Consider the following 72,089-nt stretch of genomic DNA (forward strand, 5'->3'; position numbering starts at 1 on the left):
AACCTATACTTTTTTTGTTTAGATTCATAAAATAGAGTTCAATATGAAACCATAGCAATTTGATTCACTCAAAACGGATTTAAAATGAAGAAGTTATGGGTAAAACAAGATTGGATAATTTTTCTCATTTTAGCTACGTGAAAATTGGTAACAAATCTATTCCAACCATAACTTAATCAACTTGTATTATATATTATGTAATCTTGAGATACCATAGACACGTATACAATGTTTCGACCTATCATGTCGACACATCTATATATATTTCGGAACAACCATAGACACTCTATATGTGAATGTTGGAGTTAGCTATACAGGGTTGAGGTTGATTCCAAAATATATATAGTTTGAGTTGTGATCAATACTGAGATACGTATACACTGGGTCGTGGATTGATTCAAGATAATATTTATCGATTTATTTCTGTACATCTAACTGTGGACAACTAGTTGTAGGTTACTAACGAGGACAGCTGACTTAATAAACTTAAAACATCAAAATATATTAAAAGTGTTGTAAATATATTTTGAACATACTTTGATATATATGTATATATTGTTATAGGTTCGTGAATCAACCAGTGGCCAAGTCTTACTTCCCGACGAAGTAAAAATCTGTGAAAGTGAGTTATAGTCCCACTTTTAAAATCTAATATTTTTGGGATGAGAATACATGCAGGTTTTATAAATGATTTACAAAATAGACACAAGTACGTGAAACTACATTCTATGGTTGAATTATCGAAATCGAATATGCCCCTTTTTATTAAGTCTGGTAATCTAAGAATTAGGGAACAGACACCCTAATTGACGCGAATCCTAAAGATAGATCTATTGGGCCTAACAAACCCCATCCAAAGTACCGGATGCTTTAGTACTTCGAAATTTATATCATATCCGAAGGGTGTCCCGGAATGATGGGGATATTCTTATATATGCATCTTGTTATTGTCGGTTACCAGGTGTTCACCATATGAATGATTTTTATCTCTATGTATGGGATGTGTATTGAAAAATGAAATCTTGTGGTCTATTGTTACGATTTGATATATATAGGTTAAACCTATAACTCACCAACATTTTTGTTGACGTTTTAAGCATGTTTATTCTCAGGTGATTATTAAGAGCTTCCGCTGTCGCATACTTAAATAAGGACAAGATTTGGAGTCCATGCTTGTATGATATTGTGTAAAAACTGCATTCAAGAAACTTATTTTGTTGTAACATATTTGTATTGTAAACCATTATGTAATGGTCGTGTGTAAACAGGATATTTTAGATTATCATTATTTGATAATCTACGTAAAGCTTTTTAAACCTTTATTGATGAAATAAAGGTTATGGTTTGTTTAAAAATGAATGCAGTCTTTGAAAAACGTCTCATATAGAGGTCAAAACCTCGCAACGAAATCAATTAATATGGAACGTTTTTAATCAATAAGAACGGGAGATTTCAGTTGGTATCCGAGCGTTGGTCTTAGAGAACCAGAAAATTTGCATTAGTGTGTCTTATCGAGTTTGTTAGGATGCATTAGTGAGTCTGGACTTCGACCGTGTTTTCTTTAAAAATGATTGCTTAACATTTTTGTTGGAAACTATATATTTTTAACATATGAATAGTATGTGATATATTAATCTCTTAACGTGTTTGATATTATGTGATAGATGTCTACCTCTAGAACAAGTCCCATTGACTCACCTAATAATAATGAAGAGTCAAATGTAAATTGGAATGATTTGTGGACTGATTCACAAGTTCCCGAAGAGGAACCGGAAGAAGAATCGGAACCTGAAGAAGAATCGGAACCGGATGAAGAAATAGAACCGGTGGGGGAAATAATAAAACGGTTAAGTAAAAGAAAATCCTCAACCAACCGACCAAAGTTAATTATGGTCAATGGTGTTTCCGCCAAGGAAGCAAAATATTGGGAGGATTACCAATTCTCCGATGAATCGGATTCCGACGAGAATTCCGATGATGTTATAGAAATTACCCCAACTGAATTTAAAAAGGCAAAAGAAAATAATAAGGGAAAGGGCATAAAAATAAAGAAATCTAATTCCAACCCCGATGAACTTTATATGTATCGTCAACCCCCGAAGTCCTTAAGTTGTAACAATGACCCGGGAACCTCTAAACCACCAGGTTTTTCTAAACCAATGTGGACAACGACGGCTCGTATTAGGGGAACATCATATATCCCTAGAAACTTGGCAAAACGAACCAAAACCGAAGAAGAAGAAACGAGCGAGTCGGAATAAGATAGTTGTATTCGTGTGGTGTAATATATGGAATATAGTGTTCTTATGCTTTATGATATATGTAAAAATTGCTTGTATTAATAAGTATTTTTTTATGAATCTAACTCTTGTCTATTTTACAGTTTAAAAACACAAAATGGATAGACAACCCAATATTTTAAGAGACCTACCCGGAAACATGATTGATGAAATCTTGTCTAGAGTCGGCCAGAATTCTTCGGCACAACTATTTAAGGCGAGATCAGTTTGTAAGACATTCGAAGAACGTTCCAAGAATGTCTTGGTTTATAAGAGACTTTCGTTTGAAAGATGGGGGATATCACATTGGGAAACCCATAAGTTACGATGTGTTTACTTTGACGCATATATTGCGGGGAACCCAAATGCTATTTTACGCAACGGGTTAAGAAATTATTTTGACTCAATATATCCTAATATTGGACTTCGTGATTTAGAAAAAGCGGCTAACATGCAACATAAAGAAGCATGTTATGCTTACGGATTAGTAATGTTCGCTTCTCACCAAAGTGAGAACAAGAACATCGGGCTACAACTATTAAACAAAACGTTTCCACAAGTGACGGAGTCGGTAATTGGGGTAAGAAATGAGGTTTTTAGATTATTACGGGACTGTTGGACATTACGTAACCCTCGTCCCTTTGATGACGTTACAACACGCTGTCTTATCAACGGCCATAACGGTTATGTTGCACAAGACCAAGGATGGGAAGTAGTCCTAGTAAAACCAGAATGCATGACTTGTTTCTGGACGTATGAATTACGTGTCTTTATTGCCTTTGCTGAACGACTTGTGTACTAGCTAGAATTGTTTTCACAACTATCTTGTATCAAAGTTATTGTGTGCTATATTTCATGCTTTATGTAAAATAAGCGGTATTGTAAGTTTGTAAAATATTGTATAAAAGTTTGAACGCGAAATATTATTATAATCAGTTTTTCATATAGAATTGTAGTAGTTGAATTGTATATTAGCTACTAAGTATGAACTTAACGGGTAGGTACTACCCGAATTTAAACTTATAAAACGCTAATATGAAGAAAAAGCTTTTATAAATGAGTTCATATTATGCTACGAAATACTATTAACTACTCTTAATATTCTGTATGATTAACTTGTTCCATTTAACTATTTTGAAGGAAATGGCACCGACTACTCGACACACCGTGAATATGAATGAAGAGGAATTCCGTACTTTTCTAGCTTCAAACATAGCCGCAGTACAGGCTGCGTTACATACCAACAATAACCTTGGATCTAGCAGTACAGGAAATCGTGTAGGATGCACCTACAAAGAATTCACTGCCTGCAAACCTTTGGAATTTGATGGAACCGAAGGACCGATCGGATTGAAACGGTGGACCGAGAAGGTTGAATCGGTGTTTGCCATAAGTAAGTGTACTGAAGAGGACAAAGTGAAGTACGCTACGCATACCTTCACAGGTTCTGCGTTAACATGGTGGAATACCTATCTAGAGCAAGTGGGACAAGATGATGCGTACGCACTACCGTGGTCAGCATTCAAGCACTTGATGAACGAGAAGTACCGTCCCAGAACCGAGGTCAATAAGCTCAAGACAGAACTTAGAGGGTTACGAACCCAAGGATTTGATATTATCACGTACGAAAGACGATTCACAGAATTGTGCCTATTGTGTCCGGGAGCATTCGAAGATGAGGAAGAGAAGATCGACGCGTTTGTGAAAGGATTAACGGAAAGAATCCAAGAAGATATAAGTTCACACGAGCCCGCCTCCATACAACAGGCATGTAGAATGGCTCACAAACTAGTAAACCAGATTGAAGAAAGAATTAAAGAACAGACTGCTGAAGAGGCCAATGTGAAGCAAGTCAAAAGAAAGAGGGAGGAAAACGGTGATAAGAATCACCAATACAACAACAACAGCAATTACAACAATAATCGCAACAATTATCCCAACAATCGCAACATCAATCGCAACTACAACAAACGGCCCAACAACAACAACAACAACAACAACAGCAACTACAACAATCATCCCAACAACAATAATAACCGCAACAACAACAATAATCAGAAGCAACTATGCCAAAGGTGTGAAAAGAATCACTCGGGGTTCTGCACCAAATTTTGTAACAAGTGTAAAAGAAATGGTCATAGCGCGGCGAAGTGTGAGGTCTACGGACCAGGGGTTAATAGAACGAAAGGAACAAATGGTGTCGGAACGAGTAATGGCGGAGCAAGTAGTGTCGGAGCAAGTTATGCCAATGTAGTTTGTTATAAATGTGGAAAACCAGGCCACATTATTAGAAATTGCCCGAACCAGGAGAACACGAATGGACAAGGCCGTGGAAGAGTTTTCAATATTAATTAGGTAGAGGCACAGGAAGACCCGGAGCTTGTTACGGGTACGTTTCTTATTGACAATAAATCTGCTTACGTTTTATTTGATTCGGGTGCGGATAGAAGCTATATGAGTAGAGATTTTTGTGCTAAATTAAGTTGTCCATTGACGCCTTTGGATAGTAAATTTTTACTCGAATTAGCAAATGGTAAATTAATTTCAGCAGATAATATATGTCGGAATCGAGAAATTAAACTGGTTAGCGAAACATTTAAGATTGATTTGATACCAGTAGAGTTAGGGAGTTTTGATGTGATAATCGGTATGGACTGGTTGAAAGAAGTGAAAGCGGAGATCGTTTGTTACAAAAATGCAATTCGCATTATACGAGAAAAAGGAAAACCCTTAATGGTGTACGGAGAAAAGGGCAACACGAAGCTACATCTTATTAGTAATTTGAAGGCACAAAAACTAATAAGAAAAGGTTGCTATGCTGTTCTAGCACACGTCGAGAAAGTACAAACTGAAGAAAAGAGCATCAATGATGTTCCCATTGCAAAAGAATTTCCCGATGTATTTCTGAAAGAATTACCGGGATTACCCCCACATCGATCCGTTGAATTTCAAATAGATCTTGTACCAGGAGCTGCACCAATAGCTCGTGCTCCTTACAGACTCGCACCCAGCGAGATGAAAGAACTGCAAAGCCAATTACAAGAACTTTTAGAGCGTGGTTTCATTCGACCAAGCACATCACCGTGGGGAGCTCCTGTTTTGTTTGTCAAGAAGAAAGATGGTACATTCAGGTTGTGTATCGACTACCGAGAGTTGAACAAACTTACCATCAAGAACCGCTACCCACTACCGAGAATCGACGACTTATTTGATCAACTACAAGGCTCGTCTGTTTATTCAAAGATTGACTTACGTTCCGGGTATCATCAAATGCGGGTGAAAGAAGATGATATTCCAAAGACTGCTTTCAGAACACGTTACGGTCATTACGAGTTTATGGTCATGCCGTTTGGTTTAACTAATGCACCAGTTGTGTTCATGGACCTTATGAACCGAGTGTGTGGACCATACCTTGACAAGTTTGTCATTGTTTTCATTGATGACATACTTATTTACTCAAAGAATGACCAAGAACACGGTGAACATTTGAGAAAGGTGTTAGAAGTATTGAGGAAGGAAGAATTGTACGCTAAGTTTTCAAAGTGTGCATTTTGGTTGGAAGAAGTTCAATTCCTCGGTCACATAGTGAACAAAGAAGGTATTAAGGTGGATCCGGCAAAGATAGAAACTGTTGAAAAGTGGGAAACCCCGAAAACTCCGAAACACATACGCCAGTTTTTAGGACTAGCTGGTTACTACAGAAGGTTCATCCAAGACTTTTCCAGAATAGCAAAACCCTTGACTGCATTAACGCATAAAGGGAAGAAATTTGAATGGAATGATGAACAAGAGAAAGCGTTTCAGTTATTGAAGAAAAAGCTAACTACGGCACCTATATTGTCATTGCCTGAAGGGAATGATGATTTTGTGATTTATTGTGACGCATCAAAGCAAGGTCTCGGTTGTGTATTAATGCAACGAACGAAGGTGATTGCTTATGCGTCTAGACAATTGAAGATTCACGAACAAAATTATACGACGCATGATTTGGAATTAGGCGCGGTTGTTTTTGCATTAAAGACTTGGAGGCACTACTTATATGGGGTCAAAAGTATTATATATACCGACCACAAAAGTCTTCAACACATATTTAATCAGAAACAACTGAATATGAGGCAGCGTAGGTGGATTGAATTATTGAATGATTACGATTTTGAGATTCGTTACCACCCGGGGAAGGCAAATGTGGTAGCCGATGCCTTGAGCAGGAAGGATAGAGAACCCATTCGAGTAAAATCTATGAATATAATGATTCATAATAACATTACTACTCAAATAAAGGAGGCGCAACAAAGAGTTTTAAAAGAGGGAAATTTAAAGGATGAAATACCCAAAGGATCGGAGAAGCATCTTAATATTCGGGAAGACGGAACCCGGTATAGGGCTGAAAGGATTTGGGTACCAAAATTTGGAGATATGAGAGAAATGGTACTTAGAGAAGCTCATAAAACCAGATACTCAATACATCCTGGAACGGGGAAGATGTACAAGGATCTCAAGAAACATTTTTGGTGGCCGGGTATGAAAGCCGATGTTGCTATATACGTAGGAGAATGTTTGACGTGTTCTAAGGTCAAAGCTGAGCATCAGAAACCATCAGGTCTACTTCAACAACCCGAAATCCCGAAATGGAAATGGGAAAACATTACCATGGATTTCATCACTAAATTGCCAAGGACTGCAAGTGGTTTTGATACTATTTGGGTAATAGTTGATCGTCTCACCAAATCAGCACACTTCCTACCAATAAGAGAAGATGACAAGATGGAGAAGTTAGCACGACTGTATTTGAAGGAAGTCATCTCCAGACATGGAATACCAATCTCTATTATCTCTGATAGGGATGGCAGATTTATTTCAAGATTCTGGCAGACATTACAGCAAGCATTAGGAACTCGTCTAGACATGAGTACTGCCTATCATCCACAAACTGATGGGCAGAGCGAAAGGACGATACAAACGCTTGAAGACATGCTACGAGCATGTGTTATTGATTTCGGAAACAGTTGGGATCGACATCTACCGTTAGCAGAATTTTCCTACAACAACAGCTACCATTCAAGCATTGAGATGGCGCCGTTTGAAGCACTTTATGGTAGAAAGTGCAGGTCTCCGATTTGTTGGAGTGAGGTGGGGGATAGACAGATTACGGGTCCGGAGATTATACAAGAAACTACCGAGAAGATCATCCAAATTCAACAACGGTTGAAAACCGCCCAAAGTCGACAAAAGAGCTACGCTGACATTAAAAGAAAAGATATAGAATTTGAAATTGGAGAGATGGTCATGCTTAAAGTTTCACCTTGGAAAGGCGTTGTTCGATTTGGTAAACGAGGGAAATTAAATCCAAGGTATATTGGACCATTCAAGATTATTGATCGTGTCGGACCAGTAGCTTACCGACTTGAGTTACCTCAACAACTCGCGGCTGTACATAACACTTTCCACGTCTCGAATTTGAAGAAATGTTTTGCTAAAGAAGATCTCACTATTCCGTTAGATGAAATCCAAATCCACGAAAAACTCCAATTCATCGAAGAACCCGTCGAAATAATGGATCGTGAGGTTAAAAGACTTAAGCAAAACAAGATACCAATTGTTAAGGTTCGATGGAATGCTCGTAGAGGACCCGAGTTCACCTGGGAGCGTGAAGATCAGATGAAGAAGAAATACCCGCATCTATTTCCAGAAGATTCGTCAACACCTTCAACAGCTTAAAATTTCGGGACGAAATTTATTTAACGGGTAGGTACTGTAGTGACCCGAACTTTTCCATGTTTATATATATTAATTGAGATTGATGTTTACATGATTAAATGTTTCCAACATGTTAAGCAATCAAACTTGTTAAGACTTGATTAATTGAAATAGGTTTCATATAGACAATTGACCACCCAAGTTGACCGGTGATTCACGAACGTTAAAACTTGTAAAAAACTATATGATGACATATATATGGTTATATATATAGTTAACATGATATTATGATAAGTAAACATATCATTAATTATATTAACAATGAACTACATATGTAAAAACAAGACTACTAACTTAATGATTTTGAAACGAGACATATATGTAACGTTTATCGTTGTAACGACATTTAATGTATATATATCATATTAAGAGATATTCGTACATCATAATATCATGATAATATAATAATTTAAAATCTCTTTTGTTATTATAAACATTGGGTTAACAACATTTAACAAGATCGTTAACCTAAAGGTTTCAAAACAACACTTACATGTAACGACTAACGATGACTTAACGACTCAGTTAAAATGTATATACATGTAGTGTTTTAATATGTATTTATACACTTTTGAAAGACTTCAATACACTTATCAAAATACTTCTACTTAACAAAAATGCTTACAATTACATTCTCGTTCAGTTTCATCAACAATTCTACTCGTATGCACCCGTATTCGTACTCGTACAATACACAGCTTTTAGATGTATGTACTATTGGTATATACACTCCAATGATCAGCTCTTAGCAGCCCATGTGAGTCACCTAACACATGTGGGAACCATCATTTGGCAACTAGCATGAAATATCTCATAAGATTACAAAGATATGAGTAATCATTCATGACTTATTTACATGAAAACAAAATTACATATCCTTTATATCTAATCCATACACCAACGACCAAAAACACCTACAAACACTTTCATTCTTCAATTTTCTTCATCTAATTGAACTCTCTCAAGTTCTATCTTCAAGTTCTAAGTGTTCTTCATAAATTCCAAAAGTTCTAGTTTCATAAAATCAAGAATACTTTCAAGTTTGCTAGCTCACTTCCAATCTTGTAAGGTGATCATCCAACCTCAAGAAATCTTTGTTTCTTACAGTAGGTTATCATTCTAATACAAGGTAATAATCATATTCAAACTTTGGTTCAATTTCTATAACTATAACAATCTTATTTCAAGTGATGATCTTACTTGAACTTGTTTTCGTGTCATGATTTTGCTTCAAGAACTTTGAGCCATCCAAGGATCCATTGAAGCTAGATCCATTTTTCTCTTTTCCAGTAGGTTCATCCAAGGAACTTAAGGTAGTAATGATGTTCATAACATCATTCGATTCATACATATAAAGCTATCTTATTCGAAGGTTTAAACTTGTAATCACTAGAACATAGTTTAGTTAATTCTAAACTTGTTCGCAAACAAAAGTTAATCCTTCTAACTTGACTTTTAAAATCAACTAAACACATGTTCTATATCTATATGATATGCTAACTTAATGATTTAAAACCTGGAAACACGAAAAACACCGTAAAACCGGATTTACGCCGTCGTAGTAACACCGCGGGCTGTTTTGGGTTAGTTAATTAAAAACTATGATAAACTTTGATTTAAAAGTTGTTATTCTGAGAAAATGATTTTTATTATGAACATGAAACTATATCCAAAAATTATGGTTAAACTCAAAGTGGAAGTATGTTTTCTAAAATGGTCATCTAGACGTCGTTCTTTCGACTGAAATGACTACCTTTACAAAAACGACTTGTAACTTATTTTTCCGACTAGAAACCTATACTTTTTTTGTTTAGATTCATAAAATAGAGTTCAATATGAAACCATAGCAATTTGATTCACTCAAAACGGATTTAAAATGAAGAAGTTATGGGTAAAACAAGATTGGATAATTTTTCTCATTTTAGCTACGTGAAAATTGGTAACAAATCTATTCCAACCATAACTTAATCAACTTGTATTATATATTATGTAATCTTGAGATACCATAGACACGTATACAATGTTTCGACCTATCATGTCGACACATCTATATATATTTCGGAACAACCATAGACACTCTATATGTGAATGTTGGAGTTAGCTATACAGGGTTGAGGTTGATTCCAAAATATATATAGTTTGAGTTGTGATCAATACTGAGATACGTATACACTGGGTCGTGGATTGATTCAAGATAATATTTATCGATTTATTTCTGTACATCTAACTGTGGACAACTAGTTGTAGGTTACTAACGAGGACAGCTGACTTAATAAACTTAAAACATCAAAATATATTAAAAGTGTTGTAAATATATTTTGAACATACTTTGATATATATGTATATATTGTTATAGGTTCGTGAATCAACCAGTGGCCAAGTCTTACTTCCCGACGAAGTAAAAATCTGTGAAAGTGAGTTATAGTCCCACTTTTAAAATCTAATATTTTTGGGATGAGAATACATGCAGGTTTTATAAATGATTTACAAAATAGACACAAGTACGTGAAACTACATTCTATGGTTGAATTATCGAAATCGAATATGCCCCTTTTTATTAAGTCTGGTAATCTAAGAATTAGGGAACAGACACCCTAATTGACGCGAATCCTAAAGATAGATCTATTGGGCCTAACAAACCCCATCCAAAGTACCGGATGCTTTAGTACTTCGAAATTTATATCATATCCGAAGGGTGTCCCGGAATGATGGGGATATTCTTATATATGCATCTTGTTATTGTCGGTTACCAGGTGTTCACCATATGAATGATTTTTATCTCTATGTATGGGATGTGTATTGAAAAATGAAATCTTGTGGTCTATTGTTACGATTTGATATATATAGGTTAAACCTATAACTCACCAACATTTTTGTTGACGTTTTAAGCATGTTTATTCTCAGGTGATTATTAAGAGCTTCCGCTGTCGCATACTTAAATAAGGACAAGATTTGGAGTCCATGCTTGTATGATATTGTGTAAAAACTGCATTCAAGAAACTTATTTTGTTGTAACATATTTGTATTGTAAACCATTATGTAATGGTCGTGTGTAAACAGGATATTTTAGATTATCATTATTTGATAATCTACGTAAAGCTTTTTAAACCTTTATTGATGAAATAAAGGTTATGGTTTGTTTAAAAATGAATGCAGTCTTTGAAAAACGTCTCATATAGAGGTCAAAACCTCGCAACGAAATCAATTCTTATTGATTAAAAACGTTCCATATTAATTGATTTCGTTGCGAGGTTTTGACCTCTATATGAGACATTTTTCAAAGACTGCATTCATTTTAAAACAAACCATAACCTTTATTTCATCAATAAAGGTTTAAAAAGCTTTAAGTAGATTATCAAATAATGATAATCTAAAATATCCTGGTTACACACGACCATTACATAATGGTTTACAATACAAATATGTTACAACAAAATAAGTTTCTTGAATGCAGTTTTTACACAATATCATACAAGCATGGACTCCAAATCTCGTCCTTATTTAAGTATGCGACAGCGGAAGCTCTTAATAATCACCTGAGAATAAACATGCTTAAAACGTCAACAAAAATGTTGGTGAGTTATAGGTTTAACCTATATATATCAAATCGTAACAATAGACCACAAGATTTCATATTTCAATACACATCCCATACATAGAGATAAAAATCATTCATATGGTGAACACCTGGTAACCGACATTAACAAGATGCATATATAAGAATATCCCCATCATTCCGGGACACCCTTCGGATATGATATAAATTTCGAAGTACTAAAGCATCCGGTACTTTGGATGGGGCTTGTTGGGCCCGATAGATCTATCTTTAGGATTCGCGTCAATTAGGGTGTCTGTTCCCTAATTCTTAGATTACCAGACTTAATAACAAGGGGCATATTCGATTTCGATAATTCAACCATAGAATGTAGTTTCACGTACTTGTGTCTATTTTGTAAATCATTTATAAAACCTGCATGTATTCTCATCCCAAAAATATTAGATTTTAAAAGTGGGACTATAACTCACTTTCACAGATTTTTACTTCGTCGGGAAGTAAGACTTGGCCACTGGTTGATTCACGAACCTATAACAATATATACATATATATCAAAGTATGTTCAAAATATATTTACAACACTTTTAATATATTTTGATGTTTTAAGTTTATTAAGTCAGCTGTCCTCGTTAGTAACCTATAACTAGTTGTCCACAGTTAGATGTACAGAAATAAATCGATAAATATTATCTTGAATCAATCCACGACCCAGTGTATACGTATCTCAGTATTGATCACAACTCAAACTATATATATTTTGGAATCAACCTCAACCCTGTATAGCTAACTCCAACATTCACATATAGAGTGTCTATGGTTGTTCCGAAATATATATAGATGTGTCGACATGATAGGTCGAAACATTGTATACGTGTCTATGGTATCTCAAGATTACATAATATACAATACAAGTTGATTAAGTTATGGTGGAATAGATTTGTTACCAATTTTCACGTAGCTAAAATGAGAAAAATTATCCAATCTTGTTTTACCCATAACTTCTTCATTTTAAATCCGTTTTGAGTGAATCAAATTGCTATGGTTTCATATTGAACTCTATTTTATGAATATAAACAGAAAAAGTATAGGTTTATAGTCAGAAAAATAAGTTACAAGTCGTTTTTGTAAAGGTAGTCATTTCAGTCGAAAGAACGACGTCTAGATGACCATTTTAGAAAACATACTTCCACTTTGAGTTTAACCATAATTTTTGGATATAGTTTCATGTTCATAATAAAAATCATTTTCTCAGAATAACAACTTTTAAATCAAAGTTTATCATAGTTTTTAATTAACTAACCCAAAACAGCCCGCGGTGTTACTACGACGGCGTAAATCCGGTTTTACGGTGTTTTTTCGTGTTTCCAGGTTTTAAATCATTAAGTTAGCATATCATATAGATATAGAACATGTGTTTAGTTGATTTTAAAAGTCAAGTTAGAAGGATTAACTTTTGTTTGCGAACAAGTTTAGAATTAACTAAACTATGTTCTAGTGATTACAAGTTTAAACCTTCGAATAAGATAGCTTTATATGTATGAATCGAATGATGTTATGAACATCATTACTACCTTAATTTCCTTGGATAAACCTACTGGAAAAGAGAAAAATGGATCTAGCTTCAATGGATCCTTGGATGGCTCGAAGTTCTTGAAGCAGAATCATGACACGAAAACAAGTTCAAGTAAGATCATCACTTGAAATAAGATTGTTATAGTTATAGAAATTGAACCAAAGTTTGAATATGATTATTACCTTGTATTAGAATGATAACCTACTGTAAGAAACAAAGATTTCTTGAGGTTGGATGATCACCTTACAAGATTGGAAGTGAGCTAGCAAACTTGAAAGTATTCTTGATTTTATGAAACTAGAACTTTTGGAATTTATGAAGAACACTTAGAACTTGAAGATATAACTTGAGAGAGATCAATTAGATGAAGAAAATTGAAGAATGAAAGTGTTTGTAGGTGTTTTTGGTCGTTGGTGTATGGATTAGATATAAAGGATATGTAATTTTGTTTTCATGTAAATAAGTCATGAATGATTACTCATATTTTTGTAATTTTATGAGATATTTCATGCTAGTTGCCAAATGATGGTTCCAACATGTGTTAGGTGACTCACATGGGCTGCTAAGAGCTGATCATTGGAGTGTATATACCAATAGTACATACATCTAAAAGCTGTGTATTGTACGAGTACGAATACGGGTGCATACGAGTAGAATTGTTGATGAAACTGAACGAGGATGTAATTGTAAGCATTTTTGTTAAGTAGAAGTATTTTGATAAGTGTATTGAAGTCTTTCAAAAGTGTATAAATACATATTAAAACACTACATGTATATACATTTTAACTGAGTCGTTAAGTCATCGTTAGTCGTTACATGTAAATGTTGTTTTGAAACCTTTAGGTTAACGATCTTGTTGAATGTTGTTAACCCATTATTTATTATAACAAATGAGATGTTAAATTGTTATATTATCATGATATTATGATATATAATATATCTCAGTATGATGTATATACAGTTAAATGTCGTTACAACGATAATCGTTACATATATGTCTCGTTTCGAAATCATTAAGTTAGTAGTCTTATTTTTACATATGTATTTCATTGTTAATACACTTAATAATATATTTACTTATCATTTAACATAATTAACCAAGTGTATCAATATCTTAATATGATTCATATGTACCTAGTAAGACGTTGTTATAACGATAATCGTTATATATATCGTTTTCGAGTTTCTTAAATTAATAGTCTCATTTTTATGTATATAACTCATTGTTAAAATACCTAATGAGATACATACTTATAATAAAAACATGTTAACTATATATATAACCATATATATGTCATCGTATAGTTTTTACAAGTTTTAACGTTCGTGAATCACCGGTCAACTTGGGTGGTCAATTGTCTATATGAAACATATTTCAATTAATCAAGTCTTAACAAGTTTGATTGCTTAACATGTTGGAAACATTTAATCATGTAAATATCAATATCAATTAATATATATAAACATGGAAAAGTTCGGGTCACTACAGTACCTACCCGTTAAATAAATTTCGTCCCGAAATTTTAAGCTGTTGAAGGTGTTGACGAATCTTCTGGAAATAGATGCGGGTATTTCTTCTTCATCTGATCTTCACGCTCCCAGGTGAACTCGGGTCCTCTACAAGCATTCCATCGAACCTTAACAATTGGTATCTTGTTTTGCTTAAGTCTTTTAACCTCACGATCCATTATTTCGACGGGTTCTTCGATGAATTGAAGTTTTTCGTTGATTTGGATTTCATCTAACGGAATAGTGAGATCTTCTTTAGCAAAACATTTCTTCAAATTCGAGACGTGGAAAGTGTTATGTACAGCCGCGAGTTGTTGAGGTAACTCAAGTCGGTAAGCTACTGGTCCGACACGATCAATAATCTTGAATGGTCAAATAAACCTTGGATTTAATTTCCCTCGTTTACCAAATCGAACAACGCCTTTCCAAGGTGCAACTTTAAGCATGACCATCTCTCCAATTTCAAATTCTATATCTTTTCTTTTAATGTCAGCGTAGCTCTTTTGTTGACTTTGGGCGGTTTTCAACCGTTGTTGAATTTGGATGATCTTCTCGGTAGTTTCTTGTATAATCTCCGGACCCGTAATCTGTCTATCCCCCACTTCACTCCAACAAATTGGAGACCTGCACTTTCTACCATAAAGTGCTTCAAACGGCGCCATCTCAATGCTTGAATGGTAGCTGTTGTTGTAGGAAAATTCTGCTAACGGTAGATGTCGATCCCAACTGCTTCCGAAATCAATAACACATGCTCGTAGCATGTCTTCAAGTGTTTGTATCGTCCTTTCGCTCTGCCCATCAGTTTGTGGATGATAGGCAGTACTCATGTCTAGACGAGTTCCTAATGCTTGCTGTAATGTCTGCCAGAATCTTGAAATAAATCTGCCATCCCTATCAGAGATAATAGAGATTGGTATTCCATGTCTGGAGACGACTTCCTTCAAATACAGTCGTGCTAACTTCTCCATCTTGTCATCTTCTCTTATTGGCAGGAAGTGTGCTGATTTGGTGAGACGATCAACTATTACCCAAATAGTATCAAAACCACTTGCAGTCCTTGGCAATTTAGTGATGAAATCCATGGTAATGTTTTCCCATTTCCATTCCGAGATTTCGGGTTGTTGAAGTAGACCTGATGGTTTCTGATGCTCAGCTTTGACCTTTGAACACGTCAAACATTCTCCTACGTATTTAGCAACATCGACTTTCATACCCGGCCACCAAAAATGTTTCTTGAGATCCTTGTACATCTTCCCCGTTCCAGGATGTATTGAGTATCTAGTTTTATGAGCTTCTCTAAGTACCATTTCTCTCATATCTCCAAATTTTGGTACCCAAATCCTTTCAGCCCTATACCGGGTTCCGTCTTCCCGAATATTAAGATGTTTCTCCGATCCTTTGGGTATTTCATCCTTTAAATTTCCCTCTTTTAAAACTCCTTGTTGCGCCTCCTTTATTTGAGTAGTAAGGTTATTATGAATCATTATATTCATAGATTTTACTCGAATGGGTTCTCTGTCCTTCCTGCTCAAGGCATCGGCTACCACATTTGCCTTCCCGGGGTGGTAACGAATCTCAAAGTCGTAATCATTCAATAATTCAATCCACCTACGCTGCCTCATATTCAGTTGTTTCTGATTAAATATGTGTTGAAGACTTTTGTGGTCGGTATATATAATACTTTTGACCCCATATAAGTAGTGCCTCCAAGTCTTTAATGCAAAAACAACCGCGCCTAATTCCAAATCATGCGTCGTATAATTTTGTTCGTGAATCTTCAATTGTCTAGACGCATAAGCAATCACCTTCGTTCGTTGCATTAATACACAACCGAGACCTTGCTTTGATACATCACAATAAATCACAAAATCATCATTCCCTTCAGGCAATGACAATATAGGTGCCGTGGTTAGCTTTTTCTTCAATAACTGAAACGCTTTCTCTTGTTCATCATTCCATTCAAATTTCTTCCCTTTATGCGTTAATGCAGTCAAGGGTTTTGCTATTCTGGAAAAGTCTTGGATGAACCTTCTGTAGTAACCAGCTAGTCCTAAAAACTGGCGTATGTGTTTCGGAGTTTTCGGGGTTTCCCACTTTTCAACAGTTTCTATCTTTGCCGGATCCACCTTAATACCTTCTTTGTTCACTATGTGACCGAGGAATTGAACTTCTTCCAACCAAAATGCACACTTTGAAAACTTAGCGTACAATTCTTCCTTTCTCAATACTTCTAACACCTTTCTCAAATGTTCACCGTGTTCTTGGTCATTCTTTGAGTAAATAAGTATGTCATCAATGAAAACAATGACAAACTTGTCAAGGTATGGTCCACACACTCGGTTCATAAGGTCCATGAACACAGCTGGTGCATTAGTTAAACCAAACGGCATGACCATAAACTCGTAATGACCATAACGTGTTTTGAAAGCAGTCTTTGGAATATCATCTTCTTTCGCCCGCATTTGATGATACCCGGAACGTAAGTCAATCTTTGAATAAACAGACGAGCCTTGTAGTTGATCAAATAAGTCGTCGATTCTCGGTAGTGGGTAGCGGTTCTTGATGGTAAGTTTGTTCAACTCTCGGTAGTCGATACACAACCTGAATGTACCATCTTTCTTCTTGACAAACAAAACAGGAGCTCCCCACGGTGATGTGCTTGGTCGAATGAAACCACGCTCTAAAAGTTCTTGTAATTGGCTTTGCAGTTCTTTCATCTCGCTGGGTGCGAGTCTGTAAGGAGCACGAGCTATTGGTGCAGCTCCTGGTACAAGATCTATTTGAAATTCAACGGATCGATGTGAGGGTAATCCCGGTAATTCTTTCGGAAATACATCGGGAAATTCTTTTGCGACGGGAACATCATTGATGCTTTTTTCTTCAGTTTTTACTTTCTCGACGTGTGCTAGAACAGCATAGCAACCTTTTCTTATTAGTTTTTGTGCCTTCAAATTACTAATAAGATGTAGCTTCGTGTTGCCCTTTTCTCCGTACACCATTAAGGGTTTTCCTTTTTCTCGTATAATGCGAATTGCATTTTTGTAACAAACGATCTCTGCTTTCACTTCTTTCAACCAGTCCATACCGATTATCACATCAAAACTCCCTAACTCTACTGGTATCAAATCAATCTTAAATGTTTCGCTAACCAGTTTAATTTCTCGATTCCGACATATATTATCTGCTGAAATTAATTTACCATTTGCTAATTCGAGTAAAAATTTACTATCCAAAGGCATCAATGGACAACTTAATTTAGCACAAAAATCTCTACTCATATAGCTTCTATCCGCACCCGAATCAAATAAAACGTAAGCAGATTTATTGTCAATAAGAAACGTACCCGTAACAAGCTCCGGGTCTTCCTGTGCCTCTGCCGCATTAATATTGAAAACTCTTCCGCGGCCTTGTCCATTCGTGTTCTCCTGGTTCGGGCAATTTCTAATAATGTGGCCTGGTTTTCCACATTTATAACAAACTACATTGGCATAACTTGCTCCGACACTACTTGCTCCGCCATTACTCATTCCGACACCATTTGTTCCTTTCGTTCTATTAACCCCTGGTCCGTAGACTTCACACTTCGCTGCGCTATGACCATTTCTTTTACACTTGTTGCAAAATTTGGTGCAGAACCCCGAGTGATACTTTTCACACCTTTGGCATAACTGCTTTTGATTGTTGTTGTTGTTGCGGTTATTATTGTTGTTGGGATGATTGTTGTAGCTGCTGCTGTTGCTGTTGTTGTTGTTGTTGTTGTTGTTGTTGTTGTTGTTGTTGTTGTTGGGCCGTTTGTTGTAGTTGCGATTGATGTTGCGATTGTTGGGATAATTGTTGCGATTATTGTTGTAATTACTGTTGTTGTTGTATTGGTGATTCTTATCACCGTTTTCCTCCCACTTTCTTTTGACTTGCTTCACATTGGCCTCTTCAGCAGTCTGTTCTTTAATTCTTTCTTCAATCTGGTTCACTAGTTTGTGAGCCATTCTACATGCCTGTTGTATGGAGGCGGGCTCGTGTGAACTTATATCTTCTTGGATTCTTTCTGGTAATCCTTTCACAAACGCGTCGATCTTCTCTTCCTCATCTTCGAATGCTCCCGGACACAATAGGCACAATTCTGTGAATCGTCTTTCGTACGTGGTAATATCAAATCCTTGGGTTCGTAACCCTCTAAGTTCTGTCTTGAGCTTATTGACCTCGGTTCTGGGACGGTACTTCTCGTTCATCAAGTGCTTGAATGCTGACCACGGTAGTGCGTACGCATCGTCTTGTCCCACTTGCTCTAGATAGGTATTCCACCATGTTAACGCAGAACATGTGAAGGTATGCGTAGCGTACTTCACTTTGTCCTCTTCAGTACACTTACTTATGGCAAACACTGATTCGACCTTCTCGGTCCACCGTTTCAATCCGATCGGTCCTTCGGTTCCATCAAATTCCAAAGGTTTGCAGGCAGTGAATTCTTTGTAGGTGCATCCTACACGATTTCCTGTACTGCTAGATCCAAGGTTATTGTTGGTATGTAGCGCAGCCTGTACTGCGGCTATGTTTGAAGCTAGAAAAGTACGGAATTCCTCTTCATTCATATTCACGGTGTGTCGAGTAGTCGGTGCCATTTCCTTCAAAATTATCAAATGGAACAAGTTAATCATACAGAATACTAAGAGTAGTTAATAGTATTTCGTAGCATAATATGAACTCATTTATAAAAGCTTTTTCTTCATATTAGCGTTTTATAAGTTTAAATTCGGGTAGTACCTACCCGTTAAGTTCATACTTAGTAGCTAATATACAATTCAACTACTACAATTCTATATGAAAAACTGATTATAATAATATTTCGCGTTCAAACTTTTATACAATATTTTACAAACTTACAATACCGCTTATTTTACATAAAGCATGAAATATAGCACACAATAACTTTGATACAAGATAGTTGTGAAGATAATTCTAGCTAGTACACAAGTCGTTCAGCAAAGGCAATAAAGACACGTAATTCATACGTCCAGAAACAAGTCATGCATTCTGGTTTTACTAGGACTACTTCCCATCCTTGGTCTTGTGGAACATAACCGTTATGGCCGTTGATAAGACAGCGTGTTGTAATGTCGTCAAAGGGACGAGGGTTACGTAATGTCTAACAGTCCCGTAATAATCTAAAAACCTCATTTCTTACCCCAATTACCGACTCCGTCACTTGTGGAAACGTTTTGTTTAATAGTTGTAGCCCGATGTTCTTGTTCTCACTTTGGTGAGAGCGAACATTACTAATCCGTAAGCATAACATGCTTCTTTTTGTTGCATGTTAGCCGCTTTTTCTAAATCACGAAGTCCAATATTCGGATATATTGAGTCAAAATAATTTCTTAACCCGTTGCGTAAAATAGCATTTGGGTTCCCCGCAATATATGCGTCAAAGTAAACACATCGTAAGTTATGGGTTTCCCAATGTGATATCCCACATCTTTCAAACGAAAGTCTCTTATAAACCAAGACATTCTTGGAACGTTCTTCGAATGTCTTACAAACTGATCTCGCCTTAAATAGTTGTGCCGAGGAATTCTGGCCGACTCTAGACAAGATTTCATCAATCATGTCTCCGGGTAGGTCTCTTAAAATATTGGGTTGTCTATCCATTTTGTGTTTTTAAACTGTAAAATAGACAAGAGTTAGATTCATAAAAAAAATACTTATTAATACAAGCAATTTTTACATATATCATAAAGCATAAGAACACTATATTACATATATTACACCACACGAATACAACTAGCTTATTCCGACTCGCTCGTTTCTTCTTCTTCGGTTTTGGTTCGTTTTGCCAAGTTTCTAGGGATATATGATGTTCCCCTAATACGAGCCGTCGTTATCCACATTGGTTTAGAAAAACCTGGTGGTTTAGAGGTTCCCGGGTCTTTGTTACAACTTAAGGACTTCGGGGGTTGACGATACATATAAAGTTCATCGGGGTTGGAATTAGATTTCTCTATTTTTATGCCCTTTCCCTTATTATTTTCTTTTGCCTTTTTAAATTCAGTTGGGGTAATTTCTATAACATCATCGGAATTCTCGTCGGAATCCGATTCATCGGAGAATTGGTAATCCTCCCAATATTTTGCTTCCTTGGCGGAAACACCATTGACCATAATTAACCTTGGTCGGTTGGTTGAGGATTTTCTTTTACTTAACCGTTTTATTATTTCCCCCACCGGTTCTATTTCTTCATCCGGTTCCGATTCTTCTTCCGGTTCAGATTCTTCTTCCGGTTCCGACTCTTCTTCCGGTTCCTCTTCGGGAACTTGTGAATCAGTCCACGAATCATTCCAATTTATATTTGACTCTTCGTTATTATTAGGTAAGTCAATGGGACTTGTTCTAGAGGTAGACATCTATCACATAATATCAAACGCGTTAAGAGATTAATATATCACATAATATTCACATGTTAAAAATATATAGTTTCCAACAAAATTTGTTAAGCAATCATTTTTCAAGTAAACACGGTCGAAGTCCAGACTCACTAATGCATCCTAACAAATTCGATAAGACACACTAATGCAAAATTCTGGTTCTCTAAGACCAACGCTCGGATACCAAATGAAATGTCCCGTTCTTATTGATTAAAAACGTTCCATATTAATTGATTTCGTTGCGAGGTTTTGACCTCTATATGAGACATTTTTCAAAGACTGCATTCATTTTAAAACAAACCATAACCTTTATTTCATCAATAAAGGTTTAAAAAGCTTTAAGTAGATTATCAAATAATGATAATCTAAAATATCCTGGTTACACACGACCATTACATAATGGTTTACAATACAAATATGTTACAACAAAATAAGTTTCTTGAATGCAGTTTTTACACAATATCATACAAGCATGGACTCCAAATCTCGTCCTTATTTAAGTATGCGACAGCGGAAGCTCTTAATAATCACCTGAGAATAAACATGCTTAAAACGTCAACAAAAATGTTGGTGAGTTATAGGTTTAACCTATATATATCAAATCGTAACAATAGACCACAAGATTTCATATTTCAATACACATCCCATACATAGAGATAAAAATCATTCATATGGTGAACACCTGGTAACCGACATTAACAAGATGCATATATAAGAATATCCCCATCATTCCGGGACACCCTTCGGATATGATATAAATTTCGAAGTACTAAAGCATCCGGTACTTTGGATGGGGCTTGTTGGGCCCGATAGATCTATCTTTAGGATTCGCGTCAATTAGGGTGTCTGTTCCCTAATTCTTAGATTACCAGACTTAATAACAAGGGGCATATTCGATTTCGATAATTCAACCATAGAATGTAGTTTCACGTACTTGTGTCTATTTTGTAAATCATTTATAAAACCTGCATGTATTCTCATCCCAAAAATATTAGATTTTAAAAGTGGGACTATAACTCACTTTCACAGATTTTTACTTCGTCGGGAAGTAAGACTTGGCCACTGGTTGATTCACGAACCTATAACAATATATACATATATATCAAAGTATGTTCAAAATATATTTACAACACTTTTAATATATTTTGATGTTTTAAGTTTATTAAGTCAGCTGTCCTCGTTAGTAACCTATAACTAGTTGTCCACAGTTAGATGTACAGAAATAAATCGATAAATATTATCTTGAATCAATCCACGACCCAGTGTATACGTATCTCAGTATTGATCACAACTCAAACTATATATATTTTGGAATCAACCTCAACCCTGTATAGCTAACTCCAACATTCACATATAGAGTGTCTATGGTTGTTCCGAAATATATATAGATGTGTCGACATGATAGGTCGAAACATTGTATACGTGTCTATGGTATCTCAAGATTACATAATATACAATACAAGTTGATTAAGTTATGGTGGAATAGATTTGTTACCAATTTTCACGTAGCTAAAATGAGAAAAATTATCCAATCTTGTTTTACCCATAACTTCTTCATTTTAAATCCGTTTTGAGTGAATCAAATTGCTATGGTTTCATATTGAACTCTATTTTATGAATATAAACAGAAAAAGTATAGGTTTATAGTCAGAAAAATAAGTTACAAGTCGTTTTTGTAAAGGTAGTCATTTCAGTCGAAAGAACGACGTCTAGATGACCATTTTAGAAAACATACTTCCACTTTGAGTTTAACCATAATTTTTGGATATAGTTTCATGTTCATAATAAAAATCATTTTCTCAGAATAACAACTTTTAAATCAAAGTTTATCATAGTTTTTAATTAACTAACCCAAAACAGCCCGCGGTGTTACTACGACGGCGTAAATCCGGTTTTACGGTGTTTTTTCGTGTTTCCAGGTTTTAAATCATTAAGTTAGCATATCATATAGATATAGAACATGTGTTTAGTTGATTTTAAAAGTCATGTTAGAAGGATTAACTTTTGTTTGCGAACAAGTTTAGAATTAACTAAACTATGTTCTAGTGATTACAAGTTTAAACCTTCGAATAAGATAGCTTTATATGTATGAATCGAATGATGTTATGAACATCATTACTACCTTAATTTCCTTGGATAAACCTACTGGAAAAGAGAAAAATGGATCTAGCTTCAATGGATCCTTGGATGGCTCGAAGTTCTTGAAGCAGAATCATGACACGAAAACAAGTTCAAGTAAGATCATCACTTGAAATAAGATTGTTATAGTTATAGAAATTGAACCAAAGTTTGAATATGATTATTACCTTGTATTAGAATGATAACCTACTGTAAGAAACAAAGATTTCTTGAGGTTGGATGATCACCTTACAAGATTGGAAGTGAGCTAGCAAACTTGAAAGTATTCTTGATTTTATGAAACTAGAACTTTTGGAATTTATGAAGAACACTTAGAACTTGAAGATATAACTTGAGAGAGATCAATTAGATGAAGAAAATTGAAGAATGAAAGTGTTTGTAGGTGTTTTTGGTCGTTGGTGTATGGATTAGATATAAAGGATATGTAATTTTGTTTTCATGTAAATAAGTCATGAATGATTACTCATATTTTTGTAATTTTATGAGATATTTCATGCTAGTTGCCAAATGATGGTTCCAACATGTGTTAGGTGACTCACATGGGCTGCTAAGAGCTGATCATTGGAGTGTATATACCAATAGTACATACATCTAAAAGCTGTGTATTGTACGAGTACGAATACGGGTGCATACGAGTAGAATTGTTGATGAAACTGAACGAGGATGTAATTGTAAGCATTTTTGTTAAGTAGAAGTATTTTGATAAGTGTATTGAAGTCTTTCAAAAGTGTATAAATACATATTAAAACACTACATGTATATACATTTTAACTGAGTCGTTAAGTCATCGTTAGTCGTTACATGTAAATGTTGTTTTGAAACCTTTAGGTTAACGATCTTGTTGAATGTTGTTAACCCATTATTTATTATAACAAATGAGATGTTAAATTGTTATATTATCATGATATTATGATATATAATATATCTCAGTATGATGTATATACAGTTAAATGTCGTTACAACGATAATCGTTACATATATGTCTCGTTTCGAAATCATTAAGTTAGTAGTCTTATTTTTACATATGTATTTCATTGTTAATACACTTAATAATATATTTACTTATCATTTAACATAATTAACCAAGTGTATCAATATCTTAATATGATTCATATGTACCTAGTAAGACGTTGTTATAACGATAATCGTTATATATATCATTTTCGAGTTTCTTAAATTAATAGTCTCATTTTTATGTATATAACTCATTGTTAAAATACCTAATGAGATACATACTTATAATAAAAACATGTTAACTATATATATAACCATATATATGTCATCGTATAGTTTTTACAAGTTTTAACGTTCGTGAATCACCGGTCAACTTGGGTGGTCAATTGTCTATATGAAACATATTTCAATTAATCAAGTCTTAACAAGTTTGATTGCTTAACATGTTGGAAACATTTAATCATGTAAATATCAATATCAATTAATATATATAAACATGGAAAAGTTCGGGTCACTACAGACTGTAGTGACCCGAACTTTTCCATGTTTATATATATTAATTGAGATTGATGTTTACATGATTAAATGTTTCCAACATGTTAAGCAATCAAACTTGTTAAGACTTGATTAATTGAAATAGGTTTCATATAGACAATTGACCACCCAAGTTGACCGGTGATTCACGAACGTTAAAACTTGTAAAAAACTATATGATGACATATATATGGTTATATATATAGTTAACATGATATTATGATAAGTAAACATATCATTAATTATATTAACAATGAACTACATATGTAAAAACAAGACTACTAACTTAATGATTTTGAAACGAGACATATATGTAACGTTTATCGTTGTAACGACATTTAATGTATATATATCATATTAAGAGATATTCGTACATCATAATATCATGATAATATAATAATTTAAAATCTCTTTTGTTATTATAAACATTGGGTTAACAACATTTAACAAGATCGTTAACCTAAAGGTTTCAAAACAACACTTACATGTAACGACTAACGATGACTTAACGACTCAGTTAAAATGTATATACATGTAGTGTTTTAATATGTATTTATACACTTTTGAAAGACTTCAATACACTTATCAAAATACTTCTACTTAACAAAAATGCTTACAATTACATTCTCGTTCAGTTTCATCAACAATTCTACTCGTATGCACCCGTATTCGTACTCGTACAATACACAGCTTTTAGATGTATGTACTATTGGTATATACACTCCAATGATCAGCTCTTAGCAGCCCATGTGAGTCACCTAACACATGTGGGAACCATCATTTGGCAACTAGCATGAAATATCTCATAAGATTACAAAAATATGAGTAATCATTCATGACTTATTTACATGAAAACAAAATTACATATCCTTTATATCTAATCCATACACCAACGACCAAAAACACCTACAAACACTTTCATTCTTCAATTTTCTTCATCTAATTGAACTCTCTCAAGTTCTATCTTCAAGTTCTAAGTGTTCTTCATAAATTCCAAAAGTTCTAGTTTCATAAAATCAAGAATACTTTCAAGTTTGCTAGCTCACTTCCAATCTTGTAAGGTGATCATCCAACCTCAAGAAATCTTTGTTTCTTACAGTAGGTTATCATTCTAATACAAGGTAATAATCATATTCAAACTTTGGTTCAATTTCTATAACTATAACAATCTTATTTCAAGTGATGATCTTACTTGAACTTGTTTTCGTGTCATGATTTTGCTTCAAGAACTTTGAGCCATCCAAGGATCCATTGAAGCTAGATCCATTTTTCTCTTTTCCAGTAGGTTCATCCAAGGAACTTAAGGTAGTAATGATGTTCATAACATCATTCGATTCATACATATAAAGCTATCTTATTCGAAGGTTTAAACTTGTAATCACTAGAACATAGTTTAGTTAATTCTAAACTTGTTCGCAAACAAAAGTTAATCCTTCTAACTTGACTTTTAAAATCAACTAAACACATGTTCTATATCTATATGATATGCTAACTTAATGATTTAAAACCTGGAAACACGAAAAACACCGTAAAACCGGATTTACGCCGTCGTAGTAACACCGCGGGCTGTTTTGGGTTAGTTAATTAAAAACTATGATAAACTTTGATTTAAAAGTTGTTATTCTGAGAAAATGATTTTTATTATGAACATGAAACTATATCCAAAAATTATGGTTAAACTCAAAGTGGAAGTATGTTTTCTAAAATGGTCATCTAGACGTCGTTCTTTCGACTGAAATGACTACCTTTACAAAAACGACTTGTAACTTATTTTTCCGACTAGAAACCTATACTTTTTTTGTTTAGATTCATAAAATAGAGTTCAATATGAAACCATAGCAATTTGATTCACTCAAAACGGATTTAAAATGAAGAAGTTATGGGTAAAACAAGATTGGATAATTTTTCTCATTTTAGCTACGTGAAAATTGGTAACAAATCTATTCCAACCATAACTTAATCAACTTGTATTATATATTATGTAATCTTGAGATACCATAGACACGTATACAATGTTTCGACCTATCATGTCGACACATCTATATATATTTCGGAACAACCATAGACACTCTATATGTGAATGTTGGAGTTAGCTATACAGGGTTGAGGTTGATTCCAAAATATATATAGTTTGAGTTGTGATCAATACTGAGATACGTATACACTGGGTCGTGGATTGATTCAAGATAATATTTATCGATTTATTTCTGTACATCTAACTGTGGACAACTAGTTGTAGGTTACTAACGAGGACAGCTGACTTAATAAACTTAAAACATCAAAATATATTAAAAGTGTTGTAAATATATTTTGAACATACTTTGATATATATGTATATATTGTTATAGGTTCGTGAATCAACCAGTGGCCAAGTCTTACTTCCCGACGAAGTAAAAATCTGTGAAAGTGAGTTATAGTCCCACTTTTAAAATCTAATATTTTTGGGATGAGAATACATGCAGGTTTTATAAATGATTTACAAAATAGACACAAGTACGTGAAACTACATTCTATGGTTGAATTATCGAAATCGAATATGCCCCTTTTTATTAAGTCTGGTAATCTAAGAATTAGGGAACAGACACCCTAATTGACGCGAATCCTAAAGATAGATCTATTGGGCCTAACAAACCCCATCCAAAGTACCGGATGCTTTAGTACTTCGAAATTTATATCATATCCGAAGGGTGTCCCGGAATGATGGGGATATTCTTATATATGCATCTTGTTATTGTCGGTTACCAGGTGTTCACCATATGAATGATTTTTATCTCTATGTATGGGATGTGTATTGAAATATGAAATCTTGTGGTCTATTGTTACGATTTGATATATATAGGTTAAACCTATAACTCACCAACATTTTTGTTGACGTTTTAAGCATGTTTATTCTCAGGTGATTATTAAGAGCTTCCGCTGTCGCATACTTAAATAAGGACAAGATTTGGAGTCCATGCTTGTATGATATTGTGTAAAAACTGCATTCAAGAAACTTATTTTGTTGTAACATATTTGTATTGTAAACCATTATGTAATGGTCGTGTGTAAACAGGATATTTTAGATTATCATTATTTGATAATCTACGTAAAGCTTTTTAAACCTTTATTGATGAAATAAAGGTTATGGTTTGTTTAAAAATGAATGCAGTCTTTGAAAAACGTCTCATATAGAGGTCAAAACCTCGCAACGAAATCAATTAATATGGAACGTTTTTAATCAATAAGAACGGGACATTTCAGTTGGTATCCGAGCGTTGGTCTTAGAGAACCAGAAAATTTGCATTAGTGTGTCTTATCGAGTTTGTTAGGATGCATTAGTGAGTCTGGACTTCGACCGTGTTTTCTTTAAAAATGATTGCTTAACATTTTTGTTGGAAACTATATATTTTTAACATATGAATAGTATGTGATATATTAATCTCTTAACGTGTTTGATATTATGTGATAGATGTCTACCTCTAGAACAAGTCCCATTGACTCACCTAATAATAATGAAGAGTCAAATGTAAATTGGAATGATTTGTGGACTGATTCACAAGTTCCCGAAGAGGAACCGGAAGAAGAATCGGAACCGGAAGAAGAATCGGAACCGGATGAAGAAATAGAACCGGTGGGGGAAATAATAAAACGGTTAAGTAAAAGAAAATCCTCAACCAACCGACCAAAGTTAATTATGGTCAATGGTGTTTCCGCCAAGGAAGCAAAATATTGGGAGGATTACCAATTCTCCGATGAATCGGATTCCGACGAGAATTCCGATGATGTTATAGAAATTACCCCAACTGAATTTAAAAAGGCAAAAGAAAATAATAAGGGAAAGGGCATAAAAATAAAGAAATCTAATTCCAACCCCGATGAACTTTATATGTATCGTCAACCCCCGAAGTCCTTAAGTTGTAACAATGACCCGGGAACCTCTAAACCACCAGGTTTTTCTAAACCAATGTGGACAACGACGGCTCGTATTAGGGGAACATCATATATCCCTAGAAACTTGGCAAAACGAACCAAAACCGAAGAAGAAGAAACGAGCGAGTCGGAATAAGATAGTTGTATTCGTGTGGTGTAATATATGGAATATAGTGTTCTTATGCTTTATGATATATGTAAAAATTGCTTGTATTAATAAGTATTTTTTTTATGAATCTAACTCTTGTCTATTTTACAGTTTAAAAACACAAAATGGATAGACAACCCAATATTTTAAGAGACCTACCCGGAGACATGATTGATGAAATCTTGTCTAGAGTCGGCCAGAATTCTTCGGCACAACTATTTAAGGCGAGATCAGTTTGTAAGACATTCGAAGAACGTTCCAAGAATGTCTTGGTTTATAAGAGACTTTCGTTTGAAAGATGGGGGATATCACATTGGGAAACCCATAAGTTACGATGTGTTTACTTTGACGCATATATTGCGGGGAACCCAAATGCTATTTTACGCAACGGGTTAAGAAATTATTTTGACTCAATATATCCGAATATTGGACTTCGTGATTTAGAAAAAGCGGCTAACATGCAACATAAAGAAGCATGTTATGCTTACGGATTAGTAATGTTCGCTTCTCACCAAAGTGAGAACAAGAACATCGGGCTACAACTATTAAACAAAACGTTTCCACAAGTGACGGAGTCGGTAATTGGGGTAAGAAATGAGGTTTTTAGATTATTACGGGACTGTTGGACATTACGTAACCCTCGTCCCTTTGATGACGTTACAACACGCTGTCTTATCAACGGCCATAACGGTTATGTTGCACAAGACCAAGGATGGGAAGTAGTCCTAGTAAAACCAGAATGCATGACTTGTTTCTGGACGTATGAATTACGTGTCTTTATTGCCTTTGCTGAACGACTTGTGTACTAGCTAGAATTGTTTTCACAACTATCTTGTATCAAAGTTATTGTGTGCTATATTTCATGCTTTATGTAAAATAAGCGGTATTGTAAGTTTGTAAAATATTGTATAAAAGTTTGAACGCGAAATATTATTATAATCAGTTTTTCATATAGAATTGTAGTAGTTGAATTGTATATTAGCTACTAAGTATGAACTTAACGGGTAGGTACTACCCGAATTTAAACTTATAAAACGCTAATATGAAGAAAAAGCTTTTATAAATGAGTTCATATTATGCTACGAAATACTATTAACTACTCTTAATATTCTGTATGATTAACTTGTTCCATTTAACTATTTTGAAGGAAATGGCACCGACTACTCGACACACCGTGAATATGAATGAAGAGGAATTCCGTACTTTTCTAGCTTCAAACATAGCCGCAGTACAGGCTGCGCTACATACCAACAATAACCTTGGATCTAGCAGTACAGGAAATCGTGTAGGATGCACCTACAAAGAATTCACTGCCTGCAAACCTTTGGAATTTGATGGAACCGAAGGACCGATCGGATTGAAACGGTGGACCGAGAAGGTTGAATCGGTGTTTGCCATAAGTAAGTGTACTGAAGAGGACAAAGTGAAGTACGCTACGCATACCTTCACAGGTTCTGCGTTAACATGGTGGAATACCTATCTAGAGCAAGTGGGACAAGATGATGCGTACGCACTACCGTGGTCAGCATTCAAGCACTTGATGAACGAGAAGTACCGTCCCAGAACCGAGGTCAATAAGCTCAAGACAGAACTTAGAGGGTTACGAACCCAAGGATTTGATATTACCACGTACGAAAGACGATTCACAGAATTGTGCCTATTGTGTCCGGGAGCATTCGAAGATGAGGAAGAGAAGATCGACGCGTTTGTGAAAGGATTACCGGAAAGAATCCAAGAAGATATAAGTTCACACGAGCCCGCCTCCATACAACAGGCATGTAGAATGGCTCACAAACTAGTAAACCAGATTGAAGAAAGAATTAAAGAACAGACTGCTGAAGAGGCCAATGTGAAGCAAGTCAAAAGAAAGAGGGAGGAAAACGGTGATAAGAATCACCAATACAACAACAACAGCAATTACAACAATAATCGCAACAATTATCCCAACAATCGCAACATCAATCGCAACTACAACAAACGGCCCAACAACAACAACAACAACAACAACAGCAACTACAACAATCATCCCAACAACAATAATAACCGCAACAACAACAATAATCAGAAGCAACTATGCCAAAGGTGTGAAAAGAATCACTCGGGGTTCTGCACCAAATTTTGTAACAAGTGTAAAAGAAATGGTCATAGCGCGGTGAAGTGTGAGGTCTACGGACCAGGGGTTAATAGAACGAAAGGAACAAATGGTGTCGGAACGAGTAATGGCGGAGCAAGTAGTGTCGGAGCAAGTTATGCCAATGTAGTTTGTTATAAATGTGGAAAACCAGGCCACATTATTAGAAATTGCCCGAACCAGGAGAACACGAATGGACAAGGCCGTGGAAGAGTTTTCAATATTAATTAGGTAGAGGCACAGGAAGACCCGGAGCTTGTTACGGGTACGTTTCTTATTGACAATAAATCTGCTTACGTTTTATTTGATTCGGGTGCGGATAGAAGCTATATGAGTAGAGATTTTTGTGCTAAATTAAGTTGTCCATTGACGCCTTTGGATAGTAAATTTTTACTCGAATTAGCAAATGGTAAATTAATTTCAGCAGATAATATATGTCGAAATCGAGAAATTAAACTGGTTAGCGAAATATTTAAGATTGATTTGATACCAGTAGAGTTAGGGAGTTTTGATGTGATAATCGGTATGGACTGGTTGAAAGAAGTGAAAGCGGAGATCGTTTGTTACAAAAATGCAATTCGCATTATACGAGAAAAAGGAAAACCCTTAATGGTGTACGGAGAAAAGGGCAACACGAAGCTACATCTTATTAGTAATTTGAAGGCACAAAAACTAATAAGAAAAGGTTGCTATGCTGTTCTAGCATACGTCGAGAAAGTACAAACTGAAGAAAAGAGCATCAATGATGTTCCCATTGCAAAAGAATTTCCCGATGTATTTCCGAAAGAATTACCGGGATTACCCCCACATCGATCCGTTGAATTTCAAATAGATCTTGTACCAGGAGCTGCACCAATAGCTCGTGCTCCTTACAGACTCGCACCCAGCGAGATGAAAGAACTGCAAAGCCAATTACAAGAACTTTTAGAGCGTGGTTTCATTCGACCAAGCACATCACCGTGGGGAGCTCCTGTTTTGTTTGTCAAGAAGAAAGATGGTACATTCAGGTTGTGTATCGACTACCGAGAGTTGAACAAACTTACCATCAAGAACCGCTACCCACTACCGAGAATCGACGACTTATTTGATCAACTACAAGGCTCGTCTGTTTATTCAAAGATTGACTTACGTTCCGGGTATCATCAAATGCGGGTGAAAGAAGATGATATTCCAAAGACTGCTTTCAGAACACGTTACGGTCATTACGAGTTTATGGTCATGCCGTTTGGTTTAACTAATGCACCAGCTGTGTTCATGGACCTTATGAACCGAGTGTGTGGACCATACCTTGACAAGTTTGTCATTGTTTTCATTGATGACATACTTATTTACTCAAAGAATGACCAAGAACACGGTGAACATTTGAGAAAGGTGTTAGAAGTATTGAGGAAGGAAGAATTGTACGCTAAGTTTTCAAAGTGTGCATTTTGGTTGGAAGAAGTTCAATTCCTCGGTCACATAGTGAACAAAGAAGGTATTAAGGTGGATCCGGCAAAGATAGAAACTGTTGAAAAGTGGGAAACCCCGAAAACTCCGAAACACATACGCCAGTTTTTAGGACTAGCTGGTTACTACAGAAGGTTCATCCAAGACTTTTCCAGAATAGCAAAACCCTTGACTGCATTAACGTATAAAGGGAAGAAATTTGAATGGAATGATGAACAAGAGAAAGCGTTTCAGTTATTGAAGAAAAAGCTAACTACGGCACCTATATTGTCATTGCCTGAAGGGAATGATGATTTTGTGATTTATTGTGACGCATCAAAGCAAGGTCTCGGTTGTGTATTAATGCAACGAACGAAGGTGATTGCTTATGCGTCTAGACAATTGAAGATTCGCGAACAAAATTATACGACGCATGATTTGGAATTAGGCGCGGTTGTTTTTGCATTAAAGACTTGGAGGCACTACTTATATGGGGTCAAAAGTATTATATATACCGACCACAAAAGTCTTCAACACATATTTAATCAGAAACAACTGAATATGAGGCAGCGTAGGTGGATTGAATTATTGAATGATTACGATTTTGAGATTCGTTACCACCCGGGGAAGGCAAATGTGGTAGCCGATGCCTTGAGCAGGAAGGATAGAGAACCCATTCGAGTAAAATCTATGAATATAATGATTCATAATAACATTACTACTCAAATAAAGGAGGCGCAACAAAGAGTTTTAAAAGAGGGAAATTTAAAGGATGAAATACCCAAAGGATCGGAGAAGCATCTTAATATTCGGGAAGACGGAACCCGGTATAGGGCTGAAAGGATTTGGGTACCAAAATTTGGAGATATGAGAGAAATGGTACTTAGAGAAGCTCATAAAACCAGATACTCAATACATCCTGGAACGGGGAAGATGTACAAGGATCTCAAGAAACATTTTTGGTGGCCGGGTATGAAAGCCGATGTTGCTATATACGTAGGAGAATGTTTGACGTGTTCTAAGGTCAAAGCTGAGCATCAGAAACCATCAGGTCTACTTCAACAACCCGAAATCCCGAAATGGAAATGGGAAAACATTACCATGGATTTCATCACTAAATTGCCAAGGACTGCAAGTGGTTTTGATACTATTTGGGTAATAGTTGATCGTCTCACCAAATCAGCACACTTCCTACCAATAAGAGAAGATGACAAGATGGAGAAGTTAGCACGACTGTATTTGAAGGAAGTCATCTCCAGACATGGAATACCAATCTCTATTATCTCTGATAGGGATGGCAGATTTATTTCAAGATTCTGGCAGACATTACAGCAAGCATTAGGAACTCGTCTAGACATGAGTACTGCCTATCATCCACAAACTGATGGGCAGAGCGAAAGGACGATACAAACGCTTGAAGACATGCTACGAGCATGTGTTATTGATTTCGGAAACAGTTGGGATCGACATCTACCGTTAGCAGAATTTTCCTACAACAACAGCTACCATTCAAGCATTGAGATGGCGCCGTTTGAAGCACTTTATGGTAGAAAGTGCAGGTCTCCGATTTGTTGGAGTGAGGTGGGGGATAGACAGATTACGGGTCCGGAGATTATACAAGAAACTACCGAGAAGATCATCCAAATTCAACAACGGTTGAAAACCGCCCAAAGTCGACAAAAGAGCTACGCTGACATTAAAAGAAAAGATATAGAATTTGAAATTGGAGAGATGGTCATGCTTAAAGTTTCACCTTGGAAAGGCGTTGTTCGATTTGGTAAACGAGGGAAATTAAATCCAAGGTATATTGGACCATTCAAGATTATTGATCGTGTCGGACCAGTAGCTTACCGACTTGAGTTACCTCAACAACTCGCGGCTGTACATAACACTTTCCACGTCTCGAATTTGAAGAAATGTTTTGCTAAAGAAGATCTCACTATTCCGTTAGATGAAATCCAAATCAACGAAAAACTCCAATTCATCGAAGAACCCGTCGAAATAATGGATCGTGAGGTTAAAAGACTTAAGCAAAACAAGGTACCAATTGTTAAGGTTCGATGGAATGCTCGTAGAGGACCCGAGTTCACCTGGGAGCGTGAAGATCAGATGAAGAAGAAATACCCGCATCTATTTCCAGAAGATTCGTCAACACCTTCAACAGCTTAAAATTTCGGGACGAAATTTATTTAACGGGTAGGTACTGTAGTGACCCGAACTTTTCCATGTTTATATATATTAATTGAGATTGATGTTTACATGATTAAATGTTTCCAACATGTTAAGCAATCAAACTTGTTAAGACTTGATTAATTGAAATAGGTTTCATATAGACAATTGACCACCCAAGTTGACCGGTGATTCACGAACGTTAAAACTTGTAAAAAACTATATGATGACATATATATGGTTATATATATAGTTAACATGATATTATGATAAGTAAACATATCATTAATTATATTAACAATGAACTACATATGTAAAAACAAGACTACTAACTTAATGATTTTGAAACGAGACATATATGTAACGTTTATCGTTGTAACGACATTTAATGTATATATATCATATTAAGAGATATTCGTACATCATAATATCATGATAATATAATAATTTAAAATCTCTTTTGTTATTATAAACATTGGGTTAACAACATTTAACAAGATCGTTAACCTAAAGGTTTCAAAACAACACTTACATGTAACGACTAACGATGACTTAACGACTCAGTTAAAATGTATATACATGTAGTGTTTTAATATGTATTTATACACTTTTGAAAGACTTCAATACACTTATCAAAATACTTCTACTTAACAAAAATGCTTACAATTACATTCTCGTTCAGTTTCATCAACAATTCTACTCGTATGCACCCGTATTCGTACTCGTACAATACACAGCTTTTAGATGTATGTACTATTGGTATATACACTCCAATGATCAGCTCTTAGCAGCCCATGTGAGTCACCTAACACATGTGGGAACCATCATTTGGCAACTAGCATGAAATATCTCATAAGATTACAAAAATATGAGTAATCATTCATGACTTATTTACATGAAAACAAAATTACATATCCTTTATATCTAATCCATACACCAACGACCAAAAACACCTACAAACACTTTCATTCTTCAATTTTCTTCATCTAATTGAACTCTCTCAAGTTCTATCTTCAAGTTCTAAGTGTTCTTCATAAATTCCAAAAGTTCTAGTTTCATAAAATCAAGAATACTTTCAAGTTTGCTAGCTCACTTCCAATCTTGTAAGGTGATCATCCAACCTCAAGAAATCTTTGTTTCTTACAGTAGGTTATCATTCTAATACAAGGTAATAATCATATTCAAACTTTGGTTCAATTTCTATAACTATAACAATCTTATTTCAAGTGATGATCTTACTTGAACTTGTTTTCGTGTCATGATTTTGCTTCAAGAACTTTGAGCCATCCAAGGATCCATTGAAGCTAGATCCATTTTTCTCTTTTCCAGTAGGTTCATCCAAGGAACTTAAGGTAGTAATGATGTTCATAACATCATTCGATTCATACATATAAAGCTATCTTATTCGAAGGTTTAAACTTGTAATCACTAGAACATAGTTTAGTTAATTCTAAACTTGTTCGCAAACAAAAGTTAATCCTTCTAACTTGACTTTTAAAATCAACTAAACACATGTTCTATATCTATATGATATGCTAACTTAATGATTTAAAACCTGGAAACACGAAAAACACCGTAAAACCGGATTTACGCCGTCGTAGTAACACCGCGGGCTGTTTTGGGTTAGTTAATTAAAAACTATGATAAACTTTGATTTAAAAGTTGTTATTCTGAGAAAATGATTTTTATTATGAACATGAAACTATATCCAAAAATTATGGTTAAACTCAAAGTGGAAGTATGTTTTCTAAAATGGTCATCTAGACGTCGTTCTTTCGACTGAAATGACTACCTTTACAAAAACGACTTGTAACTTATTTTTCCGACTAGAAACCTATACTTTTTTTGTTTAGATTCATAAAATAGAGTTCAATATGAAACCATAGCAATTTGATTCACTCAAAACGGATTTAAAATGAAGAAGTTATGGGTAAAACAAGATTGGATAATTTTTCTCATTTTAGCTACGTGAAAATTGGTAACAAATCTATTCCAACCATAACTTAATCAACTTGTATTATATATTATGTAATCTTGAGATACCATAGACACGTATACAATGTTTCGACCTATCATGTCGACACATCTATATATATTTCGGAACAACCATAGACACTCTATATGTGAATGTTGGAGTTAGCTATACAGGGTTGAGGTTGATTCCAAAATATATATAGTTTGAGTTGTGATCAATACTGAGATACGTATACACTGGGTCGTGGATTGATTCAAGATAATATTTATCGATTTATTTCTGTACATCTAACTGTGGACAACTAGTTGTAGGTTACTAACGAGGACAGCTGACTTAATAAACTTAAAACATCAAAATATATTAAAAGTGTTGTAAATATATTTTGAACATACTTTGATATATATGTATATATTGTTATAGGTTCGTGAATCAACCAGTGGCCAAGTCTTACTTCCCGACGAAGTAAAAATCTGTGAAAGTGAGTTATAGTCCCACTTTTAAAATCTAATATTTTTGGGATGAGAATACATGCAGGTTTTATAAATGATTTACAAAATAGACACAAGTACGTGAAACTACATTCTATGGTTGAATTATCGAAATCGAATATGCCCCTTTTTATTAAGTCTGGTAATCTAAGAATTAGGGAACAGACACCCTAATTGACGCGAATCCTAAAGATAGATCTATTGGGCCTAACAAACCCCATCCAAAGTACCGGATGCTTTAGTACTTCGAAATTTATATCATATCCGAAGGGTGTCCCGGAATGATGGGGATATTCTTATATATGCATCTTGTTATTGTCGGTTACCAGGTGTTCACCATATGAATGATTTTTATCTCTATGTATGGGATGTGTATTGAAATATGAAATCTTGTGGTCTATTGTTACGATTTGATATATATAGGTTAAACCTATAACTCACCAACATTTTTGTTGACGTTTTAAGCATGTTTATTCTCAGGTGATTATTAAGAGCTTCCGCTGTCGCATACTTAAATAAGGACAAGATTTGGAGTCCATGCTTGTATGATATTGTGTAAAAACTGCATTCAAGAAACTTATTTTGTTGTGTATTGTAGTGACCCGAACTTTTCCATGTTTATATATATTAATTGAGATTGATGTTTACATGATTAAATGTTTCCAACATGTTAAGCAATCAAACTTGTTAAGACTTGATTAATTGAAATAGGTTTCATATAGACAATTGACCACCCAAGTTGACCGGTGATTCACGAACGTTAAAACTTGTAAAAAAAACTATATGATGACATATATATGGTTATATATATAGTTAACATGATATTATGATAAGTAAACATATCATTAATTATATTAACAATGAACTAAATATGTAAAAACAAGACTACTAACTTAATGATTTTGAAACGAGACATATATGTAACGTTTATCGTTGTAACGACATTTAATGTATATATATCATATTAAGAGATATTTGTACATCATAATATCATGATAATATAATAATTTAAAATCTCTTTTGATATTATAAACATTGGGTTAACAACATTTAACAAGATCGTTAACCTAAAGGTTTCAAAACAACACTTACATGTAACGACTAACGATGACTTAACGACTCAGTTAAAATGTATATACATGTAGTGTTTTAATATGTATTTATACACTTTTGAAAGACTTCAATACACTTATCAAAATACTTCTACTTAACAAAAATGCTTACAATTACATTTTCGTTCAGTTTCATCAACAATTCTACTCGTATGCACCCGTATTCGTACTCGTACAATACACAGCTTTTAGATGTATGTACTATTGGTATATACACTCCAATGATCAGCTCTTAGCAGCCCATGTGAGTCACCTAACACATGTGGGAACCATCATTTGGCAACTAGCATGAAATATCTCATAAGATTACAAAAATATGAGTAATCATTCATGACTTATTTACATGAAAACAAAATTACATATCCTTTATATCTAATCCATACACCAACGACCAAAAACACCTACAAACACTTTCATTCTTCAATTTTCTTCATCTAATTGAACTCTCTCAAGTTCTATCTTCAAGTTCTAAGTGTTCTTCATAAATTCCAAAAGTTCTAGTTTCATAAAATCAAGAATACTTTCAAGTTTGCTAGCTCACTTCCAATCTTGTAAGGTGATCATCCAACCTCAAGAAATCTTTGTTTCTTACAGTAGGTTATCATTCTAATACAAGGTAATAATCATATTCAAACTTTGGTTCAATTTCTATAACTATAACAATCTTATTTCAAGTGATGATCTTACTTGAACTTGTTTTCGTGTCATGATTTTGCTTCAAGAACTTTGAGCCATCCAAGGATCCATTGAAGCTAGATCCATTTTTCTCTTTTCCAGTAGGTTCATCCAAGGAACTTAAGGTAGTAATGATGTTCATAACATCATTCGATTCATACATATAAAGCTATCTTATTCGAAGGTTTAAACTTGTAATCACTAGAACATAGTTTAGTTAATTCTAAACTTGTTCGCAAACAAAAGTTAATCCTTCTAACTTGACTTTTAAAATCAACTAAACACATGTTCTATATCTATATGATATGCTAACTTAATGATTTAAAACCTGGAAACACGAAAAACACCGTAAAACCGGATTTACGCCGTCGTAGTAACACCGCGGGCTGTTTTGGGTTAGTTAATTAAAAACTATGATAAACTTTGATTTAAAAGTTGTTATTCTGAGAAAATGATTTTTATTATGAACATGAAACTATATCCAAAAATTATGGTTAAACTCAAAGTGGAAGTATGTTTTCTAAAATGGTCATCTAGACGTCGTTCTTTCGACTGAAATGACTACCTTTACAAAAACAACTTGTAACTTATTTTTCCGACTAGAAACCTATACTTTTTTTGTTTAGATTCATAAAATAGAGTTCAATATGAAACCATAGCAATTTGATTCACTCAAAACGGATTTAAAATGAAAAAGTTATGGGTAAAACAAGATTGGATAATTTTTCTCATTTTAGCTTCGTGAAAATTGGTAACAAATCTATTCCAACCATAACTTAATCAACTTGTATTATATATTATGTAATCTTGAGATACCATAGACACGTATACAATGTTTCGACCTATCATGTCGACACATCTATATATATTTCGGAACAACCATAGACACTCTATATGTGAATGTTGGAGTTAGCTATACAGGGTTGAGGTTGATTCCAAAATATATATAGTTTGAGTTGTGATCAATACTGAGATACGTATACACTGGGTCGTGGATTGATTCAAGATAATATTTATCGATTTATTTCTGTACATCTAACTGTGGACAACTAGTTGTAGGTTACTAACGAGGACAGCTGACTTAATAAACTTAAAACATCAAAATATATTAAAAGTGTTGTAAATATATTTTGAACATACTTTGATATATATGTATATATTGTTATAGGTTCGTGAATCAACCAGTGGCCAAGTCTTACTTCCCGACGAAGTAAAAATCTGTGAAAGTGAGTTATAGTCCCACTTTTAAAATCTAATATTTTTGGGATGAGAATACATGCAGGTTTTATAAATGATTTACAAAATAGACACAAGTACGTGAAACTACATTCTATGGTTGAATTATCGAAATCGAATATGCCCCTTTTTATTAAGTCTGGTAATCTAAGAATTAGGGAACAGACACCCTAATTGACGCGAATCCTAAAGATAGATCTATTGGGCCTAACAAACCCCATCCAAAGTACCGGATGCTTTAATACTTCGAAATTTATATCATATCCGAAGGGTGTCCCGGAATGATGGGGATATTCTTATATATGCATCTTGTTATTGTCGGTTACCAGGTGTTCACCATATGAATGATTTTTATCTCTATGTATGGGATGTGTATTGAAATATGAAATCTTGTGGTCTATTGTTACGATTTGATATATATAGGTTAAACCTATAACTCACCAACATTTTTGTTGACGTTTTAAGCATGTTTATTCTCAGGTGATTATTAAGAGCTTCCGCTGTCGCATACTTAAATAAGGACAAGATTTGGAGTCCATGCTTGTATGATATTGTGTAAAAACTGCATTCAAGAAACTTATTTTGTTGTAACATATTTGTATTGTAAACCATTATGTAATGGTCGTGTGTAAACAGGATATTTTAGATTATCATTATTTGATAATCTACGTAAAGCTTTTTAAACCTTTATTGATGAAATAAAGGTTATGGTTTGTTTAAAAATGAATGCAGTCTTTGAAAAACGTCTCATATAGAGGTCAAAACCTCGCAACGAAATCAATTAATATGGAACGTTTTTAATCAATAAGAACGGGACATTTCAGTTGGTATCCGAGCGTTGGTCTTAGAGAACCAGAAAATTTGCATTAGTGTGTCTTATCGAGTTTGTTAGGATGCATTACTGAGTCTGGACTTCGACCGTGTTTTCTTTAAAAATGATTGCTTAACATTTTTGTTGGAAACTATATATTTTTAACATATGAATATTATGTGATATATTAATCTCTTAACGTGTTTGATATTATGTGATAGATGTCTACCTCTAGAACAAGTCCCATTGACTCACCTAATAATAATGAAGAGTCAAATGTAAATTGGAATGATTTGTGGACTGATTCACAAGTTCCCGAAGAGGAACCGGAAGAAGAGTCGGAACCGGAAGAAGAATCGGAACCGGAAGAAGAATCGGAACCGGATGAAGAAATAGAACCGGTGGGGGAAATAATAAAACGGTTAAGTAAAAGAAAATCCTCAACCAACCGACCAAAGTTAATTATGGTCAATGGTGTTTCCGCCAAGGAAGCAAAATATTGGGAGGATTACCAATTCTCCGATGAATCGGATTCCGACGAGAATTCCGATGATGTTATAGAAATTACCCCAACTGAATTTAAAAAGGCAAAAGAAAATAATAAGGGAAAGGGCATAAAAATAGAGAAATCTAATTCCAACCCCGATGAACTTTATATGTATCGTCAACCCCCGAAGTCCTTAAGTTGTAACAATGACCCGGGAACCTCTAAACCACCAGGTTTTTCTAAACCAATGTGGACAACGACGGCTCGTATTAGGGGAACATCATATATCCCTAGAAACTTGGCAAAACGAACCAAAACCGAAGAAGAAGAAACGAGCGAGTCGGAATAAGATAGTTGTATTCGTGTGGTGTAATATATGGAATATAGTGTTCTTATGCTTTATGATATATGTAAAAATTGCTTGTATTAATAAGTATTTTTTTTATGAATCTAACTCTTGTCTATTTTACAGTTTAAAAACACAAAATGGATAGACAACCCAATATTTTAAGAGACCTACCCGGAGACATGATTGATGAAATCTTGTCTAGAGTCGGCCAGAATTCTTCGGCACAACTATTTAAGGCGAGATCAGTTTGTAAGACATTCGAAGAACGTTCCAAGAATGTCTTGGTTTATAAGAGACTTTCGTTTGAAAGATGGGGGATATCACATTGGGAAACCCATAAGTTACGATGTGTTTACTTTGACGCATATATTGCGGGGAACCCAAATGCTATTTTACGCAACGGGTTAAGAAATTATTTTGACTCAATATATCCGAATATTGGACTTCGTGATTTAGAAAAAGCGGCTAACATGCAACATAAAGAAGCATGTTATGCTTACGGATTAGTAATGTTCGCTTCTCACCAAAGTGAGAACAAGAACATCGGGCTACAACTATTAAACAAAACGTTTCCACAAGTGACGGAGTCGGTAATTGGGGTAAGAAATGAGGTTTTTAGATTATTACGGGACTGTTGGACATTACGTAACCCTCGTCCCTTTGATGACGTTACAACACGCTGTCTTATCAACGGCCATAACGGTTATGTTGCACAAGACCAAGGATGGGAAGTAGTCCTAGTAAAACCAGAATGCATGACTTGTTTCTGGACGTATGAATTACGTGTCTTTATTGCCTTTGCTGAACGACTTGTGTACTAGCTAGAATTGTCTTCACAACTATCTTGTATCAAAGTTATTGTGTGCTATATTTCATGCTTTATGTAAAATAAGCGGTATTGTAAGTTTGTAAAATATTGTATAAAAGTTTGAACGCGAAATATTATTATAATCAGTTTTTCATATAGAATTGTAGTAGTTGAATTGTATATTAGCTACTAAGTATGAACTTAACGGGTAGGTACTACCCGAATTTAAACTTATAAAACGCTAATATGAAGAAAAAGCTTTTATAAATGAGTTCATATTATGCTACGAAATACTATTAACTACTCTTAATATTCTGTATGATTAACTTGTTCCATTTAACTATTTTGAAGGAAATGGCACCGACTACTCGACACACCGTGAATATGAATGAAGAGGAATTCCGTACTTTTCTAGCTTCAAACATAGCTGCAGTACAGGCTGCGCTACATACCAACAATAACCTTGGATCTAGCAGTACAGGAAATCGTGTAGGATGCACCTACAAAGAATTCACTGCCTGCAAACCTTTGGAATTTGATGGAACCGAAGGACCGATCGGATTGAAACGGTGGACCGAGAAGGTTGAATCGGTGTTTGCCATAAGTAAGTGTACTGAAGAGGACAAAGTGAAGTACGCTACGCATACCTTCACAGGTTCTGCGTTAACATGGTGGAATACCTATCTAGAGCAAGTGGGACAAGATGATGCGTACGCACTACCGTGGTCAGCATTCAAGCACTTGATGAACGAGAAGTACCGTCCCAGAACCGAGGTCAATAAGCTCAAGACAGAACTTAGAGGGTTACGAACCCAAGGATTTGATATTACCACGTACGAAAGACGATTCACAGAATTGTGCCTATTGTGTCCGGGAGCATTCGAAGATGAGGAAGAGAAGATCGACGCGTTTGTGAAAGGATTACCGGAAAGAATCCAAGAAGATATAAGTTCACACGAGCCCGCCTCCATACAACAGGCATGTAGAATGGCTCACAAACTAGTGAACCAGATTGAAGAAAGAATTAAAGAACAGACTGCTGAAGAGGCCAATGTGAAGCAAGTTAAAAGAAAGTGGGAGGAAAACGGTGATAAGAATCACCAATACAACAACAACAGCAATTACAACAATAATCGCAACAATTATCCCAACAATCGCAACATCAATCGCAACTACAACAAACGGCCCAACTACAACAACAACAACAACAACAACAACAACAGCAACTACAACAATCATCCCAACAACAATAATAACCGCAACAACAACAACAATCAGAAGCAACTATGCCAAAGGTGTGAAAAGAATCACTCGGGGTTCTGCACCAAATTTTGCAACAAGTGTAAAAGAAATGGTCATAGCGCGGCGAAGTGTGAGGTCTACGGACCAGGGGTTAATAGAACGAAAGGAACAAATGGTGTCGGAACGAGTAATGGCGGAGCAAGTAGTGTCGGAGCAAGTTATGCCAATGTAGTTTGTTATAAATGTGGAAAACCAGGCCACATTATTAGAAATTGCCCGAACCAGGAGAACACGAATGGACAAGGCCGTGGAAGAGTTTTCAATATTAATGCGGTAGAGGCACAGGAAGACCCGGAGCTTGTTACGGGTACGTTTCTTATTGACAATAAATCTGCTTACGTTTTATTTGATTCGGGTGCGGATAGAAGCTATATGAGTAGAGATTTTTGTGCTAAATTAAGTTGTCCATTGACGCCTTTGGATAGTAAATTTTTACTCGAATTAGCAAATGGTAAATTAATTTCAGCAGATAATATATGTCGAAATCGAGAAATTAAACTGGTTAGCGAAACATTTAAGATTGATTTGATACCAGTAGAGTTAGGGAGTTTTGATGTGATAATCGGTATGGACTGGTTGAAAGAAGTGAAAGCGGAGATCGTTTGTTACAAAAATGCAATTCGCATTATACGAGAAAAAGGAAAACCCTTAATGGTGTACGGAGAAAAGGGCAACACGAAGCTACATCTTATTAGTAATTTGAAGGCACAAAAACTAATAAGAAAAGGTTGCTATGCTGTTCTAGCATACGTCGAGAAAGTACAAACTGAAGAAAAGAGCATCAATGATGTTCCCATTGCAAAAGAATTTCCCGATGTATTTCCGAAAGAATTACCGGGATTACCCCCACATCGATCCGTTGAATTTCAAATAGATCTTGTACCAGGAGCTGCACCAATAGCTCGTGCTCCTTACAGACTCGCACCCAGCGAGATGAAAGAACTGCAAAGCCAATTACAAGAACTTTTAGAGCGTGGTTTCATTCGACCAAGCACATCACCGTGGGGAGCTCCTGTTTTGTTTGTCAAGAAGAAAGATGGTACATTCAGGTTGTGTATCGACTACCGAGAGTTGAACAAACTTACCATCAAGAACCGCTACCCACTACCGAGAATCGACGACTTATTTGATCAACTACAAGGCTCGTCTGTTTATTCAAAGATTGACTTACGTTCCGGGTATCATCAAATGCGGGTGAAAGAAGATGATATTCCAAAGACTGCTTTCAGAACACGTTACGGTCATTACGAGTTTATGGTCATGCCGTTTGGTTTAACTAATGCACCAGCTGTGTTCATGGACCTTATGAACCGAGTGTGTGGACCATACCTTGACAAGTTTGTCATTGTTTTCATTGATGACATACTTATTTACTCAAAGAATGACCAAGAACACGGTGAACATTTGAGAAAGGTGTTAGAAGTATTGAGGAAGGAAGAATTGTACGCTAAGTTTTCAAAGTGTGCATTTTGGTTGGAAGAAGTTCAATTCCTCGGTCACATAGTGAACAAAGAAGGTATTAAGGTGGATCCGGCAAAGATAGAAACTGTTGAAAACTGGGAAACCCCGAAAACTCCGAAACACATACGCCAGTTTTTAGGACTAGCTGGTTACTACAGAAGGTTCATCCAAGACTTTTCCAGAATAGCAAAACCCTTGACTGCATTAACGTATAAAGGGAAGAAATTTGAATGGAATGATGAACAAGAGAAAGCGTTTCAGTTATTGAAGAAAAAGCTAACTACGGCACCTATATTGTCATTGCCTGAAGGGAATGATGATTTTGTGATTTATTGTGACGCATCAAAGCAAGGTCTCGGTTGTGTATTAATGCAACGAACGAAGGTGATTGCTTATGCGTCTAGACAATTGAAGATTCACGAACAAAATTATACGACGCATGATTTGGAATTAGGCGCGGTTGTTTTTGCATTAAAGACTTGGAGGCACTACTTATATGGGGTCAAAAGTATTATATATACCGACCACAAAAGTCTTCAACACATATTTAATCAGAAACAACTGAATATGAGGCAGCGTAGGTGGATTGAATTATTGAATGATTACGATTTTGAGATTCGTTACCACCCGGGGAAGGCAAATGTGGTAGCCGATGCCTTGAGCAGGAAGGATAGAGAACCCATTCGAGTAAAATCTATGAATATAATGATTCATAATAACATTACTACTCAAATAAAGGAGGCGCAACAAGGAGTTTTAAAAGAGGGAAATTTAAAGGATGAAATACCCAAAGGATCGGAGAAGCATCTTAATATTCGGGAAGACGGAACCCGGTATAGGGCTGAAAGGATTTGGGTACCAAAATTTGGAGATATGAGAGAAATGGTACTTAGAGAAGCTCATAAAACCAGATACTCAATACATCCTGGAACGGGGAAGATGTACAAGGATCTCAAGAAACATTTTTGGTGGCCGGGTATGAAAGCCGATGTTGCTAAATACGTAGGAGAATGTTTGACGTGTTCTAAGGTCAAAGCTGAGCATCAGAAACCATCAGGTCTACTTCAACAACCCGAAATCCCGGAATGGAAATGGGAAAACATTACCATGGATTTCATCACTAAATTGCCAAGGACTGCAAGTGGTTTTGATACTATTTGGGTAATAGTTGATCGTCTCACCAAATCAGCACACTTCCTACCAATAAGAGAAGATGACAAGATGGAGAAGTTAGCACGACTGTATTTGAAGGAAGTCGTCTCCAGACATGGAATACCAATCTCTATTATCTCTGATAGGGATGGCAGATTTATTTCAAGATTCTGGCAGACATTACAGCAAGCATTAGGAACTCGTCTAGACATGAGTACTGCCTATCATCCACAAACTGATGGGCAGAGCGAAAGGACGATACAAACGCTTGAAGACATGCTACGAGCATGTGTTATTGATTTCGGAAACAGTTGGGATAGACATCTACCGTTAGCAGAATTTTCCTACAACAACAGCTACCATTCAAGCATTGAGATGGCACCGTTTGAAGCACTTTATGGTAGAAAGTGCAGGTCTCCGATTTGTTGGAGTGAGGTGGGGGATAGACAGATTACGGGTCCGGAGATTATACAAGAAACTACCGAGAAGATCATCCAAATTCAACAACGGTTGAAAACCGCCCAAAGTCGACAAAAGAGCTACGCTGACATTAAAAGAAAAGATATAGAATTTGAAATTGGAGAGATGGTCATGCTTAAAGTTTCACCTTGGAAAGGCGTTGTTCGATTTGGTAAACGAGGGAAATTAAATCCAAGGTATATTGGACCATTCAAGATTATTGATCGTGTCGGACCAGTAGCTTACCGACTTGAGTTACCTCAACAACTCGCGGCTGTACATAACACTTTCCACGTCTCGAATTTGAAGAAATGTTTTGCTAAAGAAGATCTCACTATTCCGTTAGATGAAATCCAAATCAACGAAAAACTCCAATTCATCGAAGAACCCGTCGAAATAATGGATCGTGAGGTTAAAAGACTTAAGCAAAACAAGATACCAATTGTTAAGGTTCGATGGAATGCTCGTAGAGGACCCGAGTTCACCTGGGAGTGTGAAGATCAGATGAAGAAGAAATACCCGCATCTATTTCCAGAAGATTCGTCAACACCTTCAACAGCTTAAAATTTCGGGACGAAATTTATTTAACGGGTAGGTACTGTAGTGACCCGAACTTTTCCATGTTTATATATATTAATTGAGATTGATGTTTACATGATTAAATGTTTCCAACATGTTAAGCAATCAAACTTGTTAAGACTTGATTAATTGAAATAGGTTTCATATAGACAATTGACCACCCAAGTTGACCGGTGATTCACGAACGTTAAAACTTGTAAAAAAAACTATATGATGACATATATATGGTTATATATATAGTTAACATGATATTATGATAAGTAAACATATCATTAATTATATTAACAATGAACTAAATATGTAAAAACAAGACTACTAACTTAATGATTTTGAAACGAGACATATATGTAACGTTTATCGTTGTAACGACATTTAATGTATATATATCATATTAAGAGATATTTGTACATCATAATATCATGATAATATAATAATTTAAAATCTCTTTTGATATTATAAACATTGGGTTAACAACATTTAACAAGATCGTTAACCTAAAGGTTTCAAAACAACACTTACATGTAACGACTAACGATGACTTAACGACTCAGTTAAAATGTATATACATGTAGTGTTTTAATATGTATTTATACACTTTTGAAAGACTTCAATACACTTATCAAAATACTTCTACTTAACAAAAATGCTTACAATTACATTCTCGTTCAGTTTCATCAACAATTCTACTCGTATGCACCCGTATTCGTACTCGTACAATACACAGCTTTTAGATGTATGTACTATTGGTATATACACTCCAATGATCAGCTCTTAGCAGCCCATGTGAGTCACCTAACACATGTGGGAACCATCATTTGGCAACTAGCATGAAATATCTCATAAGATTACAAAAATATGAGTAATCATTCATGACTTATTTACATGAAAACAAAATTACATATCCTTTATATCTAATCCATACACCAACGACCAAAAACACCTACAAACACTTTCATTCTTCAATTTTCTTCATCTAATTGAACTCTCTCAAGTTCTATCTTCAAGTTCTAAGTGTTCTTCATAAATTCCAAAAGTTCTAGTTTCATAAAATCAAGAATACTTTCAAGTTTGCTAGCTCACTTCCAATCTTGTAAGGTGATCATCCAACCTCAAGAAATCTTTGTTTCTTACAGTAGGTTATCATTCTAATACAAGGTAATAATCATATTCAAACTTTGGTTCAATTTCTATAACTATAACAATCTTATTTCAAGTGATGATCTTACTTGAACTTGTTTTCGTGTCATGATTTTGCTTCAAGAACTTTGAGCCATCCAAGGATCCATTGAAGCTAGATCCATTTTTTTCTTTTCCAGTAGGTTCATCCAAGGAACTTAAGGTAGTAATGATGTTCATAACATCATTCGATTCATACATATAAAGCTATCTTATTCGAAGGTTTAAACTTGTAATCACTAGAACATAGTTTAGTTAATTCTAAACTTGTTCGCAAACAAAAGTTAATCCTTCTAACTTGACTTTTAAAATCAACTAAACACATGTTCTATATCTATATGATATGCTAACTTAATGATTTAAAACCTGGAAACACGAAAAACACCGTAAAACCGGATTTACGCCGTCGTAGTAACACCGCGGGCTGTTTTGGGTTAGTTAATTAAAAACTATGATAAACTTTGATTTAAAAGTTGTTATTCTGAGAAAATGATTTTTATTATGAACATGAAACTATATCCAAAAATTATGGTTAAACTCAAAGTGGAAGTATGTTTTCTAAAATGGTCATCTAGACGTCGTTCTTTCGACTGAAATGACTACCTTTACAAAAACAACTTGTAACTTATTTTTCCGACTAGAAACCTATACTTTTTTTGTTTAGATTCATAAAATAGAGTTCAATATGAAACCATAGCAATTTGATTCACTCAAAACGGATTTAAAATGAAAAAGTTATGGGTAAAACAAGATTGGATAATTTTTCTCATTTTAGCTACGTGAAAATTGGTAACAAATCTATTCCAACCATAACTTAATCAACTTGTATTATATATTATGTAATCTTGAGATACCATAGACACGTATACAATGTTTCGACCTATCATGTCGACACATCTATATATATTTCGGAACAACCATAGACACTCTATATGTGAATGTTGGAGTTAGCTATACAGGGTTGAGGTTGATTCCAAAATATATATAGTTTGAGTTGTGATCAATACTGAGATACGTATACACTGGGTCGTGGATTGATTCAAGATAATATTTATCGATTTATTTCTGTACATCTAACTGTGGACAACTAGTTGTAGGTTACTAACGAGGACAGCTGACTTAATAAACTTAAAACATCAAAATATATTAAAAGTGTTGTAAATATATTTTGAACATACTTTGATATATATGTATATATTGTTATAGGTTCGTGAATCAACCAGTGGCCAAGTCTTACTTCCCGACGAAGTAAAAATCTGTGAAAGTGAGTTATAGTCCCACTTTTAAAATCTAATATTTTTGGGATGAGAATACATGCAGGTTTTATAAATGATTTACAAAATAGACACAAGTACGTGAAACTACATTCTATGGTTGAATTATCGAAATCGAATATGCCCCTTTTTATTAAGTCTGGTAATCTAAGAATTAGGGAACAGACACCCTAATTGACGCGAATCCTAAAGATAGATCTATTGGGCATAACAAACCCCATCCAAAGTACCGGATGCTTTAGTACTTCGAAATTTATATCATATCCGAAGGGTGTCCCGGAATGATGGGGATATTCTTATATATGCATCTTGTTATTGTCGGTTACCAGGTGTTCACCATATGAATGATTTTTATCTCTATGTATGGGATGTGTATTGAAATATGAAATCTTGTGGTCTATTGTTACGATTTGATATATATAGGTTAAACCTATAACTCACCAACATTTTTGTTGACGTTTTAAGCATGTTTATTCTCAGGTGATTATTAAGAGCTTCCGCTGTCGCATACTTAAATAAGGACAAGATTTGGAGTCCATGCTTGTATGATATTGTGTAAAAACTGCATTCAAGAAACTTATTTTGTTGTAACATATTTGTATTGTAAACCATTATGTAATGGTCGTGTGTAAACAGGATATTTTAGATTATCATTATTTGATAATCTACGTAAAGCTTTTTAAACCTTTATTGATGAAATAAAGGTTATGGTTTGTTTAAAAATGAATGCAGTCTTTGAAAAACGTCTCATATAGAGGTCAAAACCTCGCGATGTTTACATGATTAAATGTTTCCAACATGTTAAGCAATCAAACTTGTTAAGACTTGATTAATTGAAATAGGTTTCATATAGACAATTGACCACCCAAGTTGACCGGTGATTCACGAACGTTAAAACTTGTAAAAAAAACTATATGATGACATATATATGGTTATATATATAGTTAACATGATATTATGATAAGTAAACATATCATTAATTATATTAACAATGAACTAAATATGTAAAAACAAGACTACTAACTTAATGATTTTGAAACGAGACATATATGTAACGTTTATCGTTGTAACGACATTTAATGTATATATATCATATTAAGAGATATTTGTACATCATAATATCATGATAATATAATAATTTAAAATCTCTTTTGATATTATAAACATTGGGTTAACAACATTTAACAAGATCGTTAACCTAAAGGTTTCAAAACAACACTTACATGTAACGACTAACGATGACTTAACGACTCAGTTAAAATGTATATACATGTAGTGTTTTAATATGTATTTATACACTTTTGAAAGACTTCAATACACTTATCAAAATACTTCTACTTAACAAAAATGCTTACAATTACATTCTCGTTCAGTTTCATCAACAATTCTACTCGTATGCACCCGTATTCGTACTCGTACAATACACAGATTTTAGATGTATGTACTATTGGTATATACACTCCAATGATCAGCTCTTAGCAGCCCATGTGAGTCACCTAACACATGTGGGAACCATCATTTGGCAACTAGCATGAAATATCTCATAAGATTACAAAAATATGAGTAATCATTCATGACTTATTTACATGAAAACAAAATTACATATCCTTTATATCTAATCCATACACCAACGACCAAAAACACCTACAAACACTTTCATTCTTCAATTTTCTTCATCTAATTGAACTCTCTCAAGTTCTATCTTCAAGTTCTAAGTGTTCTTCATAAATTCCAAAATTTCTAGTTTCATAAAATCAAGAATACTTTCAAGTTTGCTAGCTCACTTCCAATCTTGTAAGGTGATCATCCAACCTCAAGAAATCTTTGTTTCTTACAGTAGGTTATCATTCTAATACAAGGTAATAATCATATTCAAACTTTGGTTCAATTTCTATAACTATAACAATCTTATTTCAAGTGATGATCTTACTTGAACTTGTTTTCGTGTCATGATTTTGCTTCAAGAACTTTGAGCCATCCAAGGATCCATTGAAGCTAGATCCATTTTTCTCTTTTCCAGTAGGTTCATCCAAGGAACTTAAGGTAGTAATGATGTTCATAACATCATTCGATTCATACATATAAAGCTATCTTATTCGAAGGTTTAAACTTGTAATCACTAGAACATAGTTTAGTTAATTCTAAACTTGTTCGCAAACAAAAGTTAATCCTTCTAACTTGACTTTTAAAATCAACTAAACACATGTTCTATATCTATATGATATGCTAACTTAATGATTTAAAACCTGGAAACACGAAAAACACCGTAAAACCGGATTTACGCCGTCGTAGTAACACCGCGGGCTGTTTTGGGTTAGTTAATTAAAAACTATGATAAACTTTGATTTAAAAGTTGTTATTCTGAGAAAATGATTTTTATTATGAACATGAAACTATATCCAAAAATTATGGTTAAACTCAAAGTGGAAGTATGTTTTCTAAAATGGTCATCTAGACGTCGTTCTTTCGACTGAAATGACTACCTTTACAAAAACAACTTGTAACTTATTTTTCCGACTAGAAACCTATACTTTTTTTGTTTAGATTCATAAAATAGAGTTCAATATGAAACCATAGCAATTTGATTCACTCAAAACGGATTTAAAATGAAAAAGTTATGGGTAAAACAAGATTGGATAATTTTTCTCATTTTAGCTACGTGAAAATTGGTAACAAATCTATTCCAACCATAACTTAATCAACTTGTATTATATATTATGTAATCTTGAGATACCATAGACACGTATACAATGTTTCGACCTATCATGTCGACACATCTATATATATTTCAGAACAACCATAGACACTCTATATGTGAATGTTGGAGTTAGCTATACAGGGTTGAGGTTGATTCCAAAATATATATAGTTTGAGTTGTGATCAATACTGAGATACGTATACACTGGGTCGTGGATTGATTCAAGATAATATTTATCGATTTATTTCTGTACATCTAACTGTGGACAACTAGTTGTAGGTTACTAACGAGGACAGCTGACTTAATAAACTTAAAACATCAAAATATATTAAAAGTGTTGTAAATATATTTTGAACATACTTTGATATATATGTATATATTGTTATAGGTTCGTGAATCAACCAGTGGCCAAGTCTTACTTCCCGACGAAGTAAAAATCTGTAAAAGTGAGTTATAGTCCCACTTTTAAAATCTAATATTTTTGGGATGAGAATACATGCAGGTTTTATAAATGATTTACAAAATAGACACAAGTACGTGAAACTACATTCTATGGTTGAATTATCGAAATCGAATATGCCCCTTTTTATTAAGTCTGGTAATCTAAGAATTAGGGAACAGACACCCTAATTGACGCGAATCCTAAAGATAGATCTATTGGGCCTAACAAACCCCATCCAAAGTACCGGATGCTTTAGTACTTCGAAATTTATATCATATCCGAAGGGTGTCCCGGAATGATGGGGATATTCTTATATATGCATCTTGTTATTGTCGGTTACCAGGTGTTCACCATATGAATGATTTTTATCTCTATGTATGGGATGTGTATTGAAATATGAAATCTTGTGGTCTATTGTTACGATTTGATATATATAGGTTAAACCTATAACTCACCAACATTTTTGTTGACGTTTTAAGCATGTTTATTCTCAGGTGATTATTAAGAGCTTCCGCTGTCGCATACTTAAATAAGGACAAGATTTGGAGTCCATGCTTGTATGATATTGTGTAAAAACTGCATTCAAGAAACTTATTTTGTTGTAACATATTTGTATTGTAAACCATTATGTAATGGTCGTGTGTAAACAGGATATTTTAGATTATCATTATTTGATAATCTACGTAAAGCTTTTTAAACCTTTATTGATGAAATAAAGGTTATGCTTTGTTTAAAAATGAATGCAGTCTTTGAAAAACGTCTCATATAGAGGTCAAAACCTCGCAACGAAATCAATTAATATGGAACGTTTTTAATCAATAAGAACGGGACATTTCAGTTGGTATCCGAGCGTTGGTCTTAGAGAACCAGAAAATTTGCATTAGTGTGTCTTATCGAGTTTGTTAGGATGCATTAGTGAGTCTGGACTTCGACCGTGTTTTCTTTAAAAATGATTGCTTAACATTTTTGTTGGAAACTATATATTTTTAACATATGAATAGTATGTGATATATTAATCTCTTAACGTGTTTGATATTATGTGATAGATGTCTACCTCTAGAACAAGTCCCATTGACTCACCTAATAATAATGAAGAGTCAAATGTAAATTGGAATGATTTGTGGACTGATTCACAAGTTCCCGAAGAGGAACCGGAAGAAGAATCGGAACCGGAAGAAGAATCGGAACCGGATGAAGAAATAGAACCGGTGGGGGAAATAATAAAACGGTTAAGTAAAAGAAAATCCTCAACCAACTGACCAAAGTTAATTATGGTCAATGGTGTTTCCGCCAAGGAAGCAAAATATTGGGAGGATTACCAATTCTCCGATGAATCGGATTCCGACGAGAATTCCGATGATGTTATAGAAATTACCCCAACTGAATTTAAAAAGGCAAAAGAAAATAATAAGGGAAAGGGCATAAAAATAAAGAAATCTAATTCCAACCCCGATGAACTTTATATGTATCGTCAACCCCCGAAGTCCTTAAGTTGTAACAATGACCCGGGAACCTCTAAACCACCAGGTTTTTCTAAACCAATGTGGACAACGACGGCTCGTATTAGGGGAACATCATATATCCCTAGAAACTTGGCAAAACGAACCAAAACCGAAGAAGAAGAAACGAGCGAGTCGGAATAAGATAGTTGTATTCGTGTGGTGTAATATATGGAATATAGTGTTCTTATGCTTTATGATATATGTAAAAATTGCTTGTATTAATAAGTATTTTTTTTATGAATCTAACTCTTGTCTATTTTACAGTTTAAAAACACAAAATGGATAGACAACCCAATATTTTAAGAGACCTACCCGGAAACATGATTGATGAAATCTTGTCTAGAGTCGGCCAGAATTCTTCGGCACAACTATTTAAGGCGAGATCAGTTTGTAAGACATTCGAAGAACGTTCCAAGAATGTCTTGGTTTATAAGAGACTTTCGTTTGAAAGATGGGGGATATCACATTGGGAAACCCATAAGTTACGATGTGTTTACTTTGACGCATATATTGCGGGGAACCCAAATGCTATTTTACGCAACGGGTTAAGAAATTATTTTGACTCAATATATCCTAATATTGGACTTCGTGATTTAGAAAAAGCGGCTAACATGCAACATAAAGAAGCATGTTATGCTTACGGATTAGTAATGTTCGCTTCTCACCAAAGTGAGAACAAGAACATCGGGCTACAACTATTAAACAAAACGTTTCCACAAGTGACGGAGTCGGTAATTGGGGTAAGAAATGAGGTTTTTAGATTATTACGGGACTGTTGGACATTACGTAACCCTCGTCCCTTTGATGACGTTACAACACGCTGTCTTATCAACGGCCATAACGGTTATGTTGCACAAGACCAAGGATGGGAAGTAGTCCTAGTAAAACCAGAATGCATGACTTGTTTCTGGACGTATGAATTACGTGTCTTTATTGCCTTTGCTGAACGACTTGTGTACTAGCTAGAATTGTTTTCACAACTATCTTGTATCAAAGTTATTGTGTGCTATATTTCATGCTTTATGTAAAATAAGCGGTATTGTAAGTTTGTAAAATATTGTATAAAAGTTTGAACGCGAAATATTATTATAATCAGTTTTTCATATAGAATTGTAGTAGTTGAATTGTATATTAGCTACTAAGTATGAACTTAACGGGTAGGTACTACCCGAATTTAAACTTATAAAACGCTAATATGAAGAAAAAGCTTTTATAAATGAGTTCATATTATGCTACGAAATACTATTAACTACTCTTAATATTCTGTATGATTAACTTGTTCCATTTAACTATTTTGAAGGAAATGGCACCGACTACTCGACACACCGTGAATATGAATGAAGAGGAATTCCGTACTTTTCTAGCTTCAAACATAGCCGCAGTACAGGCTGCGCTACATACCAACAATAACCTTGGATCTAGCAGTACAGGAAATCGTGTAGGATGCACCTACAAAGAATTCACTGCCTGCAAACCTTTGGAATTTGATGGAACCGAAGGACCGATCGGATTGAAACAGTGGACCGAGAAGGTTGAATCGGTGTTTGCCATAAGTAAGTGTACTGAAGAGGACAAAGTGAAGTACGCTACGCATACCTTCACAGGTTCTGCGTTAACATGGTGGAATACCTATCTAGAGCAAATGGGACAAGATGATGCGTACGCACTACCGTGGTCAGCATTCAAGCACTTGATGAACGAGAAGTACCGTCCCAGAACCGAGGTCAATAAGCTCAAGACAGAACTTAGAGGGTTACGAACCCAAGGATTTGATATTACCACGTACGAAAGACGATTCACAGAATTGTGCCTATTGTGTCCGGGAGCATTCGAAGATGAGGAAGAGAAGATCGACGCGTTTGTGAAAGGATTACCGGAAAGAATCCAAGAAGATATAAGTTCACACGAGCCCGCCTCCATACAACAGGCATGTAGAATGGCTCACAAACTAGTAAACCAGATTGAAGAAAGAATTAAAGAACAGACTGCTGAAGAGGCCAATGTGAAGCAAGTCAAAAGAAAGAGGGAGGAAAACGGTGATAAGAATCACCAATACAACAACAACAGCAATTACAACAATAATCGCAACAATTATCCCAACAATCGCAACATCAATCGCAACTACAACAAACGGCCCAACAACAACAACAACAACAACAACAGCAACTACAACAATCATCCCAACAACAATAATAACCGCAACAACAACAATAATCAGAAGCAACTATGCCAAAGGTGTGAAAAGAATCACTCAGGGTTCTGCACCAAATTTTGTAACAAGTGTAAAAGAAATGGTCATAGCGCGGCGAAGTGTGAGGTCTACGGACCAGGGGTTAATAGAACGAAAGGAACAAATGGTGTCGGAACGAGTAATGGCGGAGCAATTAGTGTCGGAGCAAGTTATGCCAATGTAGTTTGTTATAAATGTGGAAAACCAGGCCACATTATTAGAAATTGCCCGAACCAGGAGAACACGAATGGACAAGGCCGTGGAAGAGTTTTCAATATTAATTAGGTAGAGGCACAGGAAGACCCGGAGCTTGTTACGGGTACGTTTCTTATTGACAATAAATCTGCTTACGTTTTATTTGATTCGGGTGCGGATAGAAGCTATATGAGTAGAGATTTTTGTGCTAAATTAAGTTGTCCATTGACGCCTTTGGATAGTAAATTTTTACTCGAATTAGCAAATGGTAAATTAATTTCAGCAGATAATATATGTCGAAATCGAGAAATTAAACTGGTTAGCGAAACATTTAAGATTGATTTGATACCAGTAGAGTTAGGGAGTTTTGATGTGATAATCGGTATGGACTGGTTGAAAGAAGTGAAAGCGGAGATCGTTTGTTACAAAAATGCAATTCGCATTATACGAGAAAAAGGAAAACCCTTAATGGTGTACGGAGAAAAGGGCAACACGAAGCTACATCTTATTAGTAATTTGAAGGCACAAAAACTAATAAGAAAAGGTTGCTATGCTGTTCTAGCATACGTCGAGAAAGTACAAACTGAAGAAAAGAGCATCAATGATGTTCCCATTGCAAAAGAATTTCCCGATGTATTTCCGAAAGAATTACCGGGATTACCCCCACATCGATCCGTTGAATTTCAAATAGATCTTGTACCAGGAGCTGCACCAATAGCTCGTGCTCCTTACAGACTCGCACCCAGCGAGATGAAAGAACTGCAAAGCCAATTACAAGAACTTTTAGAGCGTGGTTTCATTCGACCAAGCACATCACCGTGGGGAGCTCCTGTTTTGTTTGTCAAGAAGAAAGATGGTACATTCAGGTTGTGTATCGACTACCGAGAGTTGAACAAACTTACCATCAAGAACCGCTACCCACTACCGAGAATCGACGACTTATTTGATCAACTACAAGGCTCGTCTGTTTATTCAAAGATTGACTTACGTTCCGGGTATCATCAAATGCGGGTGAAAGAAGATGATATTCCAAAGACTGCTTTCAGAACACGTTACGGTCATTACGAGTTTATGGTCATGCCGTTTGGTTTAACTAATGCACCAGTTGTGTTCATGGACCTTATGAACCGAGTGTGTGGACCATACCTTGACAAGTTTGTCATTGTTTTCATTGATGACATACTTATTTACTCAAAGAATGACCAAGAACACGGTGAACATTTGAGAAAGGTGTTAGAAGTATTGAGGAAGGAAGAATTGTACGCTAAGTTTTCAAAGTGTGCATTTTGGTTGGAAGAAGTTCAATTCCTCTGTCACATAGTGAACAAAGAAGGTATTAAGGTGGATCCGGCAAAGATAGAAACTGTTGAAAAGTGGGAAACCCCGAAAACTCCGAAACACATACGCCAATTTTTAGGACTAGCTGGTTACTACAGAAGGTTCATCCAAGACTTTTCCAGAATAGCAAAACCCTTGACTGCATTAACGCATAAAGGGAAGAAATTTGAATGGAATGATGAACAAGAGAAAGCGTTTCAGTTATTGAAGAAAAAGCTAACTACGGCACCTATATTGTCATTGCCTGAAGGGAATGATGATTTTGTGATTTATTGTGACGCATCAAAGCAAGGTATCGGTTGTGTATTAATGCAACGAACGAAGGTGATTGCTTATGCGTCTAGACAATTGAAGATTCACGAACAAAATTATACGACGCATGATTTGGAATTAGGCGCGGTTGTTTTTGCATTAAAGACTTGGAGGCACTACTTATATGGGGTCAAAAGTATTATATATACCGACCACAAAAGTCTTCAACACATATTTAATCAGAAACAACTGAATATGAGGCAGCGTAGGTGGATTGAATTATTGAATGATTACGATTTTGAGATTCGTTACCACCCGGGGAAGGCAAATGTGGTAGCCGATGCCTTGAGCAGGAAGGATAGAGAACCCATTCGAGTAAAATCTATGAATATAATGATTCATAATAACATTACTACTCAAATAAAGGAGGCGCAACAAAGAGTTTTAAAAGAGGGAAATTTAAAGGATGAAATACCCAAAGGATCGGAGAAGCATCTTAATATTCGGGAAGACGGAACCCGGTATAGGGCTGAAAGGATTTGGGTACCAAAATTTGGAGATATGAGAGAAATGGTACTTAGAGAAGCTCATAAAACCAGATACTCAATACATCCTGGAACGGGGAAGATGTACAAGGATCTCAAGAAACATTTTTGGTGGCCGGGTATGAAAGCCGATGTTGCTATATACGTAGGAGAATGTTTGACGTGTTCTAAGGTCAAAGCTGAGCATCAGAAACCATCAGGTCTACTTCAACAACCCGAAATCCCGAAATGGAAATGGGAAAACATTACCATGGATTTCATCACTAAATTGCCAAGGACTGCAAGTGGTTTTGATACTATTTGGGTAATAGTTGATCGTCTCACCAAATCAGCACACTTCCTACCAATAAGAGAAGATGACAAGATGGAGAAGTTAGCACGACTGTATTTGAAGGAAGTCATCTCCAGACATGGAATACCAATCTCTATTATCTCTGATAGGGATGGCAGATTTATTTCAAGATTCTGGCAGACATTACAGCAAGCATTAGGAACTCGTCTAGACATGAGTACTGCCTATCATCCACAAACTGATGGGCAGAGCGAAAGGACGATACAAACGCTTGAAGACATGCTACGAGCATGTGTTATTGATTTCGGAAACAGTTGGGATCGACATCTACCGTTAGCAGAATTTTCCTACAACAACAGCTACCATTCAAGCATTGAGATGGCGCCGTTTGAAGCACTTTATGGTAGAAAGTGCAGGTCTCCGATTTGTTGGAGTGAGGTGGGGGATAGACAGATTACGGGTCCGGAGATTATACAAGAAACTACCGAGAAGATCATCCAAATTCAACAACGGTTGAAAACCGCCCAAAGTCGACAAAAGAGCTACGCTGACATTAAAAGAAAAGATATAGAATTTGAAATTGGAGAGATGGTCATGCTTAAAGTTTCACCTTGGAAAGGCGTTGTTCGATTTGGTAAACGAGGGAAATTAAATCCAAGGTATATTGGACCATTCAAGATTATTGATCGTGTCGGACCAGTAGCTTACCGACTTGAGTTACCTCAACAACTCGCGGCTGTACATAACACTTTCCACGTCTCGAATTTGAAGAAATGTTTTGCTAAAGAAGATCTCACTATTCCGTTAGATGAAATCCAAATCAACGAAAAACTCCAATTCATCGAAGAACCCGTCGAAATAATGGATCGTGAGGTTAAAAGACTTAAGCAAAACAAGATACCAATTGTTAAGGTTCGATGGAATGCTCGTAGAGGACCCGAGTTCACCTGGGAGCGTGAAGATCAGATGAAGAAGAAATACCCGCATCTATTTCCAGAAGATTCGTCAACACCTTCAACAGCTTAAAATTTCGGGACGAAATTTATTTAACGGGTAGGTACTGTAGTGACCCGAACTTTTCCATGTTTATATATATTAATTGAGATTGATGTTTACATGATTAAATGTTTCCAACATGTTAAGCAATCAAACTTGTTAAGACTTGATTAATTGAAATAGGTTTCATATAGACAATTGACCACCCAAGTTGACCGGCTTTCATATAGATTAATCGAACACGTCAAACATTCTCCTACGTATATAGCAACATCGGCTTTCATACCCGGCCACCAAAAATGTTTCTTGAGATCCTTGTACATCTTCCCCGTTCCAGGATGTATTGAGTATCTGGTTTTATGAGCTTCTCTAAGTACCATTTCTCTCATATCTCCAAATTTTGGTACCCAAATCCTTTCAGCCCTATACCGGGTTCCGTCTTCCCGAATATTAAGATGCTTCTCCGATCCTTTGGGTATTTCATCCTTTAAATTTCCCTCTTTTAAAACTCTTTGTTGCGCCTCCTTTATTTGAGTAGTAATGTTATTATGAATCATTATATTCATAGATTTTACTCGAATGGGTTCTCTATCCTTCCTGCTCAAGGCATCGGCTACCACATTTGCCTTCCCCGGGTGGTAACGAATCTCAAAATCGTAATCATTCAATAATTCAATCCACCTACGCTGCCTCATATTCAGTTGTTTCTGATTAAATATGTGTTGAAGACTTTTGTGGTCGGTATATATAATACTTTTGACCCCATATAAGTAGTGCCTCCAAGTCTTTAATGCAAAAACAACCGCGCCTAATTCCAAATCATGCGTCGTATAATTTTGTTCATGAATCTTCAATTGTCTAGACGCATAAGCAATCACCTTCGTTCGTTGCATTAATACACAACCGAGACCTTGCTTTGATGCGTCACAATAAATCACAAAATCATCATTCCCTTCAGGCAATGACAATATAGGTGCCGTAGTTAGCTTTTTCTTCAATAACTGAAACGCTTTCTCTTGTTCATCATTCCATTCAAATTTCTTCCCTTTATGCGTTAATGCAGTCAAGGGTTTTGCTATTCTGGAAAAGTCTTGGATGAACCTTCTGTAGTAACCAGCTAGTCCTAAAAACTGGCGTATGTGTTTCGGAGTTTTTGGGGTTTCCCACTTTTCAACAGTTTCTATCTTTGCCGGATCCACCTTAATACCTTCTTTGTTCACTATGTGACCGAGGAATTGAACTTCTTCCAACCAAAATGCACACTTTGAAAACTTAGCGTACAATTCTTCCTTCCTCAATACTTCTAACACCTTTCTCAAATGTTCACCGTGTTCTTGGTCATTCTTTGAGTAAATAAGTATGTCATCAATGAAAACAATGACAAACTTGTCAAGGTATGGTCCACACACTCGGTTCATAAGGTCCATGAACACAACTGGTGCATTAGTTAAACCAAACGGCATGACCATAAACTCGTAATGACCGTAACGTGTTCTGAAAGCAGTCTTTGGAATATCATCTTCTTTCACCCGCATTTGATGATACCCGGAACGTAAGTCAATCTTTGAATAAATAGACGAGCCTTGTAGTTGATCAAATAAGTCGTCGATTCTCGGTAGTGGGTAGCGGTTCTTGATGGTAAGTTTGTTCAACTCTCGGTAGTCGATACACAACCTGAATGTACCATCTTTCTTCTTGACAAACAAAACAGGAGCTCCCCACGGTGATGTGCTTGGTCGAATGAAACCACGCTCTAAAAGTTCTTGTAATTGGCTTTGCAGTTCTTTCATCTCGCTGGGTGCGAGTCTGTAAGGAGCACGAGCTATTGGTGCAGCTCCTGGTACAAGATCTATTTGAAATTCAACGGATCGATGTGGGGGTAATCCCGGTAATTCTTTCAGAAATACATCGGGAAATTCTTTTGCAATGGGAACATCATTGATGCTCTTTTCTTCAGTTTGTACTTTCTCGACGTGTGCTAGAACAGCATAGCAACCTTTTCTTATTAGTTTTTGTGCCTTCAAATTACTAATAAGATGTAGCTTCGTGTTGCCCTTTTCTCCGTACACCATTAAGGGTTTTCCTTTTTCTCGTATAATGCGAATTGCATTTTTGTAACAAACGATCTCCGCTTTCACTTCTTTCAACCAGTCCATACCGATTATCACATCAAAACTCCCTAACTCTACTGGTATCAAATCAATCTTAAATGTTTCGCTAACCAGTTTAATTTCTCGATTCCGACATATATTATCTGCTGAAATTAATTTACCATTTGCTAATTCGAGTAAAAATTTACTATCCAAAGGCGTCAATGGACAACTTAATTTAGCACAAAAATCTCTACTCATATAGCTTCTATCCGCACCCGAATCAAATAAAACGTAAGCAGATTTATTGTCAATAAGAAACGTACCCGTAACAAGCTCCGGGTCTTCCTATGCCTCTACCTAATTAATATTGAAAACTCTTCCACGGCCTTGTCCATTCGTGTTCTCCTGGTTCGGGCAATTTCTAATAATGTGGCCTGGTTTTCCACATTTATAACAAACTACATTGGCATAACTTGCTCCGACACTACTTGCTCCGCCATTACTCGTTCCGACACCATTTGTTCCTTTCGTTCTATTAACCCCTGGTCCGTAGACCTCACACTTCGCCGCGCTATGACCATTTCTTTTACACTTGTTACAAAATTTGGTGCAGAACCCCGAGTGATTCTTTTCACACCTTTGGCATAGTTGCTTCTGATTATTGTTGTTGTTGCGGTTATTATTGTTGTTGGGATGATTGTTGTAGTTGCTGTTGTTGTTGTTGTTGTTGTTGTTGGGCCGTTTGTTGTAGTTGCGATTGATGTTGCGATTGTTGGGATAATTGTTGCGATTATTGTTGTAATTGCTGTTGTTGTTGTATTGGTGATTCTTATCACCGTTTTCCTCCCTCTTTCTTTTGACTTGCTTCACATTGGCCTCTTCAGCAGTCTGTTCTTTAATTCTTTCTTCAATCTGGTTTACTAGTTTGTGAGCCATTCTACATGCCTGTTGTATGGAGGCGGGCTCGTGTGAACTTATATCTTCTTGGATTCTTTCCGGTAATCCTTTCACAAACGCGTCGATCTTCTCTTCCTCATCTTCGAATGCTCCCGGACACAATAGGCACAATTCTGTGAATCGTCTTTCGTACGTGGTAATATCAAATCCTTGGGTTCGTAACCCTCTAAGTTCTGTCTTGAGCTTATTGACCTCGGTTCTGGGACGGTACTTCTCGTTCATCAAGTGCTTGAATGCTGACCACGGTAGTGCGTACGCATCATCTTGTCCCACTTGCTCTAGATAGGTATTCCACCATGTTAACGCAGAACCTGTGAAGGTATGCGTAGCGTACTTCACTTTGTCCTCTTCAGTACACTTACTTATGGAAAACACCGATTCAACCTTCTCGGTCCACCGTTTCAATCCGATCGGTCCTTCGGTTCCATCAAATTCCAAAGGTTTGCAGGCAGTGAATTCTTTGTAGGTGCATCCTACACGATTTCCTGTACTGCTAGATCCAAGGTTATTGTTGGTATGTAGCGCAGCCTGTACTGCGGCTATGTTTGAAGCTAGAAAAGTACGGAATTCCTCTTCATTCATATTCACGGTGTGTCGAGTAGTCGGTGCCATTTCCTTCAAAATAGTTAAATGGAACAAGTTAATCATACAGAATATTAAGAGTAGTTAATAGTATTTCGTAGCATAATATGAACTCATTTATAAAAGCTTTTTCTTCATATTAGCGTTTTATAAGTTTAAATTCGGGTAGTACCTACCCGTTAAGTTCATACTTAGTAGCTAATATACAATTCAACTACTACAATTCTATATGAAAAACTGATTATAATAATATTTCGCGTTCAAACTTTTATACAATATTTTACAAACTTACAATACCGCTTATTTTACATAAAGCATGAAATATAGCACACAATAACTTTGATACAAGATAGTTGTGAAAACAATTCTAGCTAGTACACAAGTCGTTCAGCAAAGGCAATAAAGACACGTAATTCATACGTCCAGAAACAAGTCATGCATTCTGGTTTTACTAGGACTACTTCCCATCCTTGGTCTTGTGCAACATAACCGTTATGGCCGTTGATAAGACAGCGTGTTGTAACGTCATCAAAGGGACGAGGGTTACGTAATGTCCAACAGTCCCGTAATAATCTAAAAACCTCATTTCTTACCCCAATTACCGACTCCGTCACTTGTGGAAACGTTTTGTTTAATAGTTGTAGCCCGATGTTCTTGTTCTCACTTTGGTGAGAAGCGAACATTACTAATCCGTAAGCATAACATGCTTCTTTATGTTGCATGTTAGCCGCTTTTTCTAAATCACGAAGTCCAATATTAGGATATATTGAGTCAAAATAATTTCTTAACCCGTTGCGTAAAATAGCATTTGGGTTCCCCGCAATATATGCGTCAAAGTAAACACATCGTAACTTATGGGTTTCCCAATGTGATATCCCCCATCTTTCAAACGAAAGTCTCTTATAAACCAAGACATTCTTGGAACGTTCTTCGAATGTCTTACAAACTGATCTCGCCTTAAATAGTTGTGCCGAAGAATTCTGGCCGACTCTAGACAAGATTTCATCAATCATGTTTCCGGGTAGGTCTCTTAAAATATTGGGTTGTCTATCCATTTTGTGTTTTTAAACTGTAAAATAGACAAGAGTTAGATTCATAAAAAAAATACTTATTAATACAAGCAATTTTTACATATATCATAAAGCATAAGAACACTATATTCCATATATTACACCACACGAATACAACTATCTTATTCCGACTCGCTCGTTTCTTCTTCTTCGGTTTTGGTTCGTTTTGCCAAGTTTCTAGGGATATATGATGTTCCCCTAATACGAGCCGTCGTTGTCCACATTGGTTTAGAAAAACCTGGTGGTTTAGAGGTTCCCGGGTCATTGTTACAACTTAAGGACTTCGGGGGTTGACGATACATATAAAGTTCATCGGGGTTGGAATTAGATTTCTTTATTTTTATGCCCTTTCCCTTATTATTTTCTTTTGCCTTTTTAAATTCAGTTGGGGTAATTTCTATAACATCATCGGAATTCTCGTCGGAATCCGATTCATCGGAGAATTGGTAATCCTCCCAATATTTTGCTTCCTTGGCGGAAACACCATTGACCATAATTAACTTTGGTCGGTTGGTTGAGGATTTTCTTTTACTTAACCGTTTTATTATTTCCCCCACCGGTTCTATTTCTTCATCCGGTTCCGATTCTTCTTCCGGTTCCGATTCTTCTTCCGGTTCCTCTTCGGGAACTTGTGAATCAGTCCACAAATCATTCCAATTTACATTTGACTCTTCATTATTATTAGGTGAGTCAATGGGACTTGTTCTAGAGGTAGACATCTATCACATAATATCAAACACGTTAAGAGATTAATATATCACATACTATTCATATGTTAAAAATATATAGTTTCCAACAAAAATGTTAAGCAATCATTTTTAAAGAAAACACGGTCGAAGTCCAGACTCACTAATGCATCCTAACAAACTCGATAAGACACACTAATGCAAATTTTCTGGTTCTCTAAGACCAACGCTCGGATACCAACTGAAATGTCCCGTTCTTATTGATTAAAAACGTTCCATATTAATTGATTTCGTTGCGAGGTTTTGACCTCTATATGAGACGTTTTTCAAAGACTGCATTCATTTTTAAACAAACCATAACCTTTATTTCATCAATAAAGGTTTAAAAAGCTTTACGTAGATTATCAAATAATGATAATCTAAAATATCCTGTTTACACACGACCATTACATAATGGTTTACAATACAAATATGTTACAACAAAATAAGTTTCTTGAATGCAGTTTTTACACAATATCATACAAGCATGGACTCCAAATCTTGTCCTTATTTAAGTATGCGACAGCGGAAGCTCTTAATAATCACCTGAGAATAAACATGCTTAAAACGTCAACAAAAATGTTGGTGAGTTATAGGTTTAACCTATATATATCAAATCGTAACAATAGACCACAAGATTTCATTTTTCAATACACATCCCATACATAGAGATAAAAATCATTCATATGGTGAACACCTGGTAACCGACAATAACAAGATGCATATATAAGAATATCCCCATCATTCCGGGACACCCTTCGGATATGATATAAATTTCGAAGTACTAAAGCATCCGGTACTTTGGATGGGGTTTGTTAGGCCCAATAGATCTATCTTTAGGATTCGCGTCAATTAGGGTGTCTGTTCCCTAATTCTTAGATTACCAGACTTAATAAAAAGGGGCATATTCGATTTCGATAATTCAACCATAGAATGTAGTTTCACGTACTTGTGTCTATTTTGTAAATCATTTATAAAACCTGCATGTATTCTCATCCCAAAAATATTAGATTTTAAAAGTGGGACTATAACTCACTTTCACAGATTTTTACTTCGTCGGGAAGTAAGACTTGGCCACTGGTTGATTCACGAACCTATAACAATATATACATATATATCAAAGTATGTTCAAAATATATTTACAACACTTTTAATATATTTTGATGTTTTAAGTTTATTAAGTCAGCTGTCCTCGTTAGTAACCTACAACTAGTTGTCCACAGTTAGATGTACAGAAATAAATCGATAAATATTATCTTGAATCAATCCACGACGCAGTGTATACGTATCTCAGTATTGATCACAACTCAAACTATATATATTTTGGAATCAACCTCAACCCTGTATAGCTAACTCCAACATTCACATATAGAGTGTCTATGGTTGTTCCGAAATATATATAGATGTGTCGACATGATAGGTCGAAACATTGTATACGTGTCTATGGTATCTCAAGATTACATAATATATAATACAAGTTGATTAAGTTATGGTTGGAATAGATTTGTTACCAATTTTCACGTAGCTAAAATGAGAAAAATTATCCAATCTTGTTTTACCCATAACTTTTTCATTTTAAATCCGTTTTGAGTGAATCAAATTGCTATGGTTTCATATTGAACTCTATTTTATGAATCTAAACAAAAAAAGTATAGGTTTCTAGTCGGAAAAATAAGTTACAAGTTGTTTTTGTAAAGGTAGTCATTTCAGTCGAAAGAACGACGTCTAGATGACCATTTTAGAAAACATACTTCCACTTTGAGTTTAACCATAATTTTTGGATATAGTTTCATGTTCATAATAAAAATCATTTTCTCAGAATAACAACTTTTAAATCAAAGTTTATCATAGTTTTTAATTAACTAACCCAAAACAGCCCGCGGTGTTACTACGACGGCGTAAATCCGGTTTTACGGTGTTTTTCGTGTTTCCAGGTTTTAAATCATTAAGTTAGCATATCATATAGATATAGAACATGTGTTTAGTTGATTTTAAAAGTCAAGTTAGAAGGATTAACTTTTGTTTGCGAACAAGTTTAGAATTAACTAAACTATGTTCTAGTGATTACAAGTTTAAACCTTCGAATAAGATAGCTTTATATGTATGAATCGAATGATGTTATGAACATCATTACTACCTTAAGTTCCTTGGATGAACCTACTGGAAAAGAGAAAAATGGATCTAGCTTCAATGGATCCTTGGATGGCTCAAAGTTCTTGAAGCAAAATCATGACACGAAAACAAGTTCAAGTAAGATCATCACTTGAAATAAGATTGTTATAGTTATAGAAATTGAACCAAAGTTTGAATATGATTATTACCTTGTATTAGAATGATAACCTACTGTAAGAAACAAAGATTTCTTGAGGTTGGATGATCACCTTACAAGATTGGAAGTGAGCTAGCAAACTTGAAAGTATTCTTGATTTTATGAAACTAGAACTTTTGGAATTTATGAAGAACACTTAGAACTTGAAGATAGAACTTGAGAGAGTTCAATTAGATGAAGAAAATTGAAGAATGAAAGTGTTTGTAGGTGTTTTTGGTCGTTGGTGTATGGATTAGATATAAAGGATATGTAATTTTGTTTTCATGTAAATAAGTCATGAATGATTACTCATATTTTTGTAATCTTATGAGATATTTCATGCTAGTTGCCAAATGATGGTTCCCACATGTGTTAGGTGACTCACATGGGCTGCTAAGAGCTGATCATTGGAGTGTATATACCAATAGTACATACATCTAAAAGCTGTGTATTGTACGAGTACGAATACGGGTGCATACGAGTAGAATTGTTGATGAAACTGAACGAGAATGTAATTGTAAGCATTTTTGTTAAGTAGAAGTATTTTGATAAGTGTATTGAAGTCTTTCAAAAGTGTATAAATACATATTAAAACACTACATGTATATACATTTTAACTGAGTCGTTAAGTCATCGTTAGTCGTTACATGTAAGTGTTGTTTTGAAACCTTTAGGTTAACGATCTTGTTAAATGTTGTTAACCCAATGTTTATAATAACAAAAGAGATTTTAAATTATTATATTATCATGATATTATGATGTACGAATATCTCTTAATATGATATATATACATTAAATGTCGTTACAACGATAAACGTTACATATATGTCTCGTTTCAAAATCATTAAGTTAGTAGTCTTGTTTTTACATATGTAGTTCATTGTTAATATAATTAATGATATGTTTACTTATCATAATATCATGTTAACTATATATATAACCATATATATGTCATCATATAGTTTTTTACAAGTTTTAACGTTCGTGAATCACCGGTCAACTTGGGTGGTCAATTGTCTATATGAAACCTATTTCAATTAATCAAGTCTTAACAAGTTTGATTGCTTAACATGTTGGAAACATTTAATCATGTAAACATCAATCTCAATTAATATATATAAACATGGAAAAGTTCGGGTCACTACAACGAATCACAATAGTTGATTACATCGCGAGGTACTTGACCTCTATATGATACATTTTTACAAACATTGCATTCGTTTTTAAAAGACAAACTTTCATTTCATTGAAAGTTGACGACATGTATACCATTTCATAATACATCCAACTATAATTGACTTAATAATAATCTTGATGAACTCAACGACTCGAATGCAACGTTTTTTGAAATATGTCATGAATGATTCCAAGTAATATCTTTAAAACAAGCAATTGCACAGCGGAAGACTTCTTTCATACCTGAGAATAAACATGCTTTAAAGTGTCAACCAAAAGGTTGGTGAGTTCATTAGTTTACATAAATAATCATTTCCATCATTTTAATAGACCACAAGATTTCATATTTCCATTTCTCATAAACATACGTCCCATGCATAGAGACAAAAATATCATTCATATGGATTGAACACCTGGTAACCGACATTCACAATATGCATATAGAATATCCCCATCATTCCGGGATCCTCCTTCGGACATGATATAAATTTCAAAGTACTAAAGCATCCGGTACTTTGGATGGGGCTTGTTGGGCCCGATAGATCTATCTTTAGAGTTCGCGTCAATTAGGGTGTCTGTTCCCTAATTCTTAGATTACCAGACTATATAAAAGGGGCATATTCGATTTCGATAATCCAACCATAGAATGTAGTTTCATCTACTCGTGTCTATTTCGTAAAACAGTTATAAAAGCAGCGCATGTATTCTCAGCCCAAAAATATAAAGAGAAAAAGGGAGTAAATGAAACTCACCTAATGTATTTTGTAGTAAAAATACATATAACGACATTGAACAAAAGTAAGGTTGGCCTCGGATTCACGAACCTATAATATTTATATATATATATTAACACATATAATGGTAATCGAACAAATTATGTATAATAAGTTTATTAATTGTTATTTTATTTATGTTTTTCATTAATAACCTGATTAGTTACATTTATTAATATTTATTGTAAAAAGTATTAATATAGTTACGTTATATGTAGTAAATATGATTTTATATAACTAATAGTTATTCGATAAAATAATACTGATAATAGTAGATAAAAAGTGTTTCATTCTATAATAATAATAATAATAATAATAATAAAAATAATAATAATAATAATAATAATAATAATAATAATAATAATAATAATAATAATAACAATAATAACAATAATAATAATAATAATAATAGTTAGGATAATAATAATAAAAATGATACTTTTAATAATAATGATAGAAAAATGATAATTTAAATAATACCTTGAATAATATTAATAATAATAATAATAATAATAATAAATACCTTACTGAAATGATAATTTTTAATATTTTTTTTTAATAAAAATAATAATAACATACAATATTAGTAATAATAAAACTATAATGTCTATAATAATAATACTTTTACTAATAATGATGTTAATAATGATTTTACTAATAATAATACTTATAATAATAATAATAGTGATAATATCTAATTTGGATCATGACTTAATTATAGTTTTACTCATTTTCATATTTGTATTCATAATTTATATGTATATATAATATAATTATAATCCTTACAATAACTCTTATCATAATACTAACAATAATAATACTTATAACACCAATAATAACACAATTAATAATAATCTTAATAATAACAATAATAAAATTAATAAGAATAATACTAATAACAATAAACAATAATAAAAATTAATAATGAGAGTTATACCCTCCTAAACGTCATCGATCATAATCGTCATTCATCATCACCATCGTCCATGATCATCATGATCTTCATTATCGTCATCATCATACTCAATTCATAATCATAAAAAAAAATATTAATAATAGTTATGATAAAATAATAATAATAATAATAATAATAATAATGATAAAAGGTATACCATTATCATTATCATTTCCATGTTTTATTATCATTAATAACACATACACCACGGCATTATCATCATCATCATGTCTCAGCATCATCATCATCATCTCTCGGCATCATCATCATCATCATCATATCTCGGTATAATCATCATCATCTCTCGGCATCATCATCATCATCTCTCGGCATCATCATCATCATCATATCTCGGCATAATCACCATCATCGACATAAAATCACGATTTCATGGTGACCCATTACTATTCATCACCTTCAACATTATCATCATTCTTCATCCCGTATCATCATCATCGTCATCATATTTCGGCATCATCATCATCTTTAAATCTCAGCATCATCATCATCTTTATATCTCGGTATCATCATCATCATCACCTTCATTATTCGCGATCATCATCCTCACCACTGAATGATCATCATATCCCATTCATCATCATTATGACATCATCAATATCATTAAGCATCATGATTTCATTATTTGGATCATTATTCCACCATGAAACTGAATTTTTACCATAATACTCGTTTCACTATTCATCGTCTCTTTCACCCGTCATCGCCATATACCCTGCTCCACTAACTACTAGGATCATCGAATCATCAACCTCATCATCATCGTCTTCACGTGTCTTCCACCATATTAGCATATCGTAACATCCTCATAACCTTGCCATCACCATCTTCGACTTCTAATCATCATCAAACATCACGTTATTTTGTATTACTTCACAACCTTATCATACGATATCATCTTTATCATAAACACAGAACATGTTCCGAGTAACATTAATAGTCGGGGTTGAATGAAAATGAAAGAGAAAGAAAAAGAAAAAAAATGGGTGTTGTGTTTAAGGTGGTGACCGGCGGTAGTTTACGGTGGTGAGGGTGACGGGTATGGTGATTTAAGGTGGTGGTGTTCTGGTGGCGGCGAGACTGGTGGTGGTGAGTCTGG

This window comes from Rutidosis leptorrhynchoides, chromosome 1, assembly GCF_046630445.1.
Source record: "Rutidosis leptorrhynchoides isolate AG116_Rl617_1_P2 chromosome 1, CSIRO_AGI_Rlap_v1, whole genome shotgun sequence".
In the NCBI taxonomy this organism is placed as follows: domain Eukaryota; kingdom Viridiplantae; phylum Streptophyta; class Magnoliopsida; order Asterales; family Asteraceae; genus Rutidosis; species Rutidosis leptorrhynchoides.